Source organism: Lepidochelys kempii, chromosome 5 (assembly GCF_965140265.1).
Source record: "Lepidochelys kempii isolate rLepKem1 chromosome 5, rLepKem1.hap2, whole genome shotgun sequence".
Lineage (NCBI taxonomy): Eukaryota > Metazoa > Chordata > Testudines > Cheloniidae > Lepidochelys > Lepidochelys kempii.
The window spans coordinates 119,320,089-119,392,177 of NC_133260.1; positions in this window are offsets into that span (position 1 = coordinate 119,320,089).

Consider the following 72,089-nt stretch of genomic DNA (forward strand, 5'->3'; position numbering starts at 1 on the left):
TGGTTAGCTGCTTTTCTTGCTACACTCCTCTCTTATAATCCTTCGGTGTGCGAACCTAGATTCCTTAGGCTTCTTTATCACACAGTAGACCAAAGAAGTGCATAAGGGGGTTGCAAAATACACACTGATGAGAGGATCTGAGACTCTGAGTCACAGTAGAGAGAGAGAGTCTAACATGGTAAAATACAGTCTTTTGAGGGGCCAGAGGAATGTCTAAAGGTAAACTCAAAGACTCACTTTTCAACTTGGCTCTTAGGTTTCCTTGGACATGTATGTAGACAATGTATCCTTCCCTATATTATTGTTCTTTATTTATAAATTGCCATGTGAATATATGACACCTTCTAAACAGACAGAAAACCGGTGATCTACATGGTAAATATATAGCAAAAAGAACATTGTTTCCTTTCTCTCCTCTTCATGTAAGAAACTAATTTCTTTGCTCCTTTATTTTACGAGCTGCATTTCACATACCCTGCACAAATACTACCACCCGGCTCCCCCTGAGTCTAAGCTCTGGGCGGACCTCAGTGAACTTTGTACTCTTGTTCTGACTCATCCATGGTGAGTATTTGTATATACAGGCCTGGTGTATGTACTTCCCCAGTTCTTCCTCAGACTGCTACCTGGCCAAACATTTCTATTATTCAATACGAGTGCTTCTGCGTGCCACTGTAACATATGCTGTGTGTGCCAATTAGCATTGTGAAATGAGCAAATATTTTATACTTTGGCATTTTAATTTGAGAGGCCATCAGCTTTAGAACTGCTATGCCAAAACCCCTCACAGGCAAATCATAGCAAGCATATAAATTCAGAGGTCTGGCATTTTCTGATACCAGATTTTTTTTTTTTCCAAAAAGGATCTTCCATAAAATTGTTTTACATCAGTGATGGTGGATATTAAAAAACCTGACATCTAAACTAAGCCAGGTTAAACAGAGGTGATACATTGTGCACTGAAGGCTAAGATTGGTCTATCTATCTTCGGCTTATCAGCTGGCTCCAATATCCTTCAATAGCATTCTAAAGCTTTTAAAGGTCAAACCACAGTGATGGAAATACAGCAAGGTACAACAAATATCTACAGTGAAAATTTACGGACTAGAACAGCACAGGATCTACAGATATTAATATTATTTCACAGTGTTATTAATTCCCCACCAGTAATATACACTCATAAAGTGAGTTGCATCTAAATCTGATAGCCTTCTGCAAAGTGCATAGTGAGCAGAATGCTGCACTCCGTTCTCAGGTTAAAAACTTCCACCGAAGCCAAGGAGAGTTGCATGGGAGTTAGGACTTTGCCATCACACCCTTTACATATAAAGCACTCTAAGAGAATGCAAATTATAATTGCCTTAATGGAAAGATGCAGAAGGAAGAGTCCATTTTATTCCTATAATTAATAATAGATAAGGGGGCCCCCTTCAAGGCTCCATTTGCTGGCAGTGATATCATTCTTAAGTACCTAAATATCATTCTTAAGTATTCTGAAATGGAAAGAAATTTAGATCCCAACAGCTGGTGCAGAGAGGAAGCTGTGGTCCAAGGTGGGGAGGAAGGTAGTGGAAGGGAATAGAACAATGAAGGAAAAAGAGGAAAAAATTGTATTTCTATTGAAAGACAACAAAGGCTGTTCCCACTTTGATGTATGTGTGTATCTAACTCCCATTTAAGAGGGATGGATGATTGTTCCATGACTGCCACGGAGGATGAGTATCCATCCACAAAAGGTAAAGATGCTTTACATCAAATGTACTCACTTTCCAATTATTAAGCCATTAACAAAAATTCAAAACAAATTCTCCTGAAGTTATTTAGATTCAGTTCTTAAAATCCAGATCCTTCAGAGAGTCCAGGTGAGTGGATGGGAAGTTCAAGGTCTTACTACTCAATGCAGATCAGAGTTCACTAGAAAGATGTTTAGTGTTATGAAGAAAGATTGGATCCTAGTCCACATTATTCATTTAAATTTATATTGTTTAAGTGCTTAGTTGCTAACCAGTTAAAAGCCACCGAGTACTAACTGCTGTACAACCAACCAGAAAACGATTGCCTCAAACAGCTTACTATCTACATTCATTTCAGAATAGATTTCAAGCCAGATTAATGACTCCTAGTAAGAAAAAAAAAATTTATAATTTGAAAAATGGGTGAACCTTTTTATCAAAAAGTTGCACTGAAATGTCTAATATTTGAGAAATATTCATGCACTTGGCAATGGATTACACTCAGCTCCTTGTGGCTACATCTGGGGATCAGCTCCCATCTGGTCTGGATCCCCTTCCCATTGGTTACTCATGCTGTGACCCCCCCCCTTCACAACTTGGGGTGCGCTTTCTCTGTGATTTAGCCCTATGGCCAGGTCGTTCTGTAGTCCTCCCCTCTGGGGTAACAAAGTCCCTATGGACCAGCTGCCTGGTTGGCATCTCCAAGAATCCTGTGCAACATCCCAGGAGCTGGTAGGGAAACCGAGGCTCACCCCCTTCCTTGGGTTCCAGCCCGGGGGCCCTATAACAAGCCGCCCACGTCTGCTACTCCTACTCCTTGCTGCTGTTTCCCTGGGCTTCTCCCTACTCAACCCTCTCAGGCTGTCTTTCCTCACAATTCCTCTAGGGTTGACCGGTCTTCCAGGGCTAGGATGCCAGGCAGGGCTGGCTCCAGGCACCAGCTTTTCAAGCAGGTGCTTGGGGCAGCATTCAGAATGGGGCGGCAGTCTGTGTCCCATGGCAGCAATTCGGTGGCAGCTCTGCTGTTCTTCCGGGTGCGGTGGCAATTCAGCAGTGAATGCTTGGGCTGGCAAAATTGGTAGACCCTCCCCTGATCCCAGGGCTTTAGCTCCCTTTTGGGTTGTCTCTCCCCCACCTCTCTGCTCCCAGAGAGTGACTGCTGGGTCTCTCTGTGCTCTCCTCTCTCCACTTCCTGATCATATACCAACCCAGCCTGCCACTGCCCAGCTGGACTTCATCACTGTTAGGATATAGATATTCAGGCCTGTCTGTAAAGACCTATACTCTAAGGATTTAGGTGTATTCTTATCACTTAGCTAGTTATAGAGGTATAAAAGAAAGAATCAAAATCACTGTCTGCCGGTGTAAGGGCCTTCTCTTAGCCCTGGTCTACACTATGACTTTATGTCGAATTTAGCAGCGTTAAATCAATGTAAACCTGCACCCGTCCACACGGTGAAGCCCTTTATTTCGACTTAAAGGGCTCTTAAAATCTATTTCCTTACTCCACCCTTGACAAGTGGATTAGCGCTTAAATTGGCCTTGCCGGGTCGAATTTGGGGTACTGTGGACACAATTTGACGGTATTGGCCTCCGGGAGCTATCCCAGAGTGTTCCATTGTGACCGCTCTGGACAGCACTCTCAACTCAGATGCACTGGCCAGGTAGACAGGAAAAGAACCGCAAACTTTTGAATCTCATTTCCTGTTTGGCCAGCGTGGCAAGCTGCAGGTGACCATGCAGAGCTCATCAGCAGAGGTGACCATGATGGAGTCCCAGAATCGCAAAAGAGCTCCAGCATGGACTGAACAGGAGGTACGGGATCTGATCGCTGTATGGGGAGAGGAATCCGTGCTATCAGAACTCCGTTCCAGTTTTCGAAATGCCAAAACCTTTGTCAAAATCTCCCAGGGCATGAAGGACAGAGGCCATAACAGGGACCCGAAGCAGTGCCGCGTGAAACTTAAGGAGCTGAGGCAAGTCTACCAGAAAACCAGAGAGGCGAACGGCCGCTCCGGCTCAGAGCCCCAAACATGCCGCTTCTATGATGAGCTGCATGCCATTTTAGGGGGTTCAGCCACCACTACCCCAGCCGTGTTGTTTGACTCCTTCAATGGAGATGGAGGCAACACGGAAGCAGGTTTTGGGGACGAAGAAGAAGATGATGAGGAGGAGGAGGTTGTAGATAGCTCACAGCAAGCAAGCGGAGAAACCGGTTTTCCCGACAGCCAGGAACTGTTTCTCACCCTGGACCTGGAGCCGGTACCCCCCGAACCCACCCAAGGCCGCCTCCTGGACCCGGCAGGCGGAGAAGGGACCTCCGGTGAGTGTACCTTTTAAAATACTATACGTGGTTTAAAAGCAAGCATGTGAAAGGATTAATTTGCCCTGGCATTCATGGCTCTCCTGGATGTACTCCCAAAGCCTTTGCAAAAGGTTTCTGGGGAGGGCAGCCTTATTGCGTCCTCCATGGTAGGACACTTTACCACTCTAGGCCAGTAACACGTACTTGGGAATCATTGTACAACAAAACATTGCAGTGTATGTTTGCTGGTTGTCTCTCTCTCTCTATGTTATCCTCAGGAGAGTGAGATATCATTCATGGTCACCTGGTTGAAATAGGGTGCTTTTCTTCAGGGGACACTCAGAGGTGCCCGTTCCTACTGGGCTGTTTGCCTGTGGCTGAACAGAAATGTTCCCCGCTGTTAGCCATGGGGAAGGTTGAGTGGGTAGCCACGCGGTGGGGGGAGGCAAAATGCAACCTTGTAATGAAAGCACATGTGCTATGTATGTAATGTTAACAGCAAGGTTTACCCTGAAAGAGTGGAGCCACTGTTTTATAAAATGTGTCTTTTTAAATACCTCTGTCCCTTTTTTTTTCTCCACCAGCTGCATGTGTTTCAGTGATCACAGGATCTTCTCCTTACCAGAGGCTAGTGAAGATTAGAAAGAAAAAAAAACGCACTCGTGATGAAATGTTCTCTGAGCTCATGCTGTCCTCCCACACTGACAGAGCACAGATGAATGCGTGAAGGCAAATAATGTCAGAGTGCAGGAAAGCACAAAATGACCGGGAGGAGAGGTGGCGGGCTGCAGAGAGTAAGTGGCGGGCTGAAGACAGGGCTGAAGATCAAATGTGGCAGCAGCGTGATGAGAGGAGGCAGGATTCAATGCTGAGGCTGCTGGAGGAACAAACCAGTATGCTCCAGTGTATGGTTGAGCTGCAGCAAAGGCAGCTGGAGCACAGACTGCCACTACAGCCCCTGTGTAAGCAACCGCCCTCCTCCCCAAGTTCCATAGCCTCCACACCCAGACGCCCAAGAACGCAGTGGGGGGGCCTCTGGCCAACCAGCCACTCCACCACAGAGGATTGCCCAAAAAACAGAAGGCCGGCATTCAATAAATTTTAAAGTTGTAAACTTTTAAAGTGCTGTGTGGCATTTTCCTTCCCTCCTCCACCACCCCTCCTGGGCTACCTTGGTAGTCATCCCCCTATTTGTGTGATGAATGAATAAAGAATGCATGAATGTGAAGCAACAATGACTTTATTGCCTCTGCAAGCGGTGATCGAAGGGAGGAGGGGAGGGTGGTTAGTTTACAGGGAAGTAGAGTGAACCAAGGGGTGGGGGGTTTCATCAAGGAGAAACAAACAGAACTTTCACACCGTAGCCTGGCTAGTCATGAAACTGGTTTTCAAAGCTTCTCTGATGCATACTGCGCCCTCCTGTGCTCTTCTAACCGCCCTGGTGTCTGGCTGCGCGTAACCAGCATCCGGGTGATTTGCCTCAACCTCCATAAACGTCTCCCCCTTACTCTCACAGATATTGTGGAGCGCACAGCAAGCAGTAATAACACTGGGAATATGGGTTTCGCTGAGGTCTAAGCGAGTCAGTAAACTGCGCCAGCGCGCCTTTAAATGTCCAAATGCACATTCTACCACCAGTCTGCCCTTGCTCAGCCTGTAGTTGAACAGCTCCTGACTACTGTCCAGGCTGCCTGTGTACGGCTTCATGAGCCATGGCATTAAGGGGTAGGCTGGGTCCCCAAGGATAACTATAGGCATTTCAACATCCCCAACAGTTATTTTCTGGTCTGGGAATAAAGTCCCTTCCTGCAGCTTTTGAAACAGACCAGAGTTCCTGAAGATGCAAGCGTCATGTACCTTTCCCAGCCATCCCACGTTGATGTTGGTGAAACGTCCCTTGTGATCCACCAGAGCTTGCAGCACTATTGAAAAGTACCCCTTGCGGTTTATGTACTCGCCGGCTTGGTGCTCCGGTGCCAAGATAGGGATATGGGTTCTGTCTATGGCCCCACCATAGTTAGGGAATCCCATTGCAGCAAAGCCATCCACTATGACCTGCACATTTTCCAGGGTCGCTACCCTTGATATCAGCAGATCTTTGATTGCGCTGGCTACTTGCATCACAGCAGCCCCCACAGTAGATTTGCCCACTCCAAATTGATTCCCAACTGACCGGTAGCTGTCTGGTGTTGCAAGCTTCCACAGGGCTATCGCCACTCGCTTCTCAACTGTGAGGGCTGCTCTCATCTTGGTATTCATGCGCTTCAGGACAGGGGAAAGCAAGTCACAAAGTTCCATGAAAGTGCCCTTATGCATGCGAAAGTTTCGCAGCCACTGGGAATCGTCCCAGACCTGCAACACTATGCGGTCCCACCAGTCTGTGCTTGTTTCCCGAGCCCAGAATCGGCGTTCCACAGCATGAACCTGCCCCATTAGCACCATGATGCATGCATTGGCAGGGCCCATGCTTTCAGAGAAATCTGTGTCCATGTCCTGATCACTGACGTGACCGCGCTGACATCGCCTCCTTGCCCGGTATCGCTTTGCCAGGTTCTGGTGCTGCATATACTGCTGGATAATGCCTGTGGTGTTTAATGTGCTCCTAATTGCCAAAGTGAGCTGAGTAGCCTCCATGCTTGCCTTGGTATGGCGTCCGCACAGAAAAAAGGCGTGGAACGATTATCTGCCATTGCTCTGATGGAGGGAGGGGCAACTGACGACATGGCTTACAGGGTTGGCTTACAGGGAATTAAAATCAACAAAGGGGGTGGCTTTACATCAATGAGTATTTCAGGCAGGACTTCACGGAGGGTTCCAATAAGAAATGAGGCACCTAAGTAATTGTTCTTATTGGAACAAGCAGGTTGGTCTGGCCTCTGATTGATACATGGCTAGATTTACCTCGCTGCACCTTCTCTGTGAGTGACTGCAGTGTGACCTAAAGGAATGAGTCCCCTAGACGGGGGAGGGGGGGAAGCCAATGAGTACAAAACAAATCTGGTCTATTTCTTGTTTTGATCCACTCCATCTCTTTTACATCTTTGGCTGGCAGCAGACGGTGCAGAAGGACTGCAAGCCATCCGCATCTCATGGCTGCTCGGCAGAAGATGGTACAGTAGGACTACTAGCCATCCTCATCTCTTGCCTGCCTGGCAGAAGATGGTACAGTAGGACTGCTAGCAATCTGTATCGCCTGCCTCCTCACCTTAAGATGGTTCAATAGGACTGACTGCAGGACTGAAGAGAATGACCTGGTCAAGTCACTCCAAATTTAGTCCCTGCGCCCATGTCTGCCCAGGCGCTCCTGGCCGACGTGGCCAGGAGCACCTCGGACATGACAATGACGGCTACCAGTCGTACTGTACCGTCTTCTGCCACAAGGCAAGGGGTTGATGCTGCTGTGTAGCAATGCAGTACCACGTCTGTCAGCATCCAGGAGACATACGGTGACGGTTACCTGAGCGGGCTCCATGCTTGCCATGGTATGGCGTCTGCACAGGTAACTCAGGAAAAAGGGCGCAAAACGATTGTCTGCCCTTGCTTTCACGGAGGGAGGGAGGGAACGGGGGCCTGACGATATGTACCCAGAACCACCCGTGACAATGTTTTAGCCCCATCAGGCATTGAGATCTCAACCCAGAATTCCAATGGGCAGCGGAGACTGTGGGAACTATGGGATAGCTATCCACAGTGCAACGCTCCGGAAGTTGACTCTAGCCTCGGTACTGTGGAAGCACTCTGCCGAGTTAATGCACTTAATGCACTGAGAGCATTTTCTGTGGGGACACACACACTCGAATATATAAAACCGATTTCTAAAAAAACAACTTCTATAAATTCGACCTAATTTTGTAGTGTAGACATACCCTTACTGTGACAGTCTGAGGCCCTGTGCTTAGGCTAAGATCTTTGGCTAAGCAGCAGAAGCAGCCATAAACTGGGAAGCAAACGGTCACATTCTCACATTCCAACCTAGTCACATTGAAATAAGGTGCTATTGGGCTGTTAGGAATACAGTCCTGTCCTGATAATGCCTATCGCCTCCAGAGAAAGGGACATGCCTAGAAGATGTAAAAGGAAACTAGTTTGATAGCATCCTGTCTGGCAAGAACTCACTTATCAATAGCTGGGATGTGAAATCCTCATTTCTGTGTTTGTTCTATCACTGTAGTCCCCATTTCCCTATTGTTTGTCTGCATAATCTCTGTCTGGTTCTGTGATTAGTTCCTATCTGCTGTATAATTAATTTTGCTGGGTATAAACTAATTAAGGTGGTGGGATATAATTGGTTACATAATCATGTTACAATATGTTAGGATTGGTTAGTTAAATTTCAGGAAAATGATTGGTTAAGGTATAGCTAAGCAGAACTCAAGTTTTACTATATAGTCTGCAGTCAATCAGGAAGTAACAGGGGGGAAATGGGAACAGGGAATGGGGCTGGGGAACTGGAATCATGTTTTGCTAAGGGAGGGAATGGGAACGGAATGGGGTTGGGGAAATTGGAATCATGTTTTACTAAGGGGGGGAATGGGAACAGGGACAGAATGCAGGTGAAGGAATCAGACAGCATCTTGCAGGTCTGCTCATGCGTGCAGAGGGCTGAGCTGTTGAACAACATATACAGGATATTTCAAAAGCAATGTAATGAACTATAAGTCAAATAGCCATTGTGGGAAATATTCGTTTAACCCATCTGAATTTCCTTTTCAATCCTTGATCACATTCCTTTTGATCTCGAGCTAAAGAAATCTATGTCTATTGCTCGGCCCTGATACCTAGCTTTGGTAGCACAGCCCTCCCACACTGAGATTTGTAAATTTAAGAGGCAGAAGTAAAGAATAAAACTTTATCTCCCTGTTCAAACACATTCCTATATAGTGACAAAACAAAGCCATCAAAAGTATTCAGCAACATTTCTTAAATGTCACATAAATTCAGATTTCTATAATCAAGAGTAGTGCTGGCTGAACACTGCATTCGCAACATTTATTATTTATTTGTATTCTCATAGCACTGATCCCACTGAGCGAGGTGCTGTACAAACACTGAACAAAAACAAAGTCCTGTCCCAAAGAGCTTATAAAGTAAGTATAAGAAAAGAAATGAATACAGGTGTGACGGTGCCCCCAATAAGGCTTTATGGAAATATGCTTATGAATATATATGACATAACTGGAATATGTTCTATGCTACATATACCATGTAACATAGCTATGTAAAGGTTATGATCTACTGAATCTATTAATCCTATGTGTATGCATGTATCAATTTTGTATTCGAAGTTATGAATATTGGCCATGTACTGGCTTGATTTCTAAAACAACCTTAGTAGAGCATTTGGTCAGTTCCTGGAGAAAGGAATTTGCAAAGTTAAGTGCCCAAACAAGAAGCACTTAAGGAACAATGCATCTTGGAATGCTCCAATCCACATAAGAAGTCTTCCTGGAGACAGTCCAGATGCCCGGTGGACAATGGCTTCTGCCTGTAAAACTGTGAGTCATGCATGGACCTGTGACTGGCCCAGGTGACTCCAGAACTCCATTTTGGAGCTGGACTTTGCATAGAAGAGAGGAGGGGGGTCTCCACTCACAAGAGAAAGTCTATTTCAGCCCATGGGAACCCCCTCCATTTGGTCTTCTGTTGGCTAAGGAGATAGCCTCTCCACCCCCAAGGATACCTGAAAGAAACGAAAAAGGACAGTAACTACAAGGGGTGTCAGTGATTGCTGGACCTAGACTAGAAAGAGACTAGCCTGAAAAAGAGAGCTTACTGGAACTGGTGAGGATTTTATCTGTATTCAGTTTGATTGGACATAGACTTGCATGTTTTATTTTATTTTGCTTGGTAACTCACTTTGTTCTGTCTGTTACTACTTGGAACAATTTAAATCCTACTTTCTGTATTTATTAAAATCACTTTTTACTTATTAATTAACCCAGAGTATGTATTAATACCTGGGGGAGGGGGTGCAAACAGCTGCGCATCTCTCTATCAGTGTTATAGAGGGCGAACAATTTATGAGGTACCCTGTGTAAGCTTTATACAGGGTAAAACGGATTTATTTAGAGTTTGGACCCCATTGGGAATTGGACATCTGAGTGTTAAAGACAGGCACACTTCTGTAAGCTGCTTTCAGTTAAGCCTACAGCTGTTAGGGGCCATGATTCAGACCTGGGTCTGGGTTTGCAGCAGGCTCGCGGGTCTGCCTCAAATCAGAGAGGGCACTGAAGTCCTAAGCTGACTGGGCAGGAAAGCAGGGGCAAAAATAGTCTTGGCACATCAGGCGGCAGGTCGAAAGGGGTTTCTGGGATCCAACCCGTCACAACAGGTAAACCGACACGGCAGCTCAAGGAAACAATGAGACAGTATTGGTCAGCATGAGGAGTTCTTAGTTCAGTCCCTTTTTAAATTAGAAATCAATCCTAATATTTGTGATGAATTTATTATTCTTAAGTATTATTAGCCAGTTGGTACGGAAAAATAGTGTTCGACTATACAAGAAGAATAAAAAATAGTCCAACACCCATATCCTGGTCACCTCCGTCACAAGTATTATTTCTCCTCCCTGACTGGATGCCTGAAACGGCATACTAATAGGAGAGTACTAACAGAGTATCCCGTTTTACCCCTTTTCCACTATCCTTGGAGAAAATTACAATTATCAGTTCATTTCAGCAACTTTGTCAGGAGGGCGATTGTATTATTGGAAAGCCAGACGAGACTGCGAAAGAGGTAATCTTGTGGTTAAGGCATTGAAGTCAAATTCAGGAAATCTGGGTTCAATTCCTGGCTCTCCCAGAGATTTTCCCATGTGGACTTGTGCAAGTTACTTAACCACAGGGTGCCTCATTCACATCTGTAAAATGGGGATGATAATACACCTAAACCAGTTACTTCGGTGACAGAATGGCAGATGCTTTGGTGGATAGCCCTCCTGGATTAGATCTGAAGTCTATCCTGTCCAGTGTCGTATCCTTGGACAGACACCAGTGCCAGATGCTTCGGAGGAAGAAACACTCTAAACCCCTGAGATTAGTTTAGCATGAAATTGAATATTAATTAAAAATACTATCATTAAGTGTAACAACTCTGGATAATCTTGTTATCTGTATAAATGCCCAGTCTCTTTCAATCTTATACTAAATTCTTGGCCTAAACATCCTGTGGCATTGAGTTCTACAGTTTAATTACTCGTATGAAAAAAGTATTTTCCTTTTATCAATTTTGAATCACTTTTTCATTTAATTGAACGACATTCCTACTTGCTTAGAGAGTAAGTCAGCATCAGAAGGACTTCTCCTCCTTGTAACTGTTCAGATCCAAGTAAGATAAACACGTTGTGTTCATCACCCGTCTTTGTGGCAGGCAATCAACCAAACTCAATTTTTGGCAGGTATTCTATCTAGTCAGAGCTGCTTGTAAAGCAGATCATTACTTAGGGAATTCCTCCAATAATAGCAATTATTCAAACCAGTCTTCCATGCCCAGGAAGAGATTATCAGATGAGTGGCCTGAAATGCAGAAGGGAGTTTGTTAGTTTTGAAAGGCGATTAACGTTTTGCTTCTCATTTGGAAAATGGAATAGATTTACACACTACAATCATTTTTCTGGACATGAAATAACCAGATTAGATATCAGAAGATTATCATAAGCCAATATCACTGTACTTTTCTGTGCTACTTGTTAGTTATGCCACTTGTTAGTTAACTACCTTTCTTAATTATAGCCATCTAAATGGATTATGAGAATATGTGACACATTCTCCCACGTGTAAGAGCTAATCACGCTGTATATTGAAGACATGCAGTAATTCTTGCTCTGCTCATTCCCTTTGCTTATAGTGAGTGGCATTTTCAAAACCACTTAAATGAACGAGGAGCACAAGTCCCATTGAAATTAAATGCTGTGGAAACTCCCACACACTATCCTTTACATTTAGCACAGAGATAGGGTTACCCTAGAAGTAGCTGGACTCTGTTTTTTGACAGTCACCAGCAGACTCAAGGTATGTCTGCACTGCAATTGGGATTTGTGAGTGAAGCATGTGTATACATACCCAAACTAGCTTTAATCTAGGTAGCTCACCTACTGAGAGCAAAAAGAAAAGGAGTACTTGTGGCACCTTAGAGACTAACCAATTTATTTGAGCATGAGCTTTCGTGAGCTACAGCTCACTTCATGAAGCTGTGGCAGCAGGAGCTGTACAAGCCTGCCCAGGACCCTAGGTAATTACTCAGGAAGCTAATCTGCACTGAGCCCATGTTGCCATGGCTTCATTGCTAACAGCATGCACGATGGTTAGATCAAAGCTGTCTTGGGTATATCTACACATGCTGCAATCACACCTCCGATTGCAGTGCAGACATAGGCTCAGAGGGAGAGAGAAGCTGTAGTATGTGATCATGGAATTAAACACTATCCTAATGCATGTGAGGCAATTTAATTCCGACTTCTCCTGACTTCTGAGTGCTTGACTTTTCAACCTTAATAGTGTTCTTCTAATGTATTTTTCAAAAAGAATATACACACACCGGATGGTGGGGGTGGGAAGGGACCTAATGACCCAAACCTCTGCTCTTCTCAAATGAGGTAAATCATTACCACTAGTTACAAGCGAGATTTGCCATTAAGTAATGCAACTATTGTCAGAATCAAGATGTGGGTGTTTGTTTTGTTGGGGAGCCTCTTGAGGGAGGGAGATAATAAGGGGGAAGAAAAGGTTGTTTTTGTTGAGTTTTACTGTTTTGCCAGGCTTTTCATAAACAAAGTAAATCTAAAAGAAATGAAGAAAGCAAAGAAGTTTTGCTTGTCAGGGCTGCGCTCCAGGGCTCAATTCAACAGAAAAGAAAAAAAGAGCGGCAGTCATCTTTTTAAGATTTCAGAAATTGCATCTTGATTGAAACTGTTTTGCTTGGTGCTATTGCTTTGCTTTTTCCTGGTTGACTACAGGCCAGAGTTTTAATTCTTTGTTGCCATCAGTTGCTTGAATTCTCTGCACTTCTACAAAGATTCTGACCTTTTTGATTTTCACAGCCTTCTCCAAGAAACATGTGTTCAAGCAGTGTGGGCAATGCTACAACCCCCACCCCCCCCCCACACACACACATTTTAAAGGTTGTGACATTCCCCTATTGGTAAGTTTCACAATAAATGACTTGTGTACAATTTTTATAGACAGTGACATAATGATAACCATTAAAATTGAATACAGCTGATGTTTTCAGATGTGAGCAGAATTACAAATGATTCAGAAGGAGCCACCTGCAGCCAGTTCTGTTTCACCTTTGCTGTGATGAACTGTTGCATTCTGACAAGTGAATCAAAGAAAGTGCATTTCTTCTACTCTGAGAAATTATCAAAATGGCATCTTGGAAATGTTTGTTGTTTTTCCATTTTCTAACCATGGAAACTCAGCCTGAGTTCTGAGAGTTAAGCTACGTCATTTGATATCACCTGTAACAAAGGTTCCTTCAGGTAAAACTATGCTCTCAATGAGGTCTGTGCAAACTCAGTTCTTCAGGTTATGCCCTCACTGGCATTTGTGTAATCCATGTCAATGGATCTGCACAGGGGTAACTGATCAGCAACCCTTCCCATGCATCATCCACATAATTTAATAGAACCTAGATCACTCTGTGCAAGCTCTGTAATGCAAACAAGAGTAAAAAAGGAGTAAACTCATATTGTCACCAAAACAAGCAGGCAGGACCCTGAATTACAGCTCATCAGAAAAAAAAATGCTCATGAAAAGCTTCAACATTTCAGCCAAAAACCTGAAATTTTTCATCACAGAACAAAAATTTTGATTAAAAAAATGAAGACATTGTGCCTCTTTCATGGGCTGAGTTCCCTGGTTGGATTACATCTTCCATGGATGGATGTACTTTGAAAAATAATTTAGTGAAAAACGTATATGTTGACCCTATTACACTGATTTAAACCTGGTTTAGACGGATTACTTATTGACTTATAATAAACCAATCGTTTAAAACCAGATTTAAATCTGTGTAATAGTGCCTTCACAGGGGCTTGTAACGCTTGTAAATATACCAAAACTTACACCACAAATAACCCACTGAAATCTATTAGACTCCTCATGTAGTAAGGGGATCAGAATCTGTTCCTAATAACTATTTTATCACAGATGCAGAAATTGATACATCTTTAATATTAGAGAGACAAGATAACAAGAGAGGTAATATGTTTTATTGGACCAGTTTCTGCTGGAGAGAGAGAGATGAGCTTACACAGCTCTCTGAGCATGCATGTTCAGAGCTCTGAGCAAGCTCGAAAGTTCATCTCTGTCACCAACAGAAGTTGGTGCAATAAAACATATTACCTCACCCACTTTACCTCTATAATATCCTGGGACTAACATGGCTGTAACACTGCATACAATAAGAAAAAAATAAAATATCTCCCATTGGGCCATGCTTGCAAGATACTTTTCTAGAAAAAAAATATCTAGCCTTCGACATGGTGCATGAGAAGGAATGAATCATGTTACCATTCACTGGCTTTTAATTGGTTTATCAAAGTTCAATACACAAGTCATGAAATGCTGAGTTTATCAAACTGATTATAAAAAAAACACATAATCAGAAGATGGTACTTGTAAATGAATCTGCCCAATGATACCTTGGCAATAAAAACAAGCTTATAATAATATCTGCCTGCATGCTCCTCTTCATTTCCATTCGTCCTGCTGACAATAACCCTAATTATTTTGATATCATAAGTAAGGCTGTTGATTAACTGCTGTTAACTCACGAGATTAACTCAAAAAATCAATCATGATTAATCACAGTTTTAATCGCACTGTTAAACAACACAATACCAATTCAAATGTCTTAAATATTTTGGAGTTTTTTCTACATTTTCAAATATATTGATTTCAATTACCACACAAAATAAAAAGTGTACAGTACTCACTTTATATTATTTTTATTACAAATATTTGCATTGTAAAAATTATAAACAAAAGAAACAGTACTTTTCAATTCACCTCATACAAGTACGATAGTACAATCTCTTTATTGTGAAAGCGCAACTTACAAATGCAGATTTGTTTCCTCACATAACTGCACTCAAAAACAAAACAATGTAAAACTTCAGAGCCTACAAATCCACTCAGTCCTACTTCTTGTTCAGCCAATCGCTAAGAGAAACAAGTTTGTTTACAGTTACGGGAGATAATGCTGCCCGCTTCTTATTTACTTCACCTGAAAGTGAGAACAGACATTCGCATGGCACCTTTGTAGCCGGCATTGCAAGGTATTTACGTGCCAGATACGCTAAACATTCATAAGCCCTTCATGCTTTGGCCACCATTCCAGAAGACATGGTTCCATGCTGATGACGCTCATTAAAAAAATAATGCGCTAAATTAAATTTGTGACTGAACTCTTTGGGGGAGAATTGTATGTCTCCTGCTGTTTTTTACTTGCATTCTGCCATATATTTTATGTTATACCTGTCTCAGGTGATAACCCAGCATGTTAGTTTTACGAACACTTTCACTGCAGATTTGACAAAACACAGAGAAGTTACCAATGTGAGATTTCTAAAGATAGCTACAGCACTCGACCCAAAATTTAAGAATCTGAAATGCCTTCCAAAATCGGATTAGGACGGGCTCTGAAGCATGCTTTCAGAAGTCTTAAAAGAGCAATACTCCAATGTGGAAACTACAGAACCTGAACCACTGAAAAAGAAAATCAACCTTCTGCTGGTGGCATCTGACTCAGATGATGAAAATGAACATGCATCGAGCCGCACTGCTTTGGATCGTTATCGAGTAGAACCCATCATCAGCATGGACGCATATCCCCTGAAATGATGGGTGAAGCATGAAGGGACATATGAAACTTTAACACATCTGGCACGTCAATATCTTGCATTGCCGGCTACAACAGTGCCATGCAAACACCTGTTCTCACTTTCAGGTGACACTGTAAACAAGAAGTGGGCAGCATTATCTCCTGCAAATGTAAACAAACTTGTTTATCTGATCTATTGGCTGAACAAGAAGTAGGACTGAGGGGAGTTGGAGGCTCTAAAGTTTTACATTGTTTTATTCTTGAATGCAGTTATTTTTGTACATAATTCTACATTTATAAGTTCAACTTCTATGATAAAGAGATTGCACTACAGTACTTGTATTAGGTGAATTGAAAAATACTATTTCTTTTATTTTTACAGTGCAAATATAATAAAAAATATAAAGTAAGCACTGTACACTTTGTATTCTGTATTGTAACTGAAATCAATATATTTGAAAAAGTGGAAAATCTCCAAAAATAATTTATATAAATAAAAGGAGTACTTGTGGCACCTTAGAGACTAACCAATTTATTTGAGCATAAGCTTTCATGAGCTACAGCTCACTTCATCGGATGCATACTGTGGGAAGTGTAGAAGATCTTTTTATACACACAAAGCATGAAAAAATACCTCCCCCCACCCCACTCTCCTGCTGGTAATAGCTTATCTAAAGTGATCACTCTCCTTACAATGTGTATGATAATCAATTTGGGCCATTTCCAGCACAAATCCAGGTTTTCTCACCCCTCCCCCCCCCACACACAAACCCACTCTCCTGCTGGGGTAATAGCTTATCTAAAGTGACCACTCTCCTTACAATGTGTATGATAATCAAGGTGGGCCATTTCCAGCACAAATCCAAGGTTTAACAAGAACGTCGGGCGGGGGGGGGGGGGGGGGGTAGGAAAAAACAAGGGGAAATAGGTTACCTTGCATAATGACTTAGCCACTCCCAGTCTCTATTCAAGCCTAAGTTAATTGTATCCAATTTGCAAATGAATTCCAATTCAACAGTTTCTCGCTGGAGTCTGGATTTGAAGTTTTTTTGTTGTAATATCGCAACTTTCATGTCTGTAATCGAGACACCACTGACTTCCTGAGGAAACTACAATCCATCGGTGATCTTCCTGATAACACCATCCTGGCCACTATGGATGTAGAAGCCCTCTACACCAACATTCCACACAAAGATGGACTACAAGCCGTCAAGAACACTATTCCCGATAATGTCACGGCTAACCTGGTGGCTGAACTTTGTGACTTTGTCCTTACCCATAACTATTTTACATTTGGGGACAATGTATACCTTCAGATCAGCGGCACTGCTATGGGTACCCGCATGGCCCCACAGTATGCCAACATTTTTATGGCTGACTTAGTACAACGCTTCCTCAGCTCTTGTCCCCTAATGCCCCTACTCTACTTGCGCTATATTGATGACATCTTCATCATCTGGACCCATGGAAAAGAAGCCCTTGAGGACTTCCACCATGATTTCAACAATTTCCATCCCACCATCAACCTCAGCCTGGTCCAGTCCACACAAGAGATCCACTTCCTGGACACTACAGTGCTAATAAACGATGGTCACATAAACACCACCCTATACCGGAAACCTACTGACTGCTATTCCTACCTACATGCCTCCAGCTTTCACCCTGACCACACCACACGATCCATCGTCTACAGCCAAGCTCTGCGATACAACCGCATTTGCTCTAACCCCTCAGACAGAGACAAACACCTACAAGATCTCTATCAAGCATTCTTACAACTACAATACCCACCTGCGGAAGTGAAGAAACAGATTGATAGAGCCAGAAGAGTTCCCAGAAGTCACCTACTACAGGACAGGCCTAACAAAGAAAATAACAGAATGCCACTAGCCGTCACCTTCAGCCCCCAACTAAAACCCCTCCAACGCATTATTAAGGATCTACAACTTATCCTGAAGGATGACCCAACGCTCTCACAAATCTTGGGAGACAGGCCAGTCCTTGCCTACAGACAGCCCCCCAACCTGAAGCAAATACTCACCAGCAACCACATACCACACAACAGAACCACTAACCCAGGAACCTATCCTTGCAACAAAGCCCGTTGCCAACTGTGCCCACATATCTATTCAGGGGACACCATCACAGGGCCTAATAACAACATCAGCCACACTATCAGAGGCTCCTTCACCTGCACATCCACCAATGTGATATATGCCATCATGTGCCAGCAATGCCCCTCTGCCATGTACATTGGTCAAACTGGACAGTCTCTACGTAAAAGAATAAATGGATACAATCAGATGTCAAGAATTATAACATTCATAAACCAGTCGGAGAACACTTCAATCTCTCTGGTCACGCGATTACAGACATGAAAGTTGCGATATTACAACAAAAAAACTTCAAATCCAGACTCCAGCGAGAAACTGTTGAATTGGAATTCATTTGCAAATTGGATACAATTAACTTAGGCTTGAATAGAGACTGGGAGTGGCTAAGTCATTATGCAAGGTAACCTATTTCCCCTTGTTTTTTCCTACCCCCCTCCCCCCAGACATTCTTGTTAAACCCTGGATTTGTGCTGGAAATGGCCCAACTTGATTATCATACACATTGTAAGGAGAGTGGTCACTTTAGATAAGCTATTACCAGCAGGAGAGTGGGGTGGGGGAAGGTATTTTTTCATGCTTTGTGTGTATAAAAAGATCTTCTACACTTTCCACAGTATGCATCCGATTAAGTGAGCTGTAGCTCACGAAAGCTTATGCTCAAATAAATTGGTTAGTCTCTAAGGTGCCACAAGTACTCCTTTTCTTTTTGTGAATACAGAACACGGCTGTTACTCTGAAACCTTTATATAAATAGTATTCTATTATTGTTTAATTGCGCAATTAACCATGATTAATTTTTAAATCACTTGACAGCCAATTGATTCTGTGTCAAATTAGTGTCATTCTTCAAGTATGGAATATGCAGTCTTTAATTATTCCAATTAACAAACCACAATAGCACAGAGTAAAGTTAATGAAGGGCCCAATCCTGCAAGGTGCCAGGTGCCCTCAAACACTTACACACTAAAGTCAATGGCCCTAAAGCTGATACTGCGAAAGCCAGTGAAGAACACAGTGAAATTATGGAGCTATGACACTTTACCCCAGCTGAAGACCTGGCCTATTTTGCAGTGAACAATGCCAGAAGTGACTCCCTCTACCTTGAAAGATTTTGCTTCAGTGGATATTACGAGAATGCTGTCCAACAACTTCATCATTTCTTTATGCAGCATGGAATACACACTTCAATTCTGTTTATCATTCAGTGGCAAGAGCAGTTTGGTCAAAGAGCAATATTTTTTTTTCAGTACAGAATATGTAGTTGAAATCTGGTTCACCTTTGACCAAGGCTGTGTGCAATGCTGTTCTTCCTGACAAACCTTATTTCAAAATCTGGTTTTCATTGCATGTGTTTTTACAGGACTCTAGTCTCACTACGGAGGAGCACCATGTAAACAAGGAGAAAGGAAAAGGCTTTCCCCCATATGGATGCACTTTTCTGGCACAACAGCTTGTAGAAATATTTATGGACTAAAAGCTATCGGGTCTATTATGATTTAATTTCTTGTAGACAGAATCACAGGCAATGCTACAAAATGGAAAAGAAATTGGTGTGTCTAAGGAAAACAGACAAGTGTTTTGAGGTAGCTGTTGCCTCATCCTTTTTCTGACATTCCTGATATTGAATTCAGTGTAGGTCTTTGGAAGCGTACTGCAACTATAGATGGGAGTGTAAGAATTTATTGATCCCTGAGGCTCTGCACCAGATATAGACTAAAATTTTCAAAAGCACCTATGTGAGTCAGGCACTGGGGAGCCTACATTCCAGTGATTGTCACGGAGACTTAGGGTATGCCTACACAGCAATTAGACACCGGCGACTGGCCCGTGCCAGCTGACTCAGGCTCATGGGACTCAAGGTAAGGGGATGTCTCATTGCAGTGTAGACTTCTGGCTTTGGGCTGGAGCCTGGGCTCTAGGACCCTGTGAGGTAGGAGGGTCCCAGAGCTCCAGTGGGGTCTGAACCAGGAAGTCTACACTACAATGAAACAGCCCAAGCCCTAGGAGACCAAGTCAGCTGGCACAGACCAGCTGCAGGTTTTTCTTTCAGGTTTTGTTTTCTCTAACCTTAGGCTCCTAAATCACTTTTTAAAATTTTTACTCTGAATCTCCACTGTCACAGTGATGTGGACCAGTGTATTTTTAGTTATTGGGTCTTTTCTTCCCTAGATCTGTGCATGCATTTTCAACTTATGATAATAGAAATTGCACATTCCTCCACAAAATTCATTTAGGTTTCTCCTACTTTAAGAAAAAAATATTCGGGAATACAAAAAATCAGGGGTCAGCTTGGCGCTAAAGACAAAAGAGTGACACTACCTCAGCTCCACCCACAATCCCAGAGGAGCTAGGTGTTGCTTAAAATGATCAGCAGCTAAACAATTCAGTGTTATGTTTATGTTAACATCACTTTGAGATGAAGGTGAGCCACCATGCCTTAGCTCTACTTATTTCTACAGGTTAATAAAAATGCACCCAACCAACGGTCAGCACTTATATACAATGAAATCAAACAAATTAGCCAATGATAGATTATGGATTCCTCCCCCATCAAGCAGTTGGGAATAATAAATACCCATTTTATAAGTGTCCCATACACATTCATTAATTAATCAACCCCCATCTCAGAAGCCTGGGGGAAAGGATAGCAAGAGTTTCCCCAAAAAGTCAACAGATTTTGCCTGTAGGACCAGTGTGCAATGCAGGTTTCAAAGTCAAGGCCCATTAACCGAAAATACCCTCTCATAATTAGACTAGTGGTTTGTCATCTTAACCACCTCATTTCATCTCAAGCGTTGCAGTGTCAAATTAGGAGGCAGATGGTGTAAGGAAAGGCAGGGCATATTCCAAACCCATTTAGATTCTGCACTGGCTGAAGTTTACCGATTTTCAGGTTAAGCACCTCTGAAGATCATGTTACAGTAATCCAACTCTGAGAAGACAAAGCTGTAAATAACAGTTTAGAAGTAAAGGCCAGAGCCCTTTAGCCAAGTGAAGACAAGAAAAGGATTCTTGGTCAATGCTGTTATTTGGCCATCCACATCAGTTGAAAGATCCAGCAAGACGCCTAGTAGAGCTGGTCAGGAATTTTCTTTCCAAATGTTTTTTCAATGGAAAATGTGGTCTCTGGGATATCGAAATTTTTCTTGATAAAGTTTTTTAAAATGTTTCCATCTGGAAAAAATAAATCACTTTGGGTTGGTTTGGCCCTAGGCCACCACAGCATCAACGTGAGGTGTAGTTTGAGTGCCTCATATCCCCATGCTCCTCTAGGGACTGGACTGCCTGGCTAAACTATTTTCCATGAAGAACTACAGTCTCCCATCTGGCTGAAATCCTTAAGTCCCACTGCAGTGCTTTGCTGAATGGAGGCAGACTTAAGCATGTGCTCAAGTGCTTTGTTGAACTGCTGCTTTAATCAACAGTTACCTTTATATTTGTTACAAAGGAGTCCTGTTTCTTGTCAACCACTTGAGAGCATTACATGATGGCAGTTCATATACTCCGGTATTACACTAGGCTAAGAAGATTAAAGATAACCAATTTCTACTTGCTTTGTTATGGGAATAGCCACTGGTTGGTTGTCCCCATTCATTCTGCTTTCATAAGTTAATCAATTTATTCTGTCCCCTTTCCTCCTCCCACAAAATTTTGGTAAATAAATTTTGCAATGCAACAGAAATCTTTTGTAGATAGAACTTATATCACATTCATTATGCATTTACAAAATGCTCATGTGTACACTAGCACTGTAATTATATTATTTTCCAAAATTAACTTTTGCTGTGTCGATGATGGAATTCAAAATCCAATTTAATGTTAGATTAGTGAAGTATCTCCTCATGGGATAAGAGCTAGACAGCTAACAAAGCTCATTTACCATAGGAATAAAGGTTCAGAGAATTGGCACACAAAGATAGCTACTGCAATCTACACGCCAGACACAGTTAGTTTCTTGTTCAAGGTCTCTAAAAGTGAAAATATTCTACAAAAGACAGATGACAATTATAATGTATTTTAACAATAATAAAAAAAAATGAAGGCACACAACAATCAAAGGCTCCAAAATTATTTTTTTCTTCATGCATGTAATTTTCCTCCTGTTCCTAATGTTAATACAGTGCTAGATTGTGGCTTAAAAGCCAGAGCCCTAAGTAAGACGTGATGCAAAGCCAAACCACAAGTGAAAGGAGCAGCAGAGAGACAGACTCTGAGGGTACACATGCAGTGCAATCGTAGACCCACAGGCACAGCTGTGGCTGTCCGAGATCAACTGACTTAGGCCCACAGGGCTCAGGCTGAAAGGCTAAAAATCACAATGTAAACGTTCAGGCTGAAGCCCAGGCTCTGAAACCCCTTGGGGTGAGGGGTGTCTCAGAGTCAGGGCTCCCGCCTGAACATCTGTGCTGCAGTTTTTAGCAGGGATGCCACTTGCCCACAGCAGTGAGGGGATTGCACAATCTGCTCCATTTATGCCCACAGGAGGGGGGGGGAGCCAAGCCCCAAGACCATACATGATCATCTGCACAACCTACTGAGAGTGGTGTCTCCTGCGGATGGAATTTATTTTACAGGGGGAGCTTGGAAGAGTACCATCACCTTCCCCCTGCCCCCTAATCTGACCTCTGGTTTCACTTGGGTCGCTTGGCAGCAAGGAACAGTGACCTACTGGTACTTATAAAGGATGCATTATGTATCTCCTTTCTCAATATCATTTCCTCCCTCGCACTTGAGCACTCACTTATTTGTTTGCTTTTCTTATCCTATGCAAATCAGTCCATAGAGTTTTCAAGTCACTTAGCAGAGATGTAACAATACCACAAGGACTACACAAGGCAGGGGGAAAAAACAGGGAAGTTTGCAACAAGTGTTTTGATTATTAGGCATATTCTCAAAAGAAAGATTTAATATAAAAGTATATTTCTAGACAGCTACAGAAAATGCTGGCAGAACACTACATTAATGAGTTAGCTGAACAACACTGTGAGCCGCATTTACACCACTTAGATAAAAGTAGAAAAGAAGATTTTAGCCTCAACATGTGAAATTGCTCGTTAACAATATAGCCTGTTGGCTTTTTTGATAAGAGATTCAGAAGTAACTGCTTTTAAAAGAGTGCCTACATCTAAGTGTCCATACTGAACAAACCTATTTTCTGGATTTTTTTTTTAAACTTTAGCACTTTAATCAAACTTGCTAAATTGACAAATCTGTTCTATCTATGACTGGCAGAGCCCAATGAATAACTGGTGCCTTTTGAGTAGTTGTACTGAGGTAGCCTGTTTTATATGCTTGGAATATGAACTACAGACTGTATTCTCCACTGCCTTACACACAGATGTAAGGAGGTACAAGTAAAAAGTGGACACAGTACCCTATTACATTTCTACACCCTCCAGTATATTGCCTGAAATCCAATACACCACAGGAAGTGATATTATGTATATTCTGGAATACTCTTGTACAGGAATCTGTTAGACTCTTTCACTTACTCATGAATGGGAAACCCATAAAAATGCTGCCCTACCATCATACACATACTCTGGAGAGCTGAGTGGAAATCCAATTTAATATGTTTAGCTGGCTCCAGTTACCATAGAATATCAGAGATGGAAGGGACCTCAGGAGGTCATCAAGTCCAACCTCCTGCTCAAAGCAGGACCAATCCCCAACTAAATCATCCCAGCCAGGGCTTTGTCAAGCCTGACCTTAAAAACTTTTAAGGAAGGAAAGTCCACCACCTCCCTAGGTAACGCATTCCAGTGTTTCACCACTCTCCTAGTGAAAAAGTTTTTCCTGATATCCAACCTAAACCTCCCACACTGCAACTTGAGACCATTACTCCTTGTTCTGTCATCTGCTACCACTGAGAACAGTCTAGAGTCATCCTCTTTGGAACCTCCCTTCAGGTAGTTGAAAGCAGCTATCAAATCCCCCCTCATTCTTCTCTTCTGCAGACTAAACAATCCCAGTTCCCTCAGCTTCTCCTCATAAGTCATGTGTTCCAGTCCCCTCATCATTTTTGTTGCCCTCTGGTGGACATTTTCCAGTTTTTTCCACATCCTTCTTGTAGTGTGGGGCCCAAAACTGGACACAGTACTCCAGATGAGGCCTCACCAATGTCGAATAGAGGGGAACAATCACGTCCCTCGATCTGCTGGCAATGCCCCGACCAGCTAAGTTTTGGAACAGAGCAATGGACCTACTGAGCTTCAGCAGAAACCAACAAAGACTAGTAGAGATCAACAGATAACATCTATAGGGACCATCTGAAGGATTCCAATAGTCTAATAGAATTTCCAGTAGAGAAAATGATAGATTTTAATGCTCGAAGGGATATTTATGATCATCCAGTTTGACCTCCTGCAACACACAGGCAATAGAACCTCACCCAGTAATTTTTGCATCAAGTCTATCACTTCTCAAAGCCATGCACTTGATTTAAACAAGTTTAAGTAATAAAGACTCCACCATGTCCCTAGAAGAGCTGTTGCAAAGGTTAATTACCCTCACTGTTAAAAATCTCAACATAATCCTCGCACAAGAAATGGAAACCTAGTTTTAATGCCATCAGGAAGTAAATAATGCTACAAAACTTCACGTAGTACATTTCCCATTGAAATCCCCTTCCCCTCATCTCTCATGGGGGAATCTTTACAGCAGAGAGTCCACTACCGAGGGCTTAGATCACATTCTTCATGAGACCCAGGAGGCTTCAGATCCAGCTCCAAGCTCAGCAGATCACTCCTAGTACATGATGTGAGGAAACAAGCATGCTGAGACCAGTCTTCACCCCTTGTGGGGGAACCTTGCAATCCCAAATCAGAGCCCTGTTGCATTTTTTGTTCTTTTCACAATCATACATAATGTGGAGGAACCACATGGTAACAGTTGGGTCCAAATAACCTTGTTTAGTAACTACAGTATATACACACGAGCTTCTGGCAGCTTCTTAAACATAGCAGATCAGTGAGGATCATTAGAGGACTCTTAAAAGGAACACCACCCAATTCCTATGCACTACAGGCCCCTTTCTGACTCAGGTTATGCATCCAGACAGAAATTTCCCAACTTCTCAGATGCTATCCGCCTCCCACATCTCTGGTGCTGAACCCAAAGGCCTATGGATCTCCGACACAGGAGGTCTGCACTGAGGAGGATTTGTGGGCTAGTTCAGGGATGGAAGGAGGCAGCATGTTCCATTACCACCATGCATAGATTTACAGCAGTTAGTTCTCTAATTGTTATTGTGTTGCCCCCTCATGCCTGTCTTCCGGTCTTATTACTGGAAAGAGATTAAGGGCTCTGAGTTCTTGTAACTACTTCAGAGGCTGTAATGGAAGTAACCAAAATGATAACAAAGTACCTACAGCTAAAAAGAGAGGGCACTCTAATTGTTTATATCTTCAGTCCCTGACAAAAGTTATTGTTTAATGTATTGCATCGTGCACACCAAGCTAGTCACAAAGCACAGTCCTGCTAACTTTACCCTCTTGGAAAAGGGATCAGTTTTCAAAAAAGTAAACAAATAATAAACATGCATTTATTTGCCCTTCCCCATATATACTACTTAGCTTTACACTAACAATAACAAATGCAAAGACATTGAAATGATGGCAAGCTATGACAACTTGTTACCTAGCAGATGACAGCAACAAGTGTAGAGCAGCAAACTGCATTCTCAATATTTCATATGCACTCAAGTTCATTTCTGGGTTGCAGCCAAAGAGCAGGAATTTGATTTTGCATTTAAAATTGTGGATTCTTTGCTTAAACGCCTTCATATCCTCTGAACTCCTTGGATGGGGATGGACTTTATTTTTACAGGAGCCCAGAATTCACCTCACTGGACAGGTAGAACTTTAAAGGTTACAGGGTTCTGTACTTAAAACTGTGAACAAACCTGATTTGGGAATGGATATTGCACATTTGCTTTGCTTAAATTCAAAGCTGGAAAATCACCTCAGCACCTCAGAAAATTAGGCCACAGATGTGGGCACACAAGTTTGAAAGTGTTGGCCTAGAGGACACACACATGTCCAGAAGAACATAAGAACGGCCATATTGGGTCAGACCAAAGGTCCATCTAGCCAAATATCTTGTCTTCTGACAGTGGCCAATGCCAGGTGCCCCAGAGGGAATGAACAGAACAGGTAATCATCAACTGATCCTCTCCCTATCACTCATTCCCAGCTTCTGGCAAACAGAGGCTAGGGACACCATGCCTGCCCATCCTGGCTAATAGCCATTGATGGACCTATCCTCCATGAATTTATCTGGTGCTTTTTTGAACCCTGTTATAGGCTTGGCCTTCACAACATCCTCTGGCAAGGAGTTCCACAGGTTGACTGTGCGTTGTATGAAAAAATACTTCCTTTTGTTTGTTTTTATTAATTTCATTTGGTGACCCCTAGTTCTTGTGTTATGAGAAGGAATAAAATAACACTTCCTTATTTGCTTTCCCCACCCCAGTCATGATTTTATAGACCTCAATCATATCCACCCTTTAGTCGTCTCACTTCCAAGCTGAAGAGTCCCAGTCTTATTAATCTCCTCATACAGAAGCCGTTCCATACCCCTAATAATTTTTGTTGCCCTTTTTTGAACCTTTTCCAATTCCAATATATCTTTTTTGAGATGGGACGACCACATGTGCACGCAGTATTCAAGATGTGGGCTACCATGGGTTTATATAGAGGCAATATGATATTTTCTGTCTTATTATCTATCCCTTTCTTAATGATTCCCAACATTCTGTTTGCTTTTTTGACTGCCCCTGCACATTGAGTGGATGTTTCAGAGAACTGTCCACAATGACTCCAAGATCTCTTTCTTGAGTGGCAACAGCTAATTCAGACCCCATCATTTTATATGTATAGTTGGAATTATGTTTTCCAATCTGCATTACTTTGCATTATTCAACATTGAATTTCATCTGCCATTTTGTTGCCCAATTGCCTAGTTCTGAGAGATACTTTTGTAGTTCTTCATAGCCTGCCTAGGACTTAACTATCTTGAGTAGTTTTGTATCATCTGCAAATTTTGCCATCTCACTGTTTACCCCTTTTCCCAGATCATTTATGAATATGTTGAATAGGACTGGTCCCAATACATACCCCTAGGGGACACCACTAATTACCTCTCTCCATTCTGAAAACTGACCATTTATTCCTACTCTTTGTATCCTATCTTTTAACCAATTACCAATCCAAGAGAGGACCTTCCCTTTTATCCCATGACAGCTTACTTTGTTTAAGAGCCTTTGGTGAGGGACCTTCAGAAAGTCAAAGGCTTTCTGAAAACCTAAATACACTATATCCACTGGATCCCACTTGTCCACCTGCTTGTTGACCCCCCCCCCAAAGAATTCTAGTAGATTGGTGAGGCATGATTTCCCTTTACAAAAAGCATGTTGACTCTTCCCCAACAAATTATGTTCATCTATGTGTCTAACAATTTTGTTCTTTACTATAGTTTCAACCAGTTTGCTTGGTACTGAGGTCAGGCTTACTGGCCTGCATTTGCTAGGATCACCTCTCAACCCCGTTTTAAAAATTGGTTTCACATTAGCTATCCTCCCATCATTTGGTACAGAAGCTGACTTAAATGATTGGTTACAGACTACACAGTTAGTAGTTCTGGAATTTCACAGAACTCTTGGGTGAATACCATCTGGTCCTGGTGACTTATTACTGTTTAGTTTATCTATTTCTTCAAAGACCTCCTCTAATGACACCTCAATCTGGGACAGTTCCTCAGATTTGTCACCTAAAAAGAATGGATCAGGTTTGGGAATCTTCCTCATGTCTTCAACCATGAAGACAGATGCAAAGAATTCATTTACTTTTTCACAAGGGCCTTATCCTCCTTGAGTGCTCCTTTAGCATCTCGATCATGCAGTCGCACCACTGCTTGTTTAGCAGGCTTCCTGCTTCTGATGTACTTAAAACATTTTTGTGCTATTACTTTCTGAGTCTTTCATTAGCTGTTCTTCAAATTCTTTTTTGGCCTTCCAAATTATATTTTTACACTTCATTTGCCAGAGTTTATGCTCCTTTCTATTTTTCTCACTAGGATTTAACTTCCACTTTTTAAAGGATGCCTTTTTGCCTCTCACTGCTTCTTTTACTTTGTTGTTTCGCCAGAATGGCACTTTTTTGATTTTCTTACTATGTTTTTTTTTTAATTTGGGGTATACATTTAAGTTGAGCTTCTATTATGGTGTCTCTTAAAAGTTTCCATGCAGCTGGCAGGGATTTCACCTTTTGGTTCTGTACCTTTTAATTTCTGCTTAATTAACTTCCTCATTTTTGTGTAGTCCCCTTCTCTGAAATTAAATGCTACAGTGTTGGGCGGCTGCAGAGTTTTCCCCACCACAAGGATATTTAAATGTAATTATATGATGGTCACTATTACCAAGCGGTCCAGCTACATTCACCTCTTGGACAAGATCCTGTGCTCAACTTCAGACTAAATCAAGAATTGCCTCTCCTCTGTGGGTTACAGGACTAGCTGGTCCAAGAAGCTGTCATTTAAGGTGTCAAGAAACTTTATCTCTGCATCCCTTCCTGAGGTGACATGTACCCAGTCAATATGGGGATAGTTGAAATCCCCCATTATTATTTAGGTTTTTTTTTATTTTAATCTAGTCACCCTGAGCATTTCACAGTCACTATCACCATCCTGGTCAGGTGGTCGGTAATATATCCCTACTGCTATATTCTTATTATTAGAGCATGGAATTATTATCCATAGAGATTCTATAGTATAGTTTGGTTCATTTAAGATTTTTATTTTGTTTGATTCTACAATTTCTTTCACATATAGTGCCACTCCACCACGAGCACGACCTGTTCTGTCCTTTTGATATATTTTGTACTCTTGTATTACTGTGTCCCATTGATTATCCTCATTCCACTATGTTTCTGTGATGCCTATTATATCAATATCCCCATTTAATATGAGCACTCCAGTTCACCCATTTTATTATTTAGACTCCTAGCATTGATATATACGCACTTTAAAAACTTGTCACTTTTTAGCTGTCTGCCATTACGTGCTGTAATTGAATGGGAATGTTTTTCATTTGACTGTTGCTCATCAGATCCTACTTGTATTTTATCATCTTCCATCCTCTTCTCCTTACTAGGACATAGAGAATCTCTCTTAATAGATCCTCTCCTAAGGGATGTCACTGTCTGAACCATGTGCTCCTCCACACCTGTCGGCTTTCCCCCAGCCCTTAGTTTAAAAACTCCTCTAAGACCTTTTTAATCTTAAGTGCCAGCAATCTGGTTCCATTTTGGTTTAGGTGGAACCCATCCTTCCTGAATAGGATCCCCCTTTTCCCAAAAGTTTCCCCAGTTCCTAATAAATCTAAACTCCTCCACTCTACACCACCGTCTCATCCACGCATTAAGACCCTGCAGTTCTGCCTGTCTAACTGGCCCTGCGCGTGGAACTGGAAGCATTTCACAGAATGCTACCATGGAGGTCCTGGACTTCAGTCTCTTTGGCCTCCAGGACTTCTCCCCTATCCTTCCCCATGTCGTTGGTACCTGTATGTACCACGACCACCAGCTCCTCCCCAGCACTACACATAAGTCTATCTAGATGTCTCGAGAGATCCGCATCCTTTGCGCAAGGCAGGCAAGTCACCATGCGGTTCTCCCACTCATCGCAAACCCAGCTATCTTGTTTCTAATGATTGAATCGCCCATTACCAATACCTGTCTCTTCTTAATAACCAGAATTCCCTCCCCAAGAGAGGTATCCTCAGTGCGAGAGGATACCACATCAACATCTGGAAGGAGGATCCCAACTATGGGATCATTTCCCTCTGCTCCAGTTGGATGTTCTCCTTCCCTGAGACTTTCATCCTCCTCAACAACACAGAGGCTCTAAGACTGGGGGTGGGACCGTTCTACTGTGTCCCAGAAACTCTCATCTATGTACCTCTCAGTCTCCTTTAGCTCCTCCAGTTCAGCCACTCTGGTCTCCATAGCCCATACACAGTCTCTGAGGGCCAGAAGCTCCTTGCACCGAATGCACCCATAGGGCAGGTAATCATACATGCTAATCAGTGTCCAAGGCAGCACTGGAAAATTTCAGGCACCAGACTAATGCTTATTCCTCTAGAGCTCACTGACTTCCTATACCCTTGAAAACAGGGTTTAATAATAAATAGACAATTAATAGAAGATGCACCAAATGTAAATGGGTCTAAGATGAGTAACCACAGGAACATATTTTGATAATCCTGATCCTCCTTCAACCCCATCCCCTCCCTAGTCCCTGTAACCCATACACATCACCAACCTAGAATTTAATACACTTTTCAGAGCAGTTATTTGTACCGCAGTTGCAAGAAAAGCACTCCTGTAACATACCTCGCACACATCCAAGCACATTAATAAATAAATACGGATAATACACACATGGTTTAGGAGAAGAACATCAGAAATAAGCTAGTCCTGATTTCAGAACTTCTAAAGCAGGTTTCACTTATTACTACCTATGTAATGTCAAACCGGTGGGGGCAATTGACCCCGCTGCAGAGACCTGGCACAAAGACTATGTACCACTTTAATCTCATTTATGTCCCCCAAAGAAGGCTTAAGTGGGATTTAAATGGTTCGTAAGCATTTGTTGCCCTCTGCACAGGGTGAATTGCACCATATGTTACTGTCTATATATGCAGAGAGAAATGTAAATATAAAATCAGATATTCTGCATCTAAATATCAGATTTTTATATGAGCTATACCTGATTTATTTATGCGTCAGAGAGAAGTGGAACCTCAAGTAGATTAGAAAGTCATACAAAATTTTTCAGTAAATTTCTTCTGACACAGATTAGTGTATACTGTTTTTGCTTAAGACCATAAAAATTGACTAATAGCTGTTTTTCATTTATGCAGTTAGCCCTCTTTCTACAGACAGAAATGAAGTGTTTGCAATACAAATCATTAACAGACATAAAAGAAAACCTATCCCAAAACAGAGTTGCTGTTGCACACATCTTGTGGGAGGCAAGGCAGTAAGAAGTGGGAGGAATTGTTTGTATTCTGCATGTTATCAATACCTATATTTCTGTACCAAGGTTCTGTCAACTCCCTTCCCTGGACTACACATCAGATAGCTCACCTCACTGTGCTTCTGTAACCCACTGAGCAGTGCGATCGTTATGAATTTCCCAATTCGCAAAAGGATATGGATCTATTGCAGCTCAAGTTTGACAGCCTGGCTCTCTTACTCAAGCTGTAGAGACTTGTATTTCTAGTTCTGGAAACCACTGGGTCAATCCTCACTGTCAGCAAAGATGGAGGCCATCACTTTTACCTGTGATATGGAGAGTAAGAAGCAAAGGAGAGTAAGAAGCAGTTGATTAAGGGAGCATAAGATACCATGGGCCTATTAATTGTAAGGAAACCGTGGCTGTTTTTCAGATAGAGTAAATGCTAGCACCTTGGTAAACAGAAAGGTTGATGATCGCCTAATCCTGCTCACCAGAGCCTGAGACAGAAAAATACGTCCCTTTTGGGAACAGATCTTTTTTTACAGTTCTTGTTTAGCTACAGTATAAAAAATGTTGAAGAATTAGACTAGATTCAAGTTCTCTTACGGGGATACTGCCAAGATAAAATAACTTGTATTTGACTAAAGCAGGTCTTCCAGACTGGCATCCAGTCTTGATTTGAAGACTTCAAGAGATGGAGAAGCTACCACTTCCCTTGTTAGTTTGTGCCAACACTTAATCATCTACACAGTTAGAATTTGTGCTTTATTTTAATTTGAATTTCTCTGATTTCAGCTTCTCGTCATTGGTTCTTGTTATGCCTTTCTCCACTGGATTAATGAGCCCTTTAGTTCCAGGTATTTTCTTCCCAAGAAGGTATGTATACATTGTAATGAAGTCAGCTCTCAATCTTCTTTTCAATAATTTTAACAGAGTAAGCTTTTTTTAAGCCCCTCCCCATGGCATACCTATCCCATAAATTAAAGACACACAGTGCAGACAGCTGGCCATAAAAACCCACCATACATCTCCCAAATTAAGCCCGCTCTCTTCCCAAAAATCCAAGAAGGTCAAAAAAAATAAAAGTCCCTTTCACTTTTTGGTTCTCATATACTAGCAGAATACAATGGTACCCTGGTGTTTTCAAATCACTTCTAGGAAGTATTTAAAACTACATTTTATAAAAAGTTAATTATGTTATATTTAATCTTAATTTTGAAATTAATGACCTTTTAAAAGATGCAAACCCTTTTATATAATCCTGGCCTTCATCCTCAATGAGCTCTGTACACGCAGACTCCTGACTTCTTTTTGAAATCAGCAGGGCTCCAAGTGGGTACAGGGGTCTGCCCAGTCAGCACTCATTGCAGGATCAGGGACCAATCCTACATAGCAGTGTTCCTTAAAACAGCCTTTATAAAAAGTTCAGAGGCCTGTACCACCGCCCGGCACCCCACCACCATGGCAGATCTTGAAACATGGCAGGAAAATCATAGAAAATGGTTCCTTGGAGACAGCACTTCAGACTTATTGTCCACATTCCTCCCATCCAATTAGATTATTTGAATTGATAGCACATAAATTGTTAATATATTGCTGGGTAAGTGAAGAAATATACTTATCTCATCTTTCCAGCCCACTGGCTCAGTTTCTGCACGATACAATCATTTATTACAAAATTTTCATTTTTTCATTACTTTTTATTGTTAGTACAGAAATAAAATCCCATTAACAGAGGATTTATGATGACAAGATAACTACAGTGCAGGAATGGAGAGTGTGTGAGTTTAATGACACACAAATAAAGTGTAATGAAATATTATGTAATGGAAATTATATAGAGCCTGAATAAATCTCTCCAGGAACTATATATTGTGACTGTTAGATGAGAAGATTTAAGAAAACAGTGTGATGTAAAAATAAGACATCACACTGAACACAGTGACACTGTCCGAAATAGTTATCCTGGTCTACTTTTATATTTAAGAATGTCTCAAAAAACATCCAGCACAAAACACCCTTTCCTTTTCCTCACCTATAGTGTTCTACTAAAGAAATCTGCCAAAGTAATATCTAATACACATCAAGAGCCATTCAGAATAAATCCTAATGCAATGAAAAAGGAAATTGAGTCCATATTTAAGGTAATACCTATTGAAGCCTGACTTTTATGTTTTTTAGTCATCCCACAATTTCCTGGGCTGAAGGCAGGACATTCAGTAATTCCTAAACACCTTTGTTAAAGCAGGAGTTTTAAATATGCCTACCTTATACAGAAAAGAACCAATAAGAATGAGTGGGCTCCTACGCTGCACCTAATTCGTGTCAATGGGATTAGGCTGACTGATGCCAGCAGAGGAAATGGCTTTACAAATCTAGATGACTAAAAGTCAAGAGCATTTGGGATAAAATCCTGGCACTATTGGACTCTGCAAGAGTTTACCACTGAGTTCAATTGAAACAGAATTTCAGTCTTGTAGTTTAAGTTCTACAAATATCCTTAATTATAGCCCTTCCCTATATACTTGATCATCATCCCACATCTTTTTCCTGAGGGTACTACACAGCAAAAAAAATAAATAAATAAAAACAAAAACCACTGTTGCACTGCTTCTCAGAACTCAGGTCAACTGACTTGGGCTTGTGGGGTTCATGCTATGGGGCAAAAAAATAGCAGCTTGGGCTGGATCTCCAGATGTGAAACCTGGTGAGGGTCTCAGACCATGGGCTCCACATCAAGCCTGAACATCTGCGCTGCTATTTTTAGCCCTGTAGCATAAGCCCCTGGAGCCCAGGTCAGTTGACCCAAGTCAACGGGGGTGTTTTTTGTGTGTAGACATACCCTTAGATATTCGTACACCTATACAATCCAACATCTTCTACATTTCTAAGATGGATGTTCATATTGGGTGTTTTGGTTCAGGCCATTAGAGAGAGATACGGGCCTTATCCTGGAAGACTGACTTTGGATCCAAATTTCTCCAGGAAGTGTTCAGATCTTGGGTGCTGGTTCAGACCATCTCTAATATATTTTGGACATGCCTTAATATATTTTTTCCTCCATAAAAAGGTTATTTGGCAATTTGCATTATTAAGAGTGTTCTCTTGGGAGAAAAAAAAAACTGATGTTGTTTCTTCAGCTTCTTCTAATTCAAGTCAAACATTACATGAAGTGGTTAAATTTGATACAGTCTTTGATTCATGAATTATTGTGAATCTGTCCTTGATCATTTAAAGTATTTGCCAATATCCCAGATGAATAATTTGTAAACAATGGGTTGTTCACCAAATGTTCACATCAGCTATTTGCTATTCATTTTTCATTATTCATGATTGGTCATACAATATTTGTTTTGCTTTTCTTTGTACACATCTTTTTCCCCAGGCATTAGTTTGTATTTAGTTTGGTTTTGGCCAGACATATTAATACTTGTACGTAGAATCATCCAGAACTCACTGAAGTCAATGGAAGGACTCAGACCAATAGACATTTGTGATTGAAAATATGACAATAATAGACCAGCCTGTCCATGTCCTTGGAAACTAAAGGGTTTTTTGGTAATATATTATTTCCCTCTCCTACACTTTAAAACTAATTTTAATAAATGACAGGATCAATCCATTATCGTTGCTTTGTGATATATGGAATAAGAAACATAATTGCTAAAACCTTGAAAGAGGGTTGTGTTGTAAAATGTTGATGTATATCTATATTCGTTAATAAAATGTATCTGGGCATGTTTTTCAGTGCACTATTGTGTTGCAAATCTTTTGCAATCTCTTTTCAGGGAAAATAAACTATGAAGTTGCTTCTAAAAAAATACTGATTAATATGACCAAAAAAATCGGAAGAATGGCATTCAATCCTTACTTTAGTATTCTGTTTTTTTCTCCTACATCTACGGTACCATCACTTTAAAAATGGAGTAGTAGATTCGCAGATCCCGGAACAACTTGTATTATGAGTCTTGCAATCTCTCTCTCTCACCCACCCCTGAACCCCCACACTCACCCTCCTTCTTATGGCAGACATTTTCAATTTGCTCTCCTACGAATGTGATTCTCCTGCAGCCATTTTTAAATCCTAGCTTTTCAAATGCTTCTGCAATCAAATGTTTTATACTCAAAGGCTACATCTGCGCTACAAGGTAGTGGGGGTGAATCCCATGCTTGCGTGCACATACTCATGCTAGCTCTCATTTAGCTAACTTAAGCATAAACAGCAGTGCAGCTGCAGTAGCAAGGCTGAACTGTGTTGAGTACAAACCCACCTGAAACCAGCGGGTACACACTTGGCCCAACTCAGCTTTACCTACCCATGCGATACTGCTATTTATATGTGTGCTTGCTCGATGAGATCTGTTGCAAGTATGTGTACACGAGCAGGGGAATCACAGCCCCAGCTAGGGTCACCAACTGTCCAGCCACACAAACCCAAACACCCTTGCCCCGCCCCCTGCCTACCTCTTCCTCAAGGCCACACCCATTCCCCACCCCTTCTCCAAGGCCCCTCCCCTGCACACTCCAGCCCCCACTCCATCCATTGCTCGCTCTCCCCCACCCTCACTTTCACCAAGCTGGGGCAGGGGGTTGGGGCCAAAGGGTTCGGAGTGTGGGAGGGGTCTCTGATCTGAGCCTGTGGCAGAGGGTTGGGGTGCGGGATGGGGCTCAGGGCTGGAGCAGGGCGTGTGGGTGCGGGAGGGGTCTCAGGGTGTGTGCTCTGGGAGGGAGTTTGGGTGCAGATGGCGGCTCAGGGCTGGGACAGGGGGTTGGGGTGCAGGCTCTGGGAGGGAATTTGAGTGCATGAGGGGGCTCAAGGCTGGGACAGGGATGTAGAAGGGGGTTCAGAGCTGGGGCTACGGAAGCAAGTTTGGGTGCAGGAGGTGGTTCAGGGGGTTAGGGTGAAGGAGGGGGTGCTTATTCCAGGAGGGAATTTGGGTGCGGGAGGGGGCTCAGGGCTGGAGCAGGTGCGGGAAGAGGTTTGGGGTGCTCTGGCCAGGCAGTGCTTACCCGGAAGCGGCGGCATATCCAGCGGCGGCTTCTAGGGTCAGGGACACCCATGCGATTCCATGTGCTACCCTGCCTACAGTTCCACGTTCCTGGACAATGGGAGTTGTGGAGTTGGCACTCGGGGAGGGGGCAGAGCGCAAAGACTCCCTGGCCACGCCTCCTCCTAGAGACCACTGCCAGACATGCCAGGAGCAGCGTGGAGCCAGGGAATGCAGCTCCACTGCACTGCCAGACTTTTAGCAGCCTAAAATCTCCCAGATTGGCTTCAGTAGTCTCTGGAGGATTGTGCCCAATTCTGGGACACTCCCGGCCAAACTGGGAGGGTTGGCAACCCCCAGCTCATAGTATGGACATAGCCTAAGAGAGATCTTAAAATTGAAACCAACTTTATTGCTAAACTTTAATAAAATTGACACGAGGATGTGCTCCCAGCCTCTCCATTTCATATCTTATCTATAGTAGAAAGAGAGCCTGAAGACACGAGTCCTGGTATTAGGGGCCTGGTGTAGGGCCTAAGGCCTGAACTAAAGTCAGGCCCTGCTAATATAAAGCAAAGTTAGCAAGAGTCAGGCTATAAGCTAAAATCAGGCCCTGTTAGAAAACATGCCTGCTTGCAGGTTCACTGTCTGGAACGTGAACTTGGCAAGAACAGGGCTAGTATTGCAAAACAAGGCACTCCCAAGAAGTACTAGGCACAGGGTATTCATGTATGCACATTCCAGAAGATGCAGGTACCCCCTAACACAAAGGGATGGCATAAACACAATATTGGGAAATGGAATAGCAACACACCGACCCCAAGTGAAGCAAGGATGGGAAGACAGGATAAGATGATGGATGAAAATGTTTTGTTTGAATCAGCAGGTACAAGGTGTAGGGTTGATAAATAACCAAGTCAGAAGGGTAATACATAACTTGCTTGTATCAGTGTATAAAAGAGGGGCCACAGAGGGGGTGTCTTTGTCTGGCTCAGGAGGGAATGGAAAGTCCCATTATTCAGTGAGCTGATCCATTGTAACAGGCATACATGTGGTCCTGTAAAGTCTACGGGATACTAGGACCTTGCCTCGTTGACAATAAACCTGACCGAGTGCCTTCACTACCGAACCATGTCTATGGTCTTCTTGGGCAGTTTGATCAAAGTCTGCTGTGTCAGCTATCTGCCAAGCCGGCACAGCACACATCGAGAACACATACGTAGCCAGCAACTGACAACACTATCTAAAACAAACTTGAATCTCTGGATCAAATATAACTGAACAGCATCATCAAATTAGCACATTTGCAAAGTTAGAAAGGATTTCACACTTTTTGTGAAGTATGATTGTGATCATTGATGGGATAATGGACATTCTCTCTGGAGCTTCATTCTCAAAAGTCAGGAAATGCCAAAGTTAAAATTCAATAAGCAGCCTTAACTAAGCACCTTGTAATAGAGGAGGAAATGGGAATACTTAACAATTTCTTAAAAATAGGATTTGTAAACAAAAATATATATAGTTTCTAGAATATATTATATTCTGAGCTCCTCAGAGGAGGAGCTCTGCCTACTTCTGTTTAGAAAGCAATTAATGGGGCTGATTGAATATTTTCCCTCAAAACTTTCTTGATAGTGTTTTTGACTAAATGAAAATATTTGTGGAAAGGATCTGCTTTCCTCAAACAATGTATGTTTTTCCCCCCTTTGGAAAACTGAAAACTCCAAAAGCAAACATTTTCAGACAAAACCCAAAACATTTTCCTTATTCAGCTGCTGCTTTCCAGATTTGGTTACCAAAAAAAAAAAAAAAAGTGAAAAATATTCATTTTTAACTTTTCACTAAAAAGTTGAAGTTTTTCCAATGAAAATCTTAAAAATTAAAAAGTAATTTTTGTCAAAATTTTCCACACACCCAAAACTAATGTGACAAAACCAATAACTATTAACCATGGATGCCACCAGAAAGCAATAGTGATGAGTACTTCTTTAATTATATGAGCACTAGAATTGGGAAAGTTATCAAATATATTACTTATTAAGTTTCCCCTTCTTTCTGTCCAAATTGGCCACGAACAATTTGCAGTTTTCTCAAATGTATCCATGATTCCCAAGGATTCAACAAATAATTTTTAGCTTATACACATCTTGCTTGAAATGGTTGAGAGTATTTATATGGAAGCCTGAATTAACCAATATGCACTTGGTGCATTTGCCCTAACCATCAGATCTGGGTGAGTAGCAGTGCAAACAGGAGCATGAGGTCACAATGCCACTCAGGTTTGGCCCAGCCACCCCTTCATCGTGAACAGGGGAGGAAAGAGGGGGTAGCAGGCCTAATTTGAGTGAAGGGGGGACAATTTCCACAGTGCACAGAGCCACACAATTCTTTAACCTAGCACTATTCATGCGTTTGTTTTCTGATTGGATGAGTATAACTATTAAACTATTGCTTCTGGTGCAAATACTGTACTTACAATGGCAAAATCTATATTCTCTTTCTGCAAATATTCTGCCACTCTTATTCCCACCAACTAACACTTTATTCCACAAGCAGTCCCATGGGGAGATATTCCTCACCGTGTGTTCTGTGCTAGGCCGCAGGCCTATCAGGAGTGCTCCGAAAGAACGAGGCCTACACGTAGCTGTCAAGGTTCCTCCCCCACTCTGAACTCTAGGGTACAGATGCGGGGACCTGCATGAAAAACCTCCTAAGCTTATCTTTACCAGCTTAGGTCAAAACTTCCCCAAGGTACAAAATATTCCACCCGTTGTCCTTGGACTGGCCGCTACCACCACCAAACTAATACTGGTTACTGGGGAAGAGCTGTTTGGACGCATCTTTCCCCCCAAAATACTTCCCAAAACCTTGCACCCCACTTCCTGGACAAGGTTTGGTAAAAAGCCTCACCAATTTGCCTAGGTGACTACAGACCCAGACCCTTGGATCTTAAGAACAATGAACAATCCTCCCAACACTTGCACCCCCCCTTTCCTGGGAAATGTTGGATAAAAAGCCTCACCAATTTGCATAGGTGACTACAGACCCAAACCCTTGGATCTGAGAACAATGAAAAAGCATTCAGTTTCTTACAAGAAGACTTTTAATAAAAATAGAAGTAAATAGAAATAAAGAAATCCCCCCTGTAAAATCAGGATGGTATATATCTTACAGGGTAATTAGATTCAAAAACATAGAGAACCCCTTTAGGCAAAACCTTAAGTTACAAAAAAAGATACACAGACAGAAATAGTTATTCTATTCAGCACAATTCTTTTCTCAGCCATTTAAAGAAATCATAATCTAACACATACCTAGCTAGATTACTTACTAAAAGTTCTAAGACTCCATTCCTGGTCTATCCCTGACAAAGACCAGCATATAGACAGACACACAGACCCTTTGTTTCTCTCCCTCCTCCCAGCTTTTGAAAGTATCTTGTCTCCTCATTGGTCATTTTGGTCAGGTGCCAGCGAGGTTACCTTTAGCTTCTTAAGCCTTTACAGGTGAGAGGAGCTTTCCCCTGGCCAGGAAGGATTTCAAAGGGGTTTACCCTTCCCTTTATATTTATGACAGTAGCAAAGCAGCGAGTTATTGGCTTTATTGAAGGTAAGTGACACACCCGCAACGGGGACCCCAAGCGTTGCTGTCACGGAGGCGGGGAACCCAGCGCACCGGAGCTCTGCCTGGGATGGAGTCCGACGAAGGGGTCACCAGCAAGCCATAATAAGCAGTACACAAAACCAACTCATGAATATATAAGTAGGTACTTCCCTAAGGGGCTTTCTGCTAACTGACACAGGGCCTTGCAGGGCAGACAGAACTGGCCTAAAGCTGGTTATAGCTGGTTTTCCATGTCCTACAGTGACCCGTTGGCTCCGAGAAAGCGGAAGTTCCCTAGCTAGGCCGTAACAAAGTCTTCCACAGTCCCTTACACTGTGAATAAAGGTTGCAAACTGAGACCTCGTATTTAACTGGTCAGCAAACAATTACAAATATATCTGTTGAGAAACATTTTTAGAAGCCATTTGTTGGTTGAATCATTTGTGAACACCTAGTTCTGTTATCCACCCTGAAAACTACCCGTTGAAAATTAGTTTATTTTTTAACTGCGAGTTTAAAAAAAAAAAGAAAGCTTTATTATCCCATAAACTCACAAACAGCTAAACAGAGTTTGATCAACCCTCCCAGGAAACTTCACCTCTGCAGTGAGATTAAGCATAGCAACTTTCTTGTGAAAAGGCAAAACATTCAGAAAGTTCTCGGAACCTGAAAGTAGTGGGTTATAATGAAAAGCCTAACATAACCTTAGTTACAGGGAGTGCATGCCTGCCTCTGTTATAATAATGGTCTGTTATGTGATGCTCAAACACTGAAATTATGTAATAACTGTCCACGTTCTGGGATTTGGACTGGATTGTGTCCCTAGCTGTAGCAAGAGGTCAAATAGCTCTACGCTACACAAAGGGAAGCACTAGAAGCATTGCGTCCCGGAGAAAGAGAACACCTTCCATGATGCAATGGTTGCACAGTGGGAAACATATTGTGACACACCCCTTCAAGGGACTGCAGCATATTCCCCTACTGGGCAGTCAGCCAGCTCTGCTGGTCAGTATATTTGGAGAAAAGCCAAAGCTGTGCTTACTCTGCATTCCTCCCAGTCCCTTTTTGGGTGATTTGCTTTGGGAGGAGAAGGAACATCCAGATCTTCTCCATCTTCCCTCCCCGCACCAGCATACGCGCTAGCCATGCTCAGTCATGACAGAGAGAGAGACACAGTCTCCCTGTTCCATCTTTGTTCTCTATACAACTGGCAACAAGGATGGGATCCTAATCCAGGAATACTATGCAATAGACTGAGCTGCTATGACCTGCAACAATGTATCCATGTAGGTAGGGCCTGTGTGTTTATATATAGCTAGTAAGCACAGTTCTGTAGAATATGAGGAAATCCCATATTCACAATGGGGTTCCAAACTTCTCAGTCCCCGCCTCCAGTCTGCAATCTCACCCTATGCCTCAGAATGTTTTAAAACAAAATAAAACATTTTGAACAGTGATAAAAATACATCAGCCCCTGTGGAGTGCTAACAAGCTGCGTACACAGCCCACGCAAGGTACTTTTTCAAACCTCGATCTGCAAAGTTATTAAGCAGCCATCCATTTATGGAATCCTCCTCCACCCTCTTCTAGCTCTTCCTTTGAGACTTTGGGGAGACTTTGGAAGCACCCTCTGTCGTTTAGGAAGTTTTCCAGTGCAAGTTTTACTAAAGTGAGGCCCCTACAATATTGTTTAGTTCTATCAGCAGCACAAAATATCTATTGGGGACTAATCCCACTTGGCAGGCAGCTCAGGTACAAACCAGCATTTTGTGCCACAGCTGGCTGCTCATTTCCTAATACACTGAAGTGTTTTCCCTTGAGCCTATGGGCCAGTCATCAAGCAAAAATTCTTCCAGTGTTATAAATGCAGATTGAGTCTGCCTCAGTCTTGTTGCATCACTCTGAGGCTAATGACAAAGACCCTTTTTAATCTATGTGCTCTACTGAATGTCAACCCTTTCTTGATGCAGTGGACTGCCCCTGTTGTTCCGAGTATTGTTACACATACTTTTGTTATGATAGAGCAACAATCGAAGTCCAGAAAGCCCAGCAGCCTCCTATGCCCTGAGTGCAGAAGAAAACTCTGAACAGTGTATTATGGGATGCTCGTAAATATGTTTGGACCTGATTTTCCTCTGCCTTACTCCTTGCACAGTCATTTACACCTGTGCAAAATGCCACCATTCTGATTTTGTAGTGCTTTGCACAAGTGAGTAAGACCACACCAGAGAAAAAGGCAGTGGAGAATCAGGCCCATTTGTGTCTCTTAGTTTCCTTGGGCAATACTATATGTTACTCTCTATATTCAGAGTGTGCTTCCAGATAGAGCTCAAAATCAGCGTAGGAGAAAGAGAAAAGAAGAACTGACATAGTCTGTTGGACCTTGAAATTCTATACATGTAGAATGAAATTTAAATCTGATCCTTGAAAGAGAACCAACAATGTATTTTGTCCCCGCTTTGTAACTGGAGCTGTTGAAAAAGATCTACATTTTATTTCCCTGTCAAAATGTCTAAATACAAAGGGAGCAGGAATGCAAAGAAGGGAAAGATTCTTGCTTGATGTTGAAATGAAATTTTCATGTCATTTCAAATTATTGTCTTTGAAAAACATAGTTGAAATGGAACTGCTTAGCTGAAACAATTTGACACACTTCCTTTTTCAACTAAAAAACTACTTCCTTGAAAAATTTCAACCAGCTCTATTTCTAGCATGTTAATTATAGTGAAGTTCATGATCAGTTTCCAGTGAATATGAACCATATTTTTGTTACCACTGCAGCAGTTTTCCTTTTGCTTTCAAGTTTCAAAACATTTTTGTCATCAGCTAATATGTACAAGAGGATGTACAAGTCCCTGCTCATGCAAAATATGATTAAGCATTTCACTTAATATGCAACATGTTTTGCATACAACAGAAGAAATTAAGTTAGACACTACCTGTGTTAGAAAATAAGACACCAGAGAACAATTGGTTACAAGTTTACAACAAGCAGAAGAAAAGATTTGACAGAAGTAAACTCCAGAAGGCTTAGTACACATCTGCTTGCATTGAAATATTCCAGCTTATATAAGACAATAGTGAACTCCAGCTGCAGAGGGTGTTGTGGATTTCAGGAATGGTACAGGAATCAGCAAGACATGAAAACCCTAAATCTTGCAATTGGCTGAACTGTACTGAATGAGTTGCATTGGCAAAGGTGACTCTACAGCACCTTTGCGTATCTCTAACTTTAGAGGCAGCTGGTCTGTCTAGTTTATATCTGGCTGCCCATGGCTCCAAGGGGCCACTGTGGCATCTGGAGATCAATGGAGCGTAGATTGTCTAACATTGTATGACCCACCAACCAGACACTAATCTTCAGAGTTTTGCACAAGACTAGCTTATAAAAGTACTATAATCAAACTAGCATTAGACAGAATCACCAAGAAGATTCCGAGCCATTACCTAGGACACCCAAATATCTTTACAATTAGATCTGAGCTTGAATTAAACCCTCAAACCTGAATATCCCTGAACTTGAATGGTGTTCTGATCAGGACACAAATCTTTGACTAGTCGCTCTCTCTATAATAGATTGAGACAAAACCCCGGATCAGAATAATACCGAATTTGCAAAAGTTCAAAACTGCATCTGGATCCACGTTTTGCAGATCAGGCCTCACTATAGTCAAAATAATCACAACCTTGAGGGCTGTTTGTGGTATCCCTCTTACATTCTTGCAAGGACCAAATCAGGGGACTACACTTCTTGGAATGATTCAGAGTCCAGTGTGTAACCAACTTCAGAAAAGTAGCAAAAACATCACCCTGCCCACAACCCTTCTCCACTGCCATACACTCACCTAGCTTTTGGATTCATTACGATTAGAAGAAATTCCTGAAGAAATTTCGTAACAGATGTGCAGTCTGTTGGGTGCCCACTACCCACCCGCTAAAAATACATTTTTCTGCTTCCTGTATTACAACAGGTTCACTCAGCCAATGGCAACAAGTTTTCAGGCACAAGGAATAATCAAGTATGATCATGACCCCAGAGCAGAATTACCATTATACAAGGTCCTGGTAGTACTGATAAAGTGTATGAAAAATTAGTTGGCCTTCAGCAGTTTAGCCTAATCATCCTTCATAGTGCCCTCCATCTAAATGCAGTCCTGAAAAGAAAAAACATATTTCAGAATGAAGTATTTAAAAAAAAAAAACAAAAAAAACACCTTAGTTGCTTAAAGGGTGGAGCATTCAAAGGGCTAAATCTTCCTCGTGTAAAGAATGGTGTGCCTCTTTGAAAATGCTATACATTGGGCCCAGACGTACATATAATAGTTAAAAAAAAAAAGATGAAAAAGTCAAGAACTATCTGAAGTTCAGGAACTGGATTTACTGCAGTGTAATATACAAGTTGGATCTAGTTATCAGGAAAGCACTGTTCAGTGAGAATCACATTAACCTCCTGATCTCTAACTTGCTAGTGCAGGGGTGGCCAACCTGAGCCTGAGAGGGAGCCAGAATTTACCAATGTGCATTGCCAAAGAGCCACAGTAACACATCGGCTGCCACCCATCAGCTCCACCCCCACCCCCGCCCCCAGTGTCTCTCACCCACCAACAGCACCGCAGATCAGCACCTAACCCTCCATCCCTGCTCCTCCTGCCTGCCGTGATCAGCTGTTCTGTGGTGTGCAGGAGGCTGGGGGGGGGGGGCGGGGGGAGGAGAAGGAGCAAGGGCACAGCAGACTTGGGGGAAGGAGTGGAGTGGGGCTGGGGCCTGGGGCAGAGCCAGGGGCACCCTGGGAGCAGTGAGCACCCTGCAGCACATTGGAAAACTGGCCACTGTAGCTCCAGCCCCGGAGTCAGGGCCTATACAAGGAGCCGCATATTAACCTCTGAAGAGCCGCATGTGGCTCCGGGTTGGCCACCCCTGTGCTAGGGGATACAGCTCCTCTGTTCCTGCCATAAGGCCAGAGTATTTTCGCAAGGAATACTTACAGACTTACCATACACAAAGTGGATCTGATTTTGAACTGGCCGCTGGAAGGAGGAGCTCCTCATTGTGCTTGACTAACAAATCAACTTAAAAATGCTGCTCACGTGGGCTACAATCCTGCATCAAGCTCCAGGTGGGTGGTCTGCCTTTGCCCATGCAGAGCTCAAATTAAGTTAAAAATCATGATGTATATCTACCTCCCAACCGGTACTCTTCTTTTAAATCCATTTTGACAGACAAATACATTCCCTGAATTGAAGTCCATAAAGGCACAGGAGACTACAGGGGACCACTGCTGCAGAGCTTATTGCAGGATCAGAGGTTTGGGATAGCTTTTTCAGTGACAGCAAATATTACATCTAGTGTACTGGAGTCAGCTAGGAAGGAACACACACAAGTCCCTGCTCCCATAAAGCTCATATCTCCCAGCGGTCCCAGGCTTCACGGGACTGTCCCACTCTGCCTCTTGTCCTGGTTGAAGTAGAACATTTCCCACATTCAGTGGTGCCCAGAGCTGTGCATTTCACATAGCACACACTATTGGCAGAGGCAGAGCTAGGGAGGACAGCACCTTCAGCTCCTCCTGCTCACGCTCAGCCCTCACAAGCGTGCTCAATGGCTGCACTGAAGCTCAGGAATGGGGAATAACACTGACTGAGCAAGGCGTGGGACCAGCAGGGAAGATGCTGGGGCCAGCGACTGCAGCAAGGCCAGCTCCACAGTGATTGGTGGCTACCAACTGCATCCTGCTTTAGCTACGCACAATCTTGGGAGATACGGAATCTATATGGATTGGGTGGGAAAAAGAGAGACTCATCACCATATTACGGAAAGGAAACAGAGGTCAGCATGGTCCTGGCACACCAGCAGCTTAACCATTGTCAATTGGCTTTAGGCATCAAGCAAAGGAGTATGTTTTAAAGGAGAATTTGTAGGGGGACAAAGTTGTAGCTTTGTGGATGTTTATGGGGAACTCCTTCCAAGTGTGAAGGGCAGCATGGGAACTTTAACTTTGCTACCATATCCCAGCCATTATTATTCAATTAATCAAAATCAGACAGCCCTAGGAATTATATAAATTTTCAGCCTCGGTGAAATCCAAGTCCAAATCACTTTGATCTGACCACATATCCAGTCACTACCAAACCCAACATAGGGAGTTAAATCACATGTATTTAGTCTTTAAGCTTTCATTAACATGACTACTACTCTGCTAATTCCTGAAATACAGAGTACAGCTGATTTTTGAAAATAGTTTAAAATCAATAAATCCTCTTCAGAATTATACCCAATAAGCTACTGCATCACAGTCAGGCAGTCCGGTGCTTTTTCCACATGCGCACATTGTTGTGATATAAATATTTATGCTCACTCTGCCTGAATGCTTGTTTTATTACCTTAGATACACCGGGCTACAGATTAAGGAACACATACTGTAGATAACACCACATTCACCTCCTTTCTCATTAGCAGAGACATATCGAGAAACAGTGCATCCATTGCACGATCTTGGTAGAGCTGGTCAATGAATATGCGCAAACTCTGATTCATTTGGCTTACTCAGACAGATCCATTCCATTGGATTTATTTTTATAGCACCTTTGACCAGAGTGAGGGGAGAGAATAACAGAAAGGAAACACAATACAACTGAATAACCCAGCAATATCCATAGTAAAAAAGTAGTCAGCAACAGGCTATCCTGAAAGAGATGGAGATCAAAACAGAGTGGTAGTTAAACAAAGGGAAGGGAAGACACATTAAATCACTAAAATAAATTACACTGAGGAGAGAAAGAGAGATTTTGAGGTGGGGTTGAAAACAATAGAGAAAGTCAGGAAAACAGAGTGGAAGGACGTTGCAGAGAACTAAGGAATGTCGCTTTTAAGGCATGCAAATTAGGGGGGAAAAGAAAAGGAGGACTTGTGGCACCTTAGAGACGAACAAATTTATTTGAGCATAAATTTTCGTGAGCCTCTAAGTCCTCCTTTTCTGTTTGCGAATACAGATTAACACGGTTGCTACTCTGAAACCTGTCATTAAATTAGGGGGATAATCCAACACTGTATTTCATTATTTGGGGAGTGCAGAAAGAATCTGGCTTGATGCTTTTCAAAGCCAACATAGTCATGGCTGCAAATTCTTTCCTCCATTCCACAATGAACATTCCATAGTAGCATGGGACCCACTCTTTGACAGACCATAAACTGCCAGCATTGGAAAACAGCTACAATGTGTATTAGGCACTGAAAAGCACAGATTTTCAAAAGGAAACTCCCTGTTTATTGCCCTTATACAAAGTCCAATGAAGTCAATGGAAAGACTCCCACTGACTTCAATGGGGTTGATATCAGGCTTTATAGGGGATATTTGCAAAGGGGAGGCTGACACGCCAAACCCTGACTTTCAGTGAGAGCTGGGAGTCTAACTCCCTTTTACGTCTTTGAAAATCTTCCCCTGTTCAGTCTGGTTTTTTGGCACACATACCCAAGAAGAGGGCCTAGGTGCCTACATTTTCAGGCCAAGCTACCTTCCTGCACATAGGTACGTGCCTGCCTGCCCGCCCATGCACAGCTACAGGGGTTTGGGTGGGTTTACCCAAACAAATTAGTGTGGGCCACTTAGTTTCAGAGCAAGCCTAGCTGTGATCTCTGTGTTCAGACAGCAACAAGCTTTGTTACAAATGATACATAGCTCAGTGATTTGAGCATTGGCCTGCTAAACCCAGGGTTGTGAGTTCAATCCTTGAGGGGGCCATTTAGGGATCTGGGGCAAAAATTGGGGATTGGTCCTGCTTTGAGCAGGGGGTTGGACTAGATGTCTTCCTGAGGTCCCTTCCAACCCTGATATTCTATGATACACAATCTTATATTGGCTTAGGTTAGACTTTCTGGGTAGGTCTATACTACCACTTAAATTGCTGTAACTTACTCGCTCAGGAGAGTGAAAAAGACAACCCCCCCCGAGCTACATAAATTACAGCAACCTAAGTGCTGTCCACACCAGTGCTATGTTGGTGGGAGACACTCTCCCGTCAGCATAGAGCATCTTCACCAGACGCGCTACACCAAGAATGCGGCATGTGCACTGTATCACTGAACACACATTGAAAACACATTACCAACATTTTATATTTAACTCTTATTACATTGGCAAACTATGCTAATATGTACAATATATGGGACATTTCACACGTTATTCCTATACTTACAGCTGTATTTTAATATGTTATATCAGTTATCTCTTATATTTTTGTAATCCCGATTCATTTTGTACAAGGCTAGATTGTTGTAATTTTACAAGCTGCCCTGAATAAAGGGCAGCACACAGCTATACTGCTCCAGGAGTGGAGCAGAGAACAAACTGACTCAGGGTCACAATTCCGACCCTTCAATTGGTTGTCATCTTACTACGGGCAGCTTCACTTCCACATTCAAGGACTTTAACAAAATGGTGGTCACCTTCCCTGACTTCAGCTGCAGTGAAAGTCACGGAGATAGCGGCTATGTTGAGAAAAGTAAAATTCATGAGATGAATTCAAGAAGCATGCTTTCATGTTGAAGATAAAGAGATTCTAGAATTCACAAGACTCACAGTAAAATCACAAGAGACGGCAATGCTGAGGAAGTATAACATGAAGATGTACAAAATCTACTCTGAGTGAGTCCTCTTTTTGGGGAGGCCTTTAACACGTCAGGGCCGAAGGAGCACGTGAATGCTTTTTTCCTGGAAGGGGAACTCATCTGTCAAAAGTTGTGGAAAGGCTGCCTCATCTGCTTGGTGAGCACGTAAGAGCTGGGTTCATTTTTGTAGAGTTCTCGTTTAAGCAAATGTGCACACTACAATTCTGAAAACCTAGCTCTCAAAATAAAGACAGAAATATTAATGTATCTCAGTTAAGAATGCCTTGTACATGCCAATGGAAAGTAAAGACATCACCCAGTCCAAAAAAAAAAAATCTGTCTCTTCATTATGTATTAGCGATAATGACTAGACACAGGACATTTTCTGAGGATTAATGGCTGAAGGAGATTAATGGCTCTGATATTCTTTGTGCCATCAACTCCTCCCAGCCAGTCATTAATTCCCAGGAAATGCCCCACACCTCAATCATTATTGCTTGAGTACGATGCAATCAGCAAACAAGTTGCCATTGCAATATTAATTGTACTTTTCCAAGCAAGATGCAGCAACTGCAGCAAAGCATTCATGGCATTGTTGCCTCTCTTTCATACATCTTGAAGATCTCCTTCTCAGTTTAACCATACATCCAGAATTACCAGGCTGTTACAAAACACTGAATTCAGAAAGCTTCTCTATCTGAACACCCTGGGCTAGATTGGTACCGCCCTTACTCAGTCATGCAGTGTTAAAAAGGAGAAGTAACCCCACCCCCATTCCCTTACTTAGCTCCCAACACAATACTCCCTGGCTGTGAGTAAACAGGTGGGGATGGAGAGGTGTAGAGGAGGTAGGGGGAGTGGCAAGGGACTTGGCTCCATCCCTTATATGTCAGCCAGAGCAGCTGGCTGGAGGCACCGCAGGGTATAAGCTGCTCAATGAAAATGGTTTTTGCCCTCCCCATGAATCAAGGTGGGGGAAGAACTGTGGCCAAGTCACCATGATTCCCAAGGCTCCTCCTGGGGCAGCACAGTTGTACTGTTCCCTTTGTTCAGGGGTAGGTGCTAAAAAAAAAGCACACAAGCCAAATGTGATGAAGGGAAGCAATGGTTAGAGCATGGGACAGGGAATCAGAGGACCTAGATTTGATTCTCAAGTTTGCAGGTGACTCACTGTTTGATTTTGGACATAAGATTTACAGCTTATCTACAAACAGCAAATTGCTGCATGGCAAGTCAGGATGTGACTCTACAGTACACCAGCCTATGGTGCATCATCCTGTGTGAACACCACAAACCAGAGTGCGGTTTGATGGAAATAGTGCACCAAGCTGCACTCCTGGATTTTCAGTGTGCTGCAGCAGACAAGTTGTGCACCATCGATTCATGCCCTGGTTTGCAGCACAGTAACTTGTCATGTACACAGACACTTTGCCTCAGTTTCCCCACCTGTAAAGTGGGGATAATAAAAGCAGCCAACTTTGTGAAATGCTGGAAAAGTCCCCAATTGAAGCCACTGTTTAAGTCCAAATGATCATTTATTATTTTCCCTCCTATTTGTTTTTTTGTCTCACAGCTGACATTTTGTTATATTAAGCATTACCTGGGTAGGATTTCTCAAAAGTAAAATTAAAAGTTTTCCTTTTCACTAAATTTTTAATGCTTTGATTGAGTTTTAGGGCACTCTTGCCTCAAGTGTATTGGAGTATGACCTAGATTATATTTGTGAACCTAATTGGAAAAACATTACACTCAGCGCCTAAAAATAATATGTCACACTTGTGTTGTGATAGTTGCAGCAGGTTTAAAGAAACTAAATCAGTAGCAATTACCATTACCATGTTTTTAAATGAAGCATTTCAATTATTAAGTCTCAAATTCCATTTCACATACCCACTAAAAGCTGCATCATATAAAAAAATAAAATTTACTCATAATAAGGTAAGATGTAAAAGTAATTTCATGATGCTTAATTTTTTATTAATGCAATCACTCTTGCCAAGGTCATTAAAACTGATATTTTCTCTATGCAATTAAGGAACAGCTTCTCATTTATGTAACATGTTCCTATCATTTCTTGCTTAGCTCAACTGGGAGAAAGTGCCACTTCAATAAACCCCAAGCTGACGGATCTGCATGGAGTCTACATAGGCAATCTCAGGGCTCTGCCTTTCTCACCATCTCCAAATGAATGAAACTGAACACTGTGACATAATACCATGGCTGAGACTGGACTGAATCAAACTGCTGTCTAGCACAAAGCAGTAGTTCAGCGCAACTAATAGAGTATCAGGGGTTGCCGATGGGAGGTATATAAATAACTGAAAGGACAAATACTCAGGATGTAACAGCTTTGGTGGGTCACAGATTCTAAGGCCAGAAGGGACCGCTGTGATCATCTAGTCTGACCTCCTGTGTAACACAGCCCACAGGCTATGCTGTTGTATTCCGTAGCATCCCAAGGCGTAACATGGAATCCAAACCCAGCCAGGGACACTGGACACATGGACAACCAGTAGGTTTCCCAATGGAAATGGAACACGTGTCAAAGCGGTCAGTGTTACTAAGCCTATATCATGGTTTTTATATATTTTAGCTAAGTCATGTGCCCCAGTCCCCTGATCATTTTTGTTGCCCTCTGCTGGAGACTCTCCAATTTGTCCACATCCCTTCTGTAGTGGAGGGCCCAAAACTGGATACAATACTGCAGATGGGGCCTCACCAGTGCCTAACAGAGGGGAACAATCACTTCCCTCGATCTTCTGGCAATGCTCCTACTAATGCAGCCCATATGCCGTTAGCCTTCTTGGCAATGAGGGCACACTGCTGACTCATATCCAGCTTATATGGCCTGCGGAATGGTAGATCACAATAGGACTGATCCAATGCATACTGATGTCAATGAAAGGATTCCCATTGACATCAGTGGGCCTGGACTGAGCACAGCTGCAGCCTGTCCTGAGGGGTGGATCTGAGAGATGCAAAGCATTGGTTCAGATAAGCACCCAGTATTTGGATGCTTATGTGAACTTTATCCAAACTATCGGAGTCTCTTGGATCTGAATATCTGGGCCAGACGCGCTAGGAGAATAAGCTTTCCCAAAAGATTTCCAGTGCTTCCTGCTTTCCATCTGGTTGAAAATGCCAGGAAAAAAATAAGTCTTGCTGTAGTATCTCAGATCTTTCACTTCTGCTCCTGTCCAGAAATGGGGTGACATAAAATAAGCTAAAGAAAATGGAACAAACTGTTGCAAACCTGGGGGGAAAAAATCAGTTTGGGTTCAGCTGGAGTTGTGGCAAAGTTTGGTCTTATCCACACCACTCGTCAACCCCTCTCTGATATTTTCTAATTCAAATATCACAGGTTCCCATCCAGGAAAGCACTTCAGGCCAGATTTCCCAAGGTATTTAGGAGCTTATGATGCATTTAGGCACCTAGTGGAATTTTCAAAGACACCCAAGTGAGTTGGGTAATTAATTCATTGATTTCCAGTGGAAGTTAAGTGCCTATCCTACTTAGATGCTTTTGAAAATCTCACTATCTGCCTCTTTTAGCACCAAAATACTTAGGGAAATCTGGTTCTTAAGTACATGGCTTCCACAGGAACACTCATATCATATCCTTCAAGTTATGCAGCTGCATAAGCACTTTGCTAGATTGGTACTTTATGCAGCATTATTTGTCGTTTTAAATGAAGGGAACAAAATATTTTCTTGTGCCTTGATCTGTTTTCTCTGCTGTGTGTTCTATTTTTTAGACAGTTTTCTGCTCAACAATAGCCACTAGAAAAGGATTGCAAGCCAGCCCCATGAGCGTATCTTTCTAGATTAAGCCTTCATTTAAATTTGATAACATCTGGCATAGAGAGTTTGCTGAGATAGCGAGCCATGCAGGCCCTCTCCCAGTGTGATCATTAAAAAATATTGAACTATTGGGTAAATAATATAAAATCTACAAGTACAGCAAGTTACTTTAAGATAATAGTACATGATGAGGAGTTCATTACATTTCCATGGGGGGTAAATTCCTGTTACATATCACTCCTAGGATAAGCATATTAATGTATTGACAGGAAGATGACAATACTTGAGGAGAGAAGGGCAGCTGGGTTTTATGTTCAGCCTTTGCAATAGCGCTGGGAGGATTTAAAACTCAACCCGGTTAGTTCATTTACAGAAAGTGTAACGATCTCCCATAGGGATGTGATAGGGTTATATTTTGGGGACTTTCAGCTCCATTTAAAATGGTCTTGAAATTTCCATTTGTTATTATTTGTATTACAGTAGCTCATAGGTTTCCAGGTGAGATTCAGAGATTCCCAGGCCAGAAGGGAACACTGGGATCATCTGCTCTGATTTCTTGCAAACCACAGGCCATAAAACGTCCTCAAAATAATTCCTAGAGCATCTCTTTTAGAAAAAACACCCAATCCTGGTTTAAAAATTGTGGATTCTCCATCATTAACCACAACCCTTGGTGAGTGGTTAATTACTCTCACTGTTACAAATGTATGCCTTATTGCAGTCTGAATTTGTCTAGCTTCAACTTCTAGCCATTGGATCATGCTATACCTTTCTCTGATAGATTGAAGAATTCATTATTACATGTTTGAACTCCATTTAAATATGTAGAGACTGTAATCAAGTGACCCCTTAACCTTCCCTTTGTTAAGCTAAATAGATTGGGCTCCGTGAGTCTATCAGGCATGTTTTCCAATCCTTCAATCATTCTCATGGCTCTTCTCTGAACCCTCTCCAATTTACCAACATCCTTCTTGAGTTGTGTAGACACAGTATTCCAGAAGCAGGCACACCAAATATAGTGGTAAAATCACATCTCTTCTACCTGAGATTCCAGTTTATGCACTCCAGGATCCCCTTAGCTCCTTTGGCCCCAGTGTTGCATCAGACGCCTATGTTCACCTGATTATCTACCGCAACCCACACATCTTTTTTAGAGTCACTTCTTCCCAGGATAGAGTCCCCCAGCCTCTAAGTATGGCCGACATTCTTGGTTCCCAGATGTATACATTTAGCCATATTAAAACCTATAGTGTTTGCTTGTACCCAGTTTACCAAGGAATCCAGATCACTTTGAATCAGTCCTCTTCCTTATTTACCACTCCCCCAATTAACCACTCTGCAGGTCATTGATAAAAATGTTAAATAGAGTAGAGCCAAGAACCTCTCTCTGTGGGATACCATTGGAAACAAACCTGCTTGATGATTTCCCATTTACAAGCACATTTTGAGACCTATCTGTTAACCAGTTTTTAAATCAATTTAATACATGCCATGTTTATTTAATGTATGCAGTGGAGTTGAAGCCATGTTGGTCCCAGAACACTAGAGAGACAAGGTGGGTGAGGTATTATCTTTTACTGGACCAACTTCTGTTGGCGAGAGAGAGGCTTTCAAGCCACACAGAGCTCTTCTTCAGGTCTGGGAAAGGTACTCCTAACATCACAGCAAAATGCAACGTGGAACAGATTGTTTAGAAGTCTAAGTATAGTATGTCAACAACTATTTTCTTTATGTACCAAAATTGTAATCTCATCCAAAAAGATATCAAGTTAGTTTATATCAAGATGGGCAGGCGCGGGGGCTGCTGTCATGCGGGGGGGGGGGATTGAAAACTATCCACATTTTTTCCTGGAGTTTGAAAATGCACAGCCTACAGATGGAGAAAGGGAGGTATGGAATCAAATCAATGCAGTTTTACAGGATTCTGAAAGCTTGCTTGCAGACCTTCAGGCTTACAAAGGAGCTGGACACGAAATAAGAGATGCAATACAAAACCCAAAGGATATCCAACTTCAAGAAAAAGCTTGGAATTCAGTGAAAAAAAAAATTTTGAGGGAACTGGGAATGTTTAGTCTGCAGAAGAGAAGAATGAGGGGGGATTTGATAGCTGTGCACAGTATAGATCTATCTTCTTTGGAACCCCCTTTCAGGTAGTTGAAAGCAGCTATCAACTAAATCATCTGATGACAGAACAAGGAGTAATGGTCTCAAATTGCAGTGGGGGAGGTTTAGGTTGGATATTAGGAAAAACTTTTTCACTAGGAGGATGGTGAAGCACTGGAATGCGTTACCTAGGGAGGTGGTGGAATCTCCTTCCTTTGTGGTTTTTGACGTCAGGCTTGACAAAGCCCTGGCTGGGATGATTTAGTTGGGGATTGGTCCTGCTTTGAGCAGGGGGTTGGACTAGATGACCTCCTGCGGTCCCTTCCAACCCTGATATTCTATGATTTAACATGATCTATTTTCCATAAACCCATGTAGATTTGCACTACATTACCCTCCTTTCATTTTTTTTAAATTAATTGAGCACCATATGAGCTACTTCATTATCTTGCCCAGGATCAATATCAGGCTGACAAGCCTGTAATTAATTGGATCTTCCCATTTACACTTTAAAAAATAAAATTGGTACAACATTAGCTTCCTTCCAGTCTTCTGAAGCTTCCCCAGTGCTCCAAGATTAATTGAAGATCAACATTAATGGTCCAGTGAACTCCTGAGCCAGCTTTTTTAAAAACTCTTGGATGCAAGTTATCCATACCTGCTGATTAAAAAATGTCCAACTCTAGTAGCTTCCGTTTATCATCCTCCAGAGATATTAGTGCAATGGAAGGAGTTATCAACACCATATCATGAAACTGCATCATCTGTTTGTTTGTCCCCACAAATGCAGAACAAAATTATTTTTGAACACTTCTGACTTTTCTGTATTATTGATAATTCTACCATTTCCATCTAGGACCAATGGACCAATATCATTGTCATCAGGGCCCTATTAGATTAGGTGCTATGCAAACAACCTATTCCAAAGAATTTACAATCCAAATAGACAAGACTGAGAAGGGGTGAAACAAAAGAAATCTTAGCCCCATTTTACAGATGGACAATTGAGGCACAGAGACTATAAAATTGATCCCCAGTCACACAGAGTCAGTTGGAACTTAACCCAGTCCATTGCTTTAAAACCATCATTCCTCTCATATAGAGACAAGGCTATTGGATTTAAGTAACATGGCTGTTTCACATGCCTGTTTTTTACAGTTGGTTGAAAGTTAGGAGAGAAGAGAAGGTTGGCTGAAAGTTGTTTTCTCCTCCCATCCCTGATCAGACAATGAATTACAGGAAGTGGAGGTAAAGAAAATAAATTTCAAGCAATGACACTGAAACTGGATGTAGTGCAGTCACGGAGGAGTTACGCACCACTAATCTGTGCATGGTGGTGGCAAGAAAGCAGCTTGAATTTTCCAATTGGTTCTTCTTCTTCAGAAGAGATTGACTCAAAAGAAGTGGGCCTGCAGGAAACAGCAGTTCTGGCTGAGGAACAAAGCTAGTTCTGGAGTCAAGAGGGTTTGATCCTTGAGGGAATGTCACGGGGCAGAAATACAACCCCTTCCAACCCAAACAAACATAGAAAGGCAACCGTTCTCTGAAAACTACCATGAGATTTGATAATTGCAGTTCATCATTCATTTATGTAAGCAGGCCTAGCAGATGTACAGGGAAGGGGACAGAGCCTGAAATTATCATACAGGACGGCAAATAATGACCTAGGGTCTCTCTGTCCTCTCTCCCATCCCCCGCCCCCCACCTCAGCCCAACTATGTGGCTCCCCGAGCATGACGACTTCTGTATAAATAACACTGACAGAGCAGGCATCACAAACAGTAATTGTGCTCTGGCAACATCAACTCACTGGAAATTATCAGCATGGGAGGGAAGACTGGAGCACTAGATATAATGCTCCTGTTTCCTGACTCTTCCTTCCTGTTCTTGGCCTCTCCCCCATTAGGAAGTGGAACTTATTTTTGGCGAAAGCTCTTCAGATCATCGTCATGTGTTAATTCCACATGGCACACTAAGCAGTGAAGTTTCCATACCAAGGCCACACAGCCCTTGTCCACCCCCACTGATGACACCCCCCTTCCTATACCGCCACTGCTTCCCCACACCAACACTGCCCACGTCCACCAGCACACACCTCCACTTACCCTCATGTCCCCAGCCATCATCTCTTAGCCTAGCTGCTTCCTCTTACCCAACAACCCCTCACCTAAACTGCAATCCCTACTTTCCTCTTCCCTGTCTTCACATACCCCTCCCTGCCACTCTACCAGCACCATGCCCCCGCTGACTCTGAGACCCTACAATCCCTCTTCTCCATCCATCACCCGCTGCTGTACCTGGCCTCCCGCAGCCCACCCAGTCCTCCCATTGCCTCCCCCATGCCAATCAATAAACCTCCAAGTCCCCAACCACACACACCCAGCAATTCTTTCTGCCCTCCCTATTTACACCGTCTCCCCCACACCCAAAACACATTCCTCTATGTTCTTCAATCAACACCTTCTACATTTCCCCACACCTTAAATCAAGGAAATCATCCACCCCCCCCCGCCCCTGGCAAAAAAGGGGTCACTGATTTATAATTAAGTTTGCTCAGGTATTTTCTTTCAATACAATCACTGAATTTCCAAGAAATCACCCATTAAGACATCAAGACGACCTACTTCAGTTCACATGCCTGTTACTACTCAAATATCTTAACATCCAAATACACTCACAGACTTCTTTCCCCCTCAACAAACAGCCTTTCATTTCCAATACACAACCACCCACTTTCCACATGTCCCGTTTCTCAAAGTCACACTCAGGCAGACAACACTGAAGCCTACCCTCAGATTTGTTGAAGTAGTGATGATAGGCTTTTGGATTACAAGTACAGTAACATCATAACCTTGCTGAGGGCAGAATTACAGTTGTGCCAGCAGTGTACATAATGGTGCAATAATAGAACAGGAATTTATTATGTTGCCAGTGGGGAATGGCACAAAATTATTTCAGATGCCTGCACAAAAATGTTAAAACCGGCTCTGGTCCATTCACCTTACTTATATTCTAGCACTACAAAAATCAGACTCTGAAGAAAGCTAGGTAGTGATTTTACTTTATCTTTTTTCTCCCCCTATCCCACATATGAACCAATCTCTTTAATTATTAAACGGCTTTCTTGCAGTCTTACTAATTCCTTTGCTTAACCCAAACTTGTCCCTGCTAACATGAAATGTTACCATAGAAACATAATTAATCAACAAAGCCCCCTGTGCATTATAGAAAACAATCACTTCTGCTAAGAAATAACTGTTTCAAATGAATCAGCTGCCAATCTTTCCTCTATGTATAATAATGCCAGATGCGGATTGGTGAGCAGTTTGCAAAGATAGGGAAATTACATGCTCTGCACAAACTGTTTGTCCTACTCTGTCCACCAAATGCTTTAAAGCAAACAGCCATTATCTAAATTGACAGGATTGCTGCCAAAGCATTAAATCCAGAATCACAGCTGAGGAAAAAGCCTCCATGCTGGCCCATTAGTGCTGTGCATGTAGACACCTCTGTTTAAACTGATCCACTACCCACGAGCTGATTTAAGCTGCCTTTCATTCAGCACCCCTTCATGGTGGTATCACGATGTGTGCAAAAATGCTATTAAGTCATTTAACATCAATGTAGAAAGCTGGAAGGAGCACCCAGAATCCCATCCAATCTGGAGGAAATATCTAGCACTGGGTGTAGCTCAACATGAAGCTGCTTTGAGGATGGAAGCAAAGCAAGGCAGAAGAAAGCAGCATGTGTAAACTTGGTTTCTAATGCAGACAACACTTGGATCTGTGAAATTTGTAACAAGCTGTATTGCTCTCACAATGGGCTTGTCAGCCATAAACAGATTCATAAGGCACCTGACTAGATCTCTTATGCGTACACCATGATCCAGTGGATCAGCGGTTGCCTATACTAAACATTCAGCATCAGGATCATCTGCCATACTCCAATACAGTAGCAACTAAAGGGTAGGATTGTCCCCTGCTTGGGAAATAGACTACATATGAGCCAGGAAACTGTGTTTCAACTCATGTTTTCTGCAGATCCTTCTAGCGAGGGGAACGGGGTCATTTTCCAATAGGCTGGATGAACAGGTCATCTCAGAAATTTACCCATTGTGTACACATTATAAATTTCATAACAAATTACTAGGTGTGAACAAACCCGTCAAATAGCTTGTGTCACACTTAAAGTTGTTGGTTAAAGGCTATGCATTTTACTGACATGGAGAAAATGATTCAGGACAGAGCAGAGTTTGACACAAATTCACCAGAAGTCTGTAAAAAGCTGATTACCCAGGGAGAGCGCTTGGGCTGAATGAAAAACTGCTAGAACACAAGAAATAGCACAAGCCCAGCTAAAAATCTATATCTACAGCCATATTGTCATTTCCAAACACTCAAAAGCCATAAGCCAGGCCACTAAAAATCATGAGAGACTTCTTAAAAATAATAAACTTGGGGTTCCTTTTATTTGCCTTCTGGGTTTTGAACTTTTAGGGTTCATATTTTCAAGACTGCCATGAGAGCTAGAAACTTATTAAATGAAAGCTGAGAGCCTCATACAATCACATGACTCCAGGGGCTGGGGATTTAAGAAAATGACAAAATATCATGTGTCTTGTGATAACATTGCCTAAATTGGCAATGCTGCTACAGAGGACACAGTATACAGAGTAGCAAAGCCTCACCATAATTTCAGGCAGCTTCAAAATCAAGAAAAGGTTAAATCCTGGCTCCACTGATAGTTAGTCAATGGTATAATTGCATTGACTTCACCAGGATTTCATGCAAAATATCTGATTCACACAAGCACACAGGCTATCAACCAGTAAACAAAGGGAGAGCCTGTGGGAAACAGACACACAGGCAAAACGTGTCACAAATGCGCAATGGATAAGAATCCGTAATACAACACAGACAATGTTTAAAGGAAGCAATATCCTACTCAAGAGCCTGAGTTGCAACAGGTCCATCTGCAACAGACCAAGTCTTCACCTAGGTTCCCAGTTGGAAAGAAAGGTCACCAGATCAATTTAAAATTGGGTACGCGTACACAAGTTTCTATATACTATGTGTCTATTATAACAAGTTAAAGCACTCAGGCTCATCGTCCAGAAATTGTTTAGCTGTGTATGTGACCCACCAGGCATGCAAAGTACATGTACTGAGATGTGTAAGCACAATAAGGACCACAAAGCATGCAAAATGTTGCCTTGTAAAACCAGTGCTTTGTCTCGGAGCAAGTCTGGATCTGAAATTGATGGAACTGGTAACAGTAACTGGGCCGACAATCCAGTCTCATTGTCTCTAAGTCACATGATCTAATGAAAGAATACAGGAAGTATTTCATATTTTTCTTTAAAAATGTTCTTCTCTTTGGAAAGTTTCAAAACTAACCAAACTTTTTTTAAATTCAGCTTTCTAAAAAAATTGGGTTTTTTTTCTCCCCTCCACACATCTTTGACCATTGTTGCATTTTTTTTCCTTCTGTTTCTCTGTAACTTTTCCACCTCTGGAGAAGTTTCTGAAAAGTTTGAATGCGTGTGGGGGGGGGGGGGAGTGGACATAAATGCAAAATGTGTGTTGGGGGGGAAACCCTAAACAATTATTCATTCTATACCATTCAAAAACAAAATGGAACAAAAGAAGAATGGGGGGGGGAAACAGTTTCCAAATATTCAAATGAAGTGAAATTTTTAAATTAGAAACAATTTCCCTAAGACAAAAACGTCAAATCAAAATGTCAAAACGGACCTTTTCTACAAAAACTATTTTTGACAAGAATTTTTTTTCCTGTAAAAAATATTTTGAGTGGTTGTATTCACTAGACAAAGATCTGACTGAAATCATTTCCTATATACAAAACTGCTGCTTACAGAATAGACCCAAGCAGACAAAAAACAGGATCAAAAACATGACAAATTTCGCTGTCTGGCCATTTCATTTTCAGATTCTTTATGCTTGGGTTTCAAAAACACCAAGGGAAGAAACGTGTGTCTATAAACTATTTTCAGTGGAATTACTTTTTTAATGTGGAAATATTTGCTGATCTCACATTTTATTTAAAAATAAATAGTTTTGTTTTATAGAATTTAAATTTGGCGCCAAATTTAAACTGACTGCTGCTAACGAATTCCAATAATCCAATCCAGGAGTAGAAACAATACCACCTGATTTTGGTAACAAATTGCACACCTTGAATATACAGGAAATAGAGTTAACAATTTATGAATTACTCATAAGGTACTCTGGGCTATCTGACAAATATTTATCAATAATCAGCACATGGGCAGTAAATAATGCTCCTCTCTCATGAAGTCAATGGGGCTTCATACAGGCACAGCAGCTTATCCACATCGATCACAGCACAGGATTGGAGTCTGGGATGAGTTTGTGAATCACTCGTGACCAGTACAAAAGGATGAAATCTTCAGTGAATATTATTTATGATGAATAATTCAACAGACTATATTTATGACCATACAGGATGCATTTCAGATACTAGCTCTAGTCAGCATTAATCTGCTCTTTTCCCCCCTGCTGACCATCTCAGCAAGTTGTCATGAAGTCAAATAATGTAGCATTTAATGCTTATTAAGTTACTCGGAATTAAAGGTATCTTCCCTCTCTGAAGATTGCTATTAAAACTTGGGGAGAATCTGTTTAACTTCTGGGGTATATTTCCAGCCTTTGCTTATTTAGCTTAACCACACCCAACAAATGGGAAATTCTATTATTTATTAGCAGACAAGAGCTCATTCTCTAAATTAGACAAGTAACATGATGAATAATGGCATGAGACCATTGGAGCATGTGTGTGCAGTGGGAGTAGGTAGCAAAGCCAAGGAAGCAGGACAAAAATGGAATAGTTTTGTCATTAAATTTATAGCTTAAGTTCCCAGCAGGCAATGAAAGAGAGAGAAAACAGAATGAAGGATCGCTGCAGTAAAACTCAATGAGGAAATATTTGTTCTACAGGATCAGGTAAGATATGCAATTCTGACATATAAATGGGTAATTGTCAAAAAATATGACCACTGGCTATATTTAATTTGGGACAGATAAGGAGATCTCAAATAAAAGTCCTTCTAAAGTAAATTTTACTTAGTTAGCGATCCATAAAATTCAGGAGGTGAATTACTGAGTCAATGCTTTGGACAGGTAGATGGAAGAGTGTTTGGAAAAGCTTGTTCCATTTTGGGGAAGGGTATTTTGGGAAACTGCCATTTTTAGAGCATTTATAATAGAAAACTTGACAATCCTGGAACAGTAAAATTCTCTGTCCACTGAAGAGGTAGAGGAGCAGCAATTCAAGTTTCCACATATTGACATGCCAATATGTTTAAACCATGACCCAAAGGTTTAGTTCAGATACCACATGCTCTGATTCCCATTAAAAGAGCACGGGGAACACACGTGATTCGCACTAATGAGGGAGTGCAGAGGATGGTAGGGTCCTTGGCTTCTTTGCTGAGACCATCATCCAAGGTGCCCATTATGGTGGTTGTTTGGGTGATGTGGAATACAGGATCTGGATCTGCTAAATTCAGTTAATGTAGGAGGACACCAAAGAACTTCGCCTGGTAACAAAATTCAGTCACTGCTGACCTAGTGACAAAGTGATTTATTTTTCCATAGTAAATTCTATCCTTTCTATGACAATTATACTGTGCGGCCACAAAAACTAAGGTCATTTTTCATATGGTACATAAGAAATAGCAGCTTTCTGTAGAATATAGTTCAGGTAAATAGATATTTTAGAGATTATAAACTAAGGAGGTTTTAAGGCCCAACCCAATGCTGATAGAAATCATTAGAAGGACTCATTGATATCACTTGGTGTTGGATTAGACCTTTGGATGACGAAGCAAAAGATTTCAAGTTCCTGGGCCTGATTCACTGTTACCCTGTGCCTTGTGCAAAGTGGATGTAAAATGCTTCCTGATCAGAATAGTACCATAGTACACTCCCTTTGAATTGGTCTAAATCAGTGATTTTCAAACCATGGGTCACAACCCACTAAGGCACTGGGTCGCCTTGTTGTGGTCAGCACCGCAGACCAGGGGCGGTGCTGCCCAGCTAAGGCAGGCTAGTGCCTACCTGTTCTGACACCGTGCTGGGCCCAGAAGCGGCCAGCAGCAGGTCCAGCTTCTAGGCAGGGGGGCCACGGGGCTCCGCGCGCTGCCCCAACCCCGAGCACCAGCTATGCACTCCCATTGGCCGGTTCCCAGCCAATGGGAGCTGGGGGGGGGGCGGGAGTGTCAGTGCCTATGAGTGAAAGTCACGCACCTCTGCCTAGGAGCCAGACCTGCGGCTGGCTGATTCTGGGGTGCAGCACGGTCCATGGTGCACCCCAGCCGCGCCGCTGACCGGGAGCTGCCGGAGGTAAGTCCATGCCCCAATCCTGCTGCCCCATCCCCTGCTCCAGCCCTGAGCCCCCCCAAACCCGGAACCCCTTCCTGCACCCTAACCTCCTCATCCCTGGCCCCAGCCCAGAGACCTGAACCCCTCCTGCATCCCTACCCCCTGCCCCAGCCCAGAGCCGCCTCCCATCCCCTGAACCTCTCATTCCCAGCCCCACCCCACAGCCCTCACCCCACCCTCTGGGGCACCCTCTGCCCCAGCCCTGAGCCCCTCCCACACCCCAAACCCCTCATCCCCAGCTCTGTTGTGTTGCAGGCATCAAGAATTTTCTTCAGCTGGGTCCCCAGAAAAAAGGTTTTAAAACCACTGGTCTAAATGACTACACAAGGCACAGGGACACAGATTGTCAGGCCGCACCATCTACTTTTAATCTTCACTTCCCGTAGAAGTAGACACTGGATTTAGGAGAACCACCAACAAAGCAAGTGACATGCCTATTTGACTTACTAAAATCAGGACAGATATATAGGAAGCATGTTAATTAAGAACTAAACTCAGCTATGGTGTACGAGTGCAACTCAGATTTCACTGTGGATATCACGGGTTTCAATAGTTTCACCTGCTTGCACCAGGGGTGACTTTGGCCCTTTGTATAATCAGAAATAATGTGTCCGTACAGCACACCTAGCACAATGGGGCTCCATGACTCGCCCTCCTCGGTGCTACCTGAGCTCAATACCAATAAAAATAATAGAAGTAATATGATGGTGCAAAATATTTTTACAACTAGTAAACGTGAAGAGGGAAGAAACATGACATGACGTTCTAAGCTTGATTCTAATATAGCTCCACATTTTCTGTGTTACTGAACTCTATGCTAAATCTAAAGCAATTCCTTCTTTCCCTTCCTAAAAAATGTTCTTTAGAATCATAGAATATTTGGGTTGGAAGGGACCTCAGGAGGTCATCTAGTCCAACCCCCTGCTCAAAGCAGGACCAATCCCCAATTTTTGCCCTAGATCCCTCAATGGCCCCCTCAAGGATTGAACTCACAACCCTGGGTTTAGCAGGCCAATGCTCAAACCACTGAGCTATCCCTCCCCTCCCCCTTTGGTTTCTCCCATACAGAATCAGATTCGGACACAGGCGTTCCTGTCCAACGACTAACAAAAGAGCTGGCAAAATGAAATAGCTTTGCCGTTAAATGCACCATAAGCTTCCCACCCTAGCATCCTGATATACAAACATAACATATGAGTGTTGAAATCCGTTCCATTGATTACTTCAGCTTTGCCACAGGCAGCAAAAAACACTACATAACTCTACAAGTCAGTGAAGGCCATTTTCCCTGCTCTTTGTTATTGCTTAAATAACTACATACAGTAAACAAAACACAAAGTAACAAATGAGACTACTGCCTTCTCTCTGAAGCAAAAGAAACAGACAGGCAGCTATTATTTATCAAAGGACAGCGTATGCTACCAGGCATGTGCCTACAAATGCAGATAAAAGAATTAACGTGTCAAGATGAAGAAGCCTTATACTGTATAAAGGGTATTGCTAAGTAGTTTTAATGAATAAGAGCCACTGTGGGCCTTCCTCAGAAATTCAGGATGAATTTGAGACACACATTTGAGATCTGAACAAGTTCTCTTTTTGTGTGTGCTTGAGATGCCTAAATATCTCTGAGGTTCTGGACCTTGGGGGCTTCCTGATTCCATCCGGAATCAGCAGTGCAGAATCACCATGAGAGAAGTTATTCTTATATTCTAAGGAGACTTCCAGCCCAGTTTTGGCAAAATGGTAGGTTCAGATACACTTGGGACAATTATCTGTGTTTCTGGGTGTTCATGGGCACAGCAATCTTCTCCCCTATGTTCTATTGTGTCAGCTGGGGGAGTGAAGTTCTATCCCACCAAAGAACAAGGGGAACAGGGGATGGGTCTGGAATTGGGGCTTTGTGAAAGGAGGTTTTCTGTTGAACAGGAGGAGGAGAAATGTGTGATGTCCCACAGCTTGTACTGTGATAAAGGGGGGAGATATTCTGATTTCCCACAGTCTCAAGTTATTTTCACCACAGAGCTCTCATTTCGCATGAAGCAGCTCATACCTAACACCATGCAGCACAGAAGCCAAAGCAGTAAACACCACACCAGCATTTCAGCTTGATCTGCTTGGGATTGCAAACTTTGATGCATTATCTGAATTGGCCCTGAAGAACTAAAACCTGCACCACCCTCTAATGCAGAGGTGGACAAACTACGGCCCACGGACCACATCCTGCTCATAAGACCGTGCTGCCCAGCTCTTAAGCTCCTGGCCGGGGAGGCTAGCCCCCCACCCCTCAGCCTCAGCTCGCCATGCCGCCAGCACTCTGGGCGGCGGGGCTGCGAGCTCCTGCCAGGCAGTGGGGCTGCGAGAGCCGCTGGCCTGCCTCGGTGCTCTAGACTGTACAGCGGCATGGCTGGCTCTGGCCAGGCAACGCAGCTGCCAGTCCTGGTGCTCTGAGTGGCATGGTAAGGGGACAGGGAGCGGAGGGGTTTGATAAGGGGCAGAAGGTCCATGGGGCAGTCGGGGACAGGGAGCAGGGGGAGGTTGGATAGGTGTGGGAGTCCCGGGGGGCCTGATGGGGTCTGGATAGGGGGTGTGGTCCCGGGGAGGGCGGTTAGGGGACAAGGAGCAGGTGGGGTTGGATGGGTCAGAGGTTCTGAGGGGGGCAGTCAGGGGGCGGGAAGTGGGAAGGGATGGGGTGGGGACAGGCTGTTTGGGGAGGCACAGCCTTCCCTACCTAGCCCTCCATACCGTTTTGGAACCCTGATGAGGCCCTTAGACCAAAAAGTTTGCTCACCCCTGCCCTAATGTCTCATGTCACGGAAGAGAGGAGAGCCAGAAATTGCAGCATGTGCTCCACTCCCCCTCAGAAAGCTCAGGGAATGCCACTGTGATTGGCAGTCCTGCAGCAGTACAAGGTTCCTTTATATACCTACCCAGGAGTCGGCCACAATTTGACCTTCAGTATGTTTTATTCTGGCTTGCACAGTATTCTGCCTTTGTTTGTTGAAAGCTTGTTACCACCAGTCACATAAGACTATCTTCCTTTCCAGGACAGATTATTGTGTTGTGAGAAAGAAAGAACCTCCCAAGGGAAATTCTGGAATCCCATCACATGGGACATTTAAAATCAGACTGCACAAAGCAGTTCTAAATGTACTGTAGGGAACAGTACTCATTGCCAAACACAGGAACTATGTGACCTAAACATCAGAACTGGTCAGCAAAGGATTTAACCCAGCTGTGAGACCTACAATGATAAGAAACCATGCACATGTTTTCCTATGACAGAGGCATTGGGTACAATTCTGATTATTATACATTTATACAGTCAAGTTAGCTCTAGCAAATCCCAAATTTTGCACTTTTTGGTTGTTATTTTTTGTCTTCCTGAGACAATCTATATTGTTCTTTGTATAAAAGTAGACTGTGAAATAAGTTATTTGGCATTACGGAGCTCTTTTATCTTATTCTCTCTAGGCTCCTGATGTCCAACGATATTTTAAATATAGACTTTCCTTTAAAGTCTCCAGGAACCAAGGTCAAAGCACCGATAAACAGCATACACTATCGATTGATTCTCCATTGCCTTGCTGCAGTTTTTTAGGAGTGTGATCTTATTGATTTCAGTGGCATTAAGCAGTTGTAAAACTGGACTAACACAGCAGAGAATTAAGGCATATATATTATGGGATGTCAAGTTTCAAAAGTAAATTTTGTAATACCAAGTTATAAACACTTGGAAGCATGAGTTGCAACAAACTGGGATGTTCATACAAAATACGTGGCTGAAGCATCTGCTCTTTGGTGGTGTCCACCTAATCACCCCCCATTGTCCTTGGCAGATCCTGTCTAAGTATTCATAAGTAACACTGTCTACAAAGTTTTCAGACCAGGGGCTGTTTACGAACTATTTGACCTTGTGTACATATCTATGTTGCATGCTTGATCATCTCAGTCACATGGCATTATTTCTTTCACCTGATTGGATGACAGTATATTTTCAATGAATAGAAACATGCTAAAAATCTATAAACTTTTGAACTCCATAATAATTTCCCTAAATTCATAGTGGTCATCCAAATACTTGGAAATGACGAAACAATATGACACCACGAATCAGCGCAAAATGAATATGACACTCATCTGTTACTCATTAGCTTTACTATTCAATAAATGGGCCATTGTGATCATCACTACAAAAAGGTTTTTTCCTCCTGCTGATAATTAATTGGTCTCATTACAGTTGGTATGGCAACACCCATTTTTTCATGTTCTCTGTGTATATATATCTTCCTACTGTATTTTCCACTGCATGCATCCGATGAAATGGGTTTTAGCCCACGAAAGCTTATGCCCAAATAAATTTGTTAGTCTCTAAGGTGCCACAAGTACTCCTCATTTTTTTATTCAGTAAATTGCTCTATTCACGACTAATAATGAAATGGACACAAACCTGAAAGAGAGAAATAACAAACCCCGGCCTTTCAAGAGATTCCTGAACACTACTAATTGCTCCTATTGCTTTAAAAGTGTCTCCTCATTTAGAAAGGGAGCTGGATTCCTTATGGAGTAGTTCATAAAATATGGTTGTTCAGTTTGCCTTGGACGTGATAGACACCCACCAGGATACAATGCATCCCCTTTACTGCCCCAATCCCAACTCAGAAACCTTTATTGTTTCTGTGGCACTTGCTGCTTTAGTATCTTTAGCATTCTTAACAGAACACATTATTCCTTTAGCTGTTTGCCTTGCTGTACATTAAAAGACAGCATGACACAATGAGAGCAGCACTGGACTGAAAGTCAGGAAACCTGGGCTCTATTTCTGGCTCCTCTGCTGACCTGTTTTATGCCCCTGGGCAAGCCATTTCTCCTCTCTCTGCTTCTCCCTTCCTTTGTCTTGCCGACATAAATCATAAGCATCATGGGAAAGGGATTGTTTTAGTCCGTGTTTGTGCATTTCCTAGCACAATGGAGATCCAGTCTCAGCTGGGCTGCCCTATACTATTATTGTTGTATCCTCCTCTACTTAACAGCCTCTTCCCAAATTAAGGGAAAGGGAAGCTCCTGAATAAGGGAACTCGCTTTTGTTGGAGCACATCGGTGACTCCTTGATTAGCAGGAGAGGCCGTTGTTGAGAGAAGCAAGCCACTCCAGACATTCAGATTGGCTCTTTGCAGAGCCATTTAAAAATGGGCCAGAAATTGTTCAGTATCGGACAGTGTCAACAGCATTTGCCTTTAAAGGGGCAAGCGCAGCTTGAAAAGTGTCACCCTTCTGCCTGAACACCTGTCACCCTGCTATTGTCACGGGTAACGTTCAATCTCACTGCAACGGTAAGAGATGAGAGTGAAGCTGTTTCGTTCCCTCTGCTCAGTTTGTCTGAGCGTTTGACAGCCCTTTGCGTCGTCAGTTTCTCTGCTTCTCTTGCATAACCACTCAGGGCCCAATCCTGCAATCTGATCCACATGAGCAGATTCCTGCACCCAAGGGAGCCCCATGGATATCAGTGAGGCTCCTCACGGAAACGGAGTCTGCACTCAAGGATCCATTTGAACAATCGGGGCCTGAGTTGGTTAGAATCCCTTGATGTTGGTATGGATCTTTCACCTAACAACAGAGGGGGAAACATTTTTATTTTATTTTATTTTATTTTTAAAGATGGAAAAATTAGATTGCAAGCCCACAAAAATGGGCTGAGGGACTCAGAGACAGGTGCAATTTGTGAAACTTTTTTTTTTTTTTTAATAGAGTAGATTTCAATTTGACAGTGTCCCTTTTACCTGCAAGGTCAGACACTGAAAACGACTTAGAAAAAAAACATATCACTGCATGAGTTCTCCAAGATTCTGCACTGTGTAATCTGGGCCATCACAATGCAGTTCCAGAGAATAAAAAACTGGTGTGAGACTATTATATTGGGTGACTATTCAGTGGTTTGCCCTGCAGGATATATTGATTTGTTTGAAACGAGACCCTGTTTAGGATAGATGGGCATGAGGGGGCACAACCCAAATTAGATTCTATTAACTTTACAGCCCGGCTAAGATTTTCAAAGCCATCTGAGGGATTTGGGTGCTCAAGAAATTAAATGGGCACTAAAATTCCCTCAGAGGCTTGGAAAACCTCAGCCTAAATGCCTATTTTGACAAAGAATTTGCATGTCAGCCCCATTGGTAAATCCATCAGTCCTCCTGCATGCCAATTAAAGCTACTACATTTCCCTGGGGGAAGAGAGAAATGACGGGTGTCCTTCCTGCTCCCAGGCATTGCTAGAAGTTTGCTTTTCTCTGGTATGGTATCATTACCTCTATCAGGTGCTGGCCAATAAAAGTAAATGTGGCAGGTCTTGTCATGTAAATAAATACAATTCAGTAAAGAAGATGATTGCAGTACTACTCCTGCATTATGAATAGTGTCTCACTAACTAAACCTATTCTATCTGGTGCATGCAGCATGCATCCTGGCTCTCCAGCATAATGCCCTAATTATTATTTTTTGATACATCAAGCTACAACAGTAGCACAATGTAGTATCTAAATGGCTCATAACTTTCTGGTCTGCAGTTATGTAGATTGAAGAAAAGACATTGTAAAGCCCTGACACATTTTTAGAGCATTTTAATGGTCACTTTAAGGACAATGATGGCGTATGATAAAAATCTCCACCCATCTATCATATTGAGTAGGGTGATTTTGGTTGCACTACCTGGTTTCTGCAAAAGCTAAACACAATTCAAGACACCAGTTCGACACGCATGGACACTCTCAAACTAGTATTCTAGATTTCATTAACTTCCCTTCTCATTCCCATGTAGCATTAGACCCTTCTCTCTCCCCACGGCCCCTGCCACTAATGGCCACTTACTATATGGAACGTGACTAACGCTAGTGACCCTAGTAGGTATACTCAAAAGCGGGAAATTGCCGTAACATTTACAGGGTTCTAGGAGCATGACTTAATTTTGGTGTCCATTAAAAATGGTCTTTTAAGGCTCAGCCAAACGTACCAAGGACAAAGAAAACATTGGGTTAGATGCTGTGCTGGACCTCTTAGGAGATAGCCATCATGGCACTGGGAAATGATCTCCTCTTGAGCCCAGATGAGAGCTGTAACTCCATACCCATGGTGCTGGACCTGTTTGCATATCTAGCAGGGCTGACCATAGAATCCTGCTGTCCCATCTTACTCACGTAGCAGGAGCTAAGGGGAATCACTGTGATATGGAGTCTATCGTTGCTTTCAGCACACTCATCATAACTCACTGAGCGCACTTGCTCCTCCATCTCCAAAGCCCTCACCAGTGGAAATGCAAAGAGACCCAATCTTTCTGCCATCCAGTTTAACATTTGTATGAAACCATCAGAGAGACTGCTGACATTTTACACCAGGCTGTCTCACAATATGGAGACATCACTCAGCTCTCCATCACCTCCACATCAGATGCAACATGTATCATTTCCCTGATCTCCTGGGACTTGACTGAGATCAGCAGGTTGGAGCTATGTCCTGGAAAGACTAAGGCATCTGTAACATCATCCTCCACTGAAGGCTTCTATCCTTATATTGTTAGAACCATCTGCACTCTCTATTCACCCAGGCTCCGTCAGGATATGCAGATAGTCAGGGCCATGAAATTGGCCTTTTCCTTCTCTATGGCTGGCACAGACCCTCAATCACCCAATACTACTACAATAAGACTTAGACACACTGTTCCACACATTTGTGACCTCCAGGGCTCAAGTGTTTTATTTTCTGGACATGCTGATCTTAGAAAGTTACAACTGCAATTTAGAAAAGTTGCTTAGCAGCAGAGTGCAGAGAGAACATCTTCCTAGTGCTCCACTTTCTTAACTAGCTCCTCTTTAAATACAGACTCAAATTTAAACACATTCCAGTCCTCGTCTTCAGTGGGGCCTTCCATGTACCCAAGTTACCTGAGCATGACTAACTTTCCAGCTCAGCTACATAATGACACCTCACTGGGCCTTGGGTGGCACGGAAGCACCAGGAAACTCAGATGGTGTGCAGCAGGGATGTATCTCGCCCTGGCACTTCTCTGTTGAGCTATCGACAGGATACTAGGACTTTCCAATCCACACATCAGACTCAAGATTGCCCAAGAAATGTTCACCAACCAAGGCTATGCTGACAACTCTGCCTTGCTTGTGGAAAACCCAGAGAACTTCAGCCGTGCCCTTCAAGGTTTGCAAGATGTTGACCACACCATTGGGTTGAACATCTCATTCCAGAAGACCAAAGTCCAGAATCTCAGAGATACACCACCAGCCCCACCAATGCAGTGGGTTAAGCACTATAGAGAGTGTTGGCAAGTTCATCTACCTAGGCAGCAAGACGAGTTCAAATAGTTACAGCAAGCCAGATGTCCTTCAATGACTAGGCCTCGCCACCTCCTAAATGAAGTCCATTCTCACCTATGGATGCAAAAATCTCTCTGTGGAGACAAAGTTCAGGATCTATGCAACCTGAATAGTACCTGTACAGATATATGGGTCAGAAACCTTGATCCTCTTACAAGCAGACTTGGAGAGACAAAAGGTATTCTATATCCACTGTCAGCACCAAATCCTGAACATAAAAAGAGGCTTGACTTTGTGCAAAAGGTATCCCATAATCTTGCAGAGATCTAGTCTTCCTCCAATCACTCACTACATCCAAAACTAGCATTGTGCACTTTTTGGCCATATCACTAGGATGGAGAAAACATTCCAACACATCATGCTCTCAACCTCTCCACTGACGTGCGAAGGGGTGCATGGCTTGACCATACCTGGCATCACTCGCAGGGACACCCCCAGAGATTCATAGGATCGAGCCAGTTCTACGAACTTCATTCTACAATGCATGGTGCAATGGTCCTCAGAAGACTATGCACATTTGATAATGATGACAGCTACACACCATGGGAACAAAGACACTGTCTGTGCCACTTGAGAGACTTGTGCATGCAGAAAACCATGTTATTGGCAACTGACCTCAAATCTGGAATTACCAGAAGAGCTCAGGATGACTACAAAGTGCAGCACATTTGACACTAAATGCTAAACCTCCTTCAATTTACAGGAGCCATCCATACATGCACATGAGACTAGAGCTGGGAGAATTTTTTTGGCCTAAACCTTTTTTGCCCCCCTATTGCAGTAGAGAGGGTGGGGACAAAAATGCAATGTTGTCAACACCAAAATGTGTGTGTGAGAGAGAGATTTGCCATATTTTTCATATAAAAAAAAATTCTGCAAAAAACAAATCAAGACATCTCATTTTGACATTGTCAAGATGAAATGTTTTGATGTTGCAGTTTTCATTGACTGTTTCAAAATGTCCTTGAATTATATTAAAAAACACAAAAATATTTTAAAATGGTCAAAACTGAAACAAAATGTTTAGTTTGACCCTAGCCAGAAAAGATTGGCCGATCAATTTGCTAAAAATTTCAGATATTTCCATTTTTCATCTGACCAAAATTATTCACTTTTTGAAATTGCTAGTGAATTGAAAAATCCACCCAGCTCTACTCTAGCCCTAGCTTTCCCTCTCCAAAATCCCACTCTAAATCATTG